The 72,089-nt window shown below is 36.6% G+C and overlaps 4 protein-coding genes across 7 annotated transcripts; 1 reads left to right on the top strand and 3 right to left on the bottom strand.

Moving 5' to 3' along the window:
- Positions 1-35,649: 35,649 nt before the first annotated feature.
- LOC114187782 lies at positions 35,650-36,216 on the top strand. Its single transcript, XM_028076151.1, has one exon. It carries the CDS (start codon positions 35,650-35,652, stop codon positions 36,214-36,216), a length of 567 nt encoding a protein of 188 aa, XP_027931952.1.
- A 5,148-nt stretch (positions 36,217-41,364) lies between these two features.
- On the bottom strand, positions 41,365-42,299 carry LOC114188814 (mavicyanin-like). Its single transcript, XM_028077458.1, has 2 exons — positions 42,003-42,299; positions 41,365-41,920 (listed from the first exon to the last, which is right to left on the bottom strand). Exons 1-2 carry the CDS (start codon positions 42,199-42,201, stop codon positions 41,532-41,534), a joined length of 588 nt encoding a protein of 195 aa, XP_027933259.1. The 5' UTR covers positions 42,202-42,299; the 3' UTR covers positions 41,365-41,531.
- A 3,305-nt stretch (positions 42,300-45,604) lies between these two features.
- Positions 45,605-67,030, bottom strand: LOC114187757 (serine/threonine-protein kinase BLUS1-like). Of its 4 annotated transcripts, none has more exons than XR_003605342.1 (20): positions 66,551-67,030; positions 66,088-66,467; positions 65,961-66,005; positions 65,066-65,147; positions 64,879-64,947; positions 64,526-64,696; positions 64,380-64,445; positions 63,370-63,438; positions 63,211-63,288; positions 62,793-63,121; positions 56,710-56,846; positions 56,505-56,599; positions 56,396-56,434; positions 56,244-56,303; positions 55,929-56,030; positions 55,797-55,848; positions 55,655-55,710; positions 55,404-55,485; positions 55,262-55,313; positions 45,605-45,941 (listed from the first exon to the last, which is right to left on the bottom strand). XR_003605342.1 is itself a non-coding variant. In XM_028076112.1 (20 exons), the coding sequence occupies exons 1-20, from the start codon at positions 66,722-66,724 to the stop codon at positions 45,873-45,875; spliced, it is 2,190 nt and encodes a 729-aa protein (XP_027931913.1). In that variant the 5' UTR covers positions 66,725-67,028; the 3' UTR covers positions 45,605-45,872. The 4 variants fall into 4 exon arrangements, 3 of the variants coding, with proteins under 3 accessions (XP_027931913.1, XP_027931915.1, XP_027931914.1); XM_028076112.1 differs by having other exon boundaries at positions 55,404-55,468; positions 66,551-67,028; XM_028076114.1 differs by lacking the exon at positions 55,655-55,710 and having other exon boundaries at positions 55,404-55,468; positions 66,551-67,029.
- A 2,546-nt stretch (positions 67,031-69,576) lies between these two features.
- LOC114187781 (sporozoite surface protein 2-like) lies at positions 69,577-70,161 on the bottom strand. Its single transcript, XM_028076150.1, has one exon. The coding sequence runs from the start codon at positions 70,159-70,161 to the stop codon at positions 69,577-69,579; it is 585 nt and encodes a 194-aa protein (XP_027931951.1).
- Between the last annotated feature and the right edge of the window lie 1,928 nt (positions 70,162-72,089).

Genomic DNA, 72,089 nt, shown 5'->3' with positions numbered 1-72,089 from the left:
TGAATCTATTTTGAAAAAGCAATGGAATTAATTTATTTTCTTTACTATTATTTTTATCTTTTCTATTTCTTTCTTGTTTATCTTAATCCTCCTATATTTTTATTATTGTATTTGACTAACTCTTTTGTATAGATTTTATAAGAACTAATTTGTTAAAAAACAATCCCGTGTTCGTTGGGAGACGACTTAGGGCTAACTTTACCCTTTCTATTTCCTTAACTACTATCTTAGCAATACTGAATTTGCTATAATTTAGTAGTATTAATTTGATCATGTGAACGATAACGTTATCAAATTTGAAAATTGGATGAGAACTAAGTTGTTAAATAATTAATTAAATATTTTTAATTAATTATCTTTGATATATCTCATATTATCAACAGAGTAAATCTTCCAAATATTTTAGAAACTGATAAAATCTCTTAATTATTTGAAAAATATTATATAAAAAGATAAAAGATTTCAGTAATTGAAAATATAAGATCCAAGTCCAATCAAGGCCTATATAAAGATACCAAGAGGGAAGCAGGAAGGACAAGCTTGGGACTTCGAAATTTAGGAACCCTTTAGGGGGGCCTAATTTCATCCTCCATCTCTGCTTTCTTCTTCTATTTTTATTTTATTGTATTTAATAGAGTTCTAAACTTCTTGGGTTGATTCCATCGTAATTTCATTATGGATTCTGAGGTTAGAATGAAATAATTTCTTTGTTCTTTTTATTATTGTTGAGGTTTTATTTCATCTATGTATTTTATCTTTGAATCATGTGAAAAATAACAATTTTTACATCATAGCTAATTAGTAAGATTTTTTAATCTATATGCATATCAATCATATGAGTTCAAAGGTTTTTAATTTTAATTGAGAATGTCCTTTGATTAAATTTAGAAACTTTCATGTGATTGAATGGGTTTTTGCAAATGATTGAGATGTACTTTGATTAGAGGTGAAAACTTTAACTAGAATTAATCAAAAATGTACTTTGGTTAATTAGCTTTTTGCATGATTTTAGAGGTAAAAGAATGAACATGATTAAAGATAATAATATTTAATTGAGAATGTGCTTTGGTTAAATTTACTATGATTTTCTTGCTTTTGATTGAGAATTTACTTTGGTTAATTTGCAAAACTACAACAATAATTAATTGAGCAATAATCTTTAAATAATCGATGCCTTCTGACAGTTAGGGTTTGTCTGTTCCTACACATTCCTGCAAAAAAAAAAAAATTGGCAAAAAGGAAGCTTATTTCGTACAAGCTAAGATTCAAACACACAACCCTCCAATCCTCAAAGCAAGTGCACAATCAAATCAACGAATTCATGTTTCGTGATAATTCCTATACATCTAGAATTATATTATCACACATCAAGATCAAGTATATTACGATTAAAAATAATAAACAATTACAATAACACACAATTGACATACACAAGACTCGAACCCAAATCCTTCGGAACTCATCCCTTAGAATACTTGAGATTGGACTTGGGGTGGTCGAAGATCGGTCTATAAGTGATGTCGTTGTAGGCAGGGGCGGAACTATGCTTTGACCGAGGGGAGCCACGGCTCCCCCAATATATTTTTTTGGAATTTATTTTATATATATATATATATATATATATATATATATATTTTAATTATATTTATATATTTTTTTATATTAAATTTATATTATGAAAATTATAATAAAGGATAAAATAAAATATTTAATGGAAATATTGATTTATAAAAGAGATTAAGATTTTTTTTGGCTATAAGATTTTTTTACCGTGTAAATTATCGTGAAAGTGTGTGAAGAGAAATAAATACAACGACATAGATTTATGATTCTTTTTAGGATGTTCCTCCAAATTAAGTTTATCACAAATTAGTATAAACCTAATTATGATTTTAAAGATTCTTTTATAAAATTAGTATGAACCCTAATTATACTTTTTTCCAAATTATTATAAATGAAATTTAGGGATTTTGTGTTTTCTGCTGTCTATGGTAAATTTTTTTTAAAGTTTTGGATTTATACCGTGTTGCTTATTTAATTAAAGTGGTATGAGTTTTGTTATGTCTTGCATTGTGATAATTGCGATTTCTGAATATAAATTTTATCTTTTTCTAAATAGGTGAGATGTGATAAATTTATATTAGAAAAATTATGATAAATAGTAAAAAAATTGATTCTTTATTTAAAGAAGGTTTGTCATAAAGATGAAAAAAATGCATATATGTTAACTAAACTTTTCATGAGAAATTTCATGAGAACCAAGAATTCAAGACAATGAAAATCAAATCTCTAAAATTCCTAGAGTTATATATATATATATATATATATATATATATATATATATATATATATATATATATAATGAATTTAAAAATTCATTAGAACGCGATCCGGAAAAAGCGTCTTCAAATTTGACAATACCCACGGATCAAATTGATGAGGTGCAAAGGACTGATCTAAAATGATATTCATGGTTTGGTATCATGATATAATAACATGATATAATAGCGAATAATAATCATATATATTTGAATTCTATTATTATGTGTGTTTGTTTTAAGAAGAGGAAATGAGAAGAAAAAATGAAAAACTTTTTTTTTCTAACTAAAAGAAAATTATATATAACAAATTTAATTTGGCACCCCTAACTTTTTTCTTCAAGTTCCGCCACTGGTTGTAGGGGCCATGACGCAGACCACACATTTATGAAACTGCCACGTAATCCAATATTTGTGCTTCCACTTAAAAGGCTGAGAGTTAAAGGACATATTTTACCAGTCAGTGTATAAGGAACATTGACCAATAGGAAAAGGGACAAAATTTCATTACGTGAAATCAGACACAATAAATGTTATTGACCATACTCTCTTGAGAGCTTACGTAGGAATACTTTGGCGTCTATCGTGGGGCTCGATAGAATGGTTCCTTGCGTCGACAAGGAAGTTGATTAAAGAGGCAGGTGAGATAATAAAGGAAGATGAGGGATAACTGACGGTTGAGTTAGGTGATGCAGGAAGTGGGAGTAGCACCGAAACAGCGAGCAAAGGCAGCCATGAGAGCTTAGAAGGTGCTGACGAGGCAAAGTAAGGAGGTGCAAAGGACTTTGTAGAGGAGCGTGGTGCTAGAGGACCCCACTACGACGGGGAATCAGGATTTCCAACCATTTCCCAAGAAGGTTATGGTGGCAACCATACATGCATATTGCATGATACCCAAAATAGACGTGTTCACCAGGATACAAGATCTAGTCACCCATGTGGAGATATTCCGAGCTCAAATGATGATAAGTGGACACTTAGATGAAGTTTGATGTAAGATTTTTGTTGGAACATTGGTAGGCAACACTCTAGATTGGTTTAGCCGTATGCTAGTCTACTCTATAAATGGGTTTGAAGAGTTTGTTAGCCTTTTTACCGCTTAGTACTCACCCAACAAACCAAAGGCATTAAAGTTGAGTGAAATTTTTTATGTGCAGTAGAACTAGTTAGAAACACTGAAAGACTATGTGAAGAGGTTCATGGAGGTTACGGTTTTGGTGTCGCGGCTAGATGAAGACATGTTTGTGGATGCCTTCATAAAAGGTTAAGAGTAGGGCTCTTGTGTGAGTCGTTGATTTTAGTGACCTCCAAGGAGCATGAGGGAAGTTCGGACGAGAGCAGTGTCACATATCAAGGCGGAAGAGGTTATGTTTCGCAAAAAGATGAAGGAGGGATGAGTTGTTGCACAAAAGCTTCAGAGGAAAGACACCAGGTAGGGGTAGAATGAGTGGAATCAGTGGTGGAAAGGCTGATACTTCAGTCAACATCGCCCTCATGCCGGTGCGGTGCCTACAATCCGAGAGGGGCTCAGCCCCCATAGAATGATCCCATAGGAGACCATACTCCTCTCAACAATTCAAAGTCAAGACTCCTATAAAAAGTACATGCGATTGACCTTCTCTCATACCCAAAGAGAACCGACCATATAAATTGTATAAGCTATGTTTTCGAGAGGAGAGGCACGATTATGAGTTTTTGAGCACGAAAAATTGTTATTCATCATTGAAAAATTCTCTCTCTCTCTCTGCATTTTACAGTTGCAAGATAAAGATGGAAGATCTTGGTTGATATTGGAGGCATTTTGGCTTGGGATTAGCTTCAAGAACTCGTGTATGGTTGGCTAGAGAGAGACGCCATCAGATTTTGTTGTTCTTGTGCCTCTAATTGTTTACCTTGTGTGATTCCAAATCTATGAGTGTCATTCTTGCAAGGTTTTAGGCTAGATTTTTGTGTGAGTCAAAAATCTTGTTGTGTTTCTTTGTTCAAAAATGTAATCTTGGTGTGTGATTTTTAAAACTTTTGAATATAGTGGAAACCAAGCTCAGGTTATCTTAGTAAACAAGATGTAGATCTGTGATTGAGTGAACTAGTATAAAAATAATTGTGTCATTCTCTTTCCTTCATCTCACTCACTTAAGTCACTTTAAAATCTCAAGAAAATCAAGTAAATCATTCTTTGTTGTGTATAATTGTGTTTCTGCGTAATATGATAGTGCATACCTATTAGAAATATTGTTTGGAACAAGTCTTGTGTATAAAAGTTTGTTGTTTGAGTTAAATCTATGAATTCTACATTCTGCATAATTTCCCAGGATTTTAGCCGATTAATTTGAATTTTTAATCAACTGATTCATAGGCTCAAGAACAAATTAATCTGCTATTTTATTTTTTGACCAATTGAAAGTGTACTGTTATGCAGCTTTTGCATTCAAATTTTGTGCTCTATTTGATTCAATCAAAAGGGGGTTTAAGGTTTCGAAAAAGTTTTAAATAGTCATTTCAACCCCCATTCTTAGCTTAAATCACCATTTCAATCTAATAGGTTTTGTAGGGGACTCTGTGGAAGTGTGGATAACATGAGGGGACGAATGATGTGGAGAGAGCAATGAAGCATGCCTTGTTACACGAGTATGAGCTTTTCAAGATGCAACAAGGAAAGTCCATAGCTAAAGTACAAAAGAGGTTCATTTACATTGTCAACCACATCACGAGTTTAGGCAAAGAATTTGACAAAGAGGAGCTAAACATCAAGGTGCTAAAGTGCATTGATAGAAATTGGCAACCAATGGTGACTGCCATCTCAAAATCAAAGGATTTGTCCATCATCACTACAGCTACACTATTTGGAAAGCTAAGGGAGCATGAAATTGAGATACAAAGGCTAATTAGCTTGAATCAAGTGAGAAAAAGGTGAAAACCATAGCCTTGAAGGCTAGCTCCAAAAGAAGTGATGAAACCGAGAAAGAGGTGGCTAAATCATGTGATAATGAGAACTTGAATCTACAATCAAGAGATTTGGAAGTATCTCAAGAGAAAAGGCAACAAACATAATCAAAGGAGGTACATTTCTAAACGAAATTATTCAAGTAATACTTCAAATTTCTCATGTTATAATTGTGGAAAATAAGGACATGTCAAGATTGAATGTCCTAACATTAACAAAGAGAAGGAGACTTTTGGTGGCAGGAAAAAGGAGAAAAAGGCCAAGGAAAGACGTGCTTACATAGCTTGGGAGGACAATGATGATTCAACAAGTAGTTCATCTCAAGAAGCAAGTGAGGAAATAAACCTAGTCCTCATGGATGGATATGAATCATCCTCACTAAGCCAAGTGAGTTCCTTGTCATCAAAAGATAAAAATGACCATTATCAATTGTTGCATGACTTTGAAGAGTTGCATAGTGAGGTAACAAAATTATTATCATGAACAATCAGTTAAAAGGATTAAACAGCTAGTTGGAAAATAGAGTTAGTCAACTGGAATCAGAAACAACTGATTTAAAAATTGATTTCGAACATTTAGAAATGATTTACAGTAATTCAATAAATTGTTCTGAAAAGTAGTTGGCTACAAAATCTTGTGAAAACTGCACTGTTTTGAAAAATCAATTGAAATATCTTTAGAAAACCTATGCAAAGTTCACAAGAGGAAAAACAAACCTAGAAACTATTTTTGGCTCTTAAAATTGTATTAACTAGACTTGGTTATAATCCTATCTTTGAAAAGAAATCCAAGAAGTTCTCTAGTTTCTTTTATAAAAGTGACCCAAATGCTATGTCATTCATCTCTTGCAACTATTGTATCAAGAGGGGTCATGCTAATAAGAATTCTTATGCTAGGAAATATGATGTTCTAAGAGGTCTTATGAAATGGATCCCAAAAGGATCTAGAAAGGTATAACCATGTTGAACCCAAACTATCAAAGGGTACCTTGTAATACTATTTTGTTTTGCAGGTTATAAAACATGAAAAGAAAGACCTATGGTACCTAGATAGTGGCTACTCGAGCCATATGACGGGTTACAAGTCCAAGTTTGAAAAGTTGGAGCTAAAGGATAAAGGCTTTGTGACTTATGGTGACAACAACAAAGGAAGGATACGTGGAAGTGGAGTCATAAGCAATGAAGCCTCATTTAACATCCATAATGTGCTTCTAGTTGAAGGGTTAAAGCACAACTTGGTAAGTATAAGTCAACTTTGTGACAAGGGTTATAAAGTAGATACTTGGTTATGGTATAAACGTAACAAAAAGAAGCTTACCCAACCTTTCCTCTCCCTGTTCCAATGTTTTTTTTTTTACCCACATAACATGCCTTAATTTCCACTATATTTTCCTTTTGCTCTAGCCAGGGTTCAAATGCATAACCTCTAAGTTCCAGACCAACCCTCCAACCATATGAAATATCCCATTTTTCTTGTCTACCCAACAAAAAAAGTACAATAATATCATACATTCAATGTCTTCAAGAAACAAATAAGTGACGCCCATAAGCACACATAAGCACTCCCAAAAAATTATAGAACAATATTTAAAATATAATTGCTTTAAATGCACACCATAGGAATCAAACCCTTGACCACTAACCCATGACAAAGCTCTAACCAATTGTGCTACACTTCACTTCTGTTTTCGTCATTACATTTTAATTTAATTAATATTCCTCATGTCCAATTACCACCTCAAAAATATAATTGTTTTTCCTAGGTCTTTAAACATAAAAAGCCCGAACCCCTAAAACCCAAAAACCTTGAAACCCAGCAACCTTGAAATCTAGAAGCCTTGAAACTCAGACACATTCAATATTTAGCAACCAAACTACAGCAAAAGCTACTGGATAAGAAACCTAGAAAACCCAGAAACTCTCATGTGTAAATGAAGACCTAGATATCAATGCCTAACAGTTAAAGCACATTTACACTAAGAAATCCAGACAAACATTAAGACTCAACAATCTCGATGCAACCGAAACCACAAATCTCCATAGGCACACAATAAACAACCACGGCATATTTGGGTCATTTCAAGATGCCACAAGCACAAAGTAATAACATGCGACGAAGTTAAAGGAGTAATTTTTTAACCTATAATGAAGACAATAAGGGAGAACAGGAAGGGGGACCATAGAGTAGGCCTTCCACCAAACGTCACAAGGAAGCAACAACAATAGAAGATAAAGCCTTGTAGTATTGTATATTAAAAGGTTTTTAGAAAACTCAAACAACATGATCCCTGATAGGCCACCTACACCTACCACATCACTACAAGGCTTTCTTTTCTTGTGTTGTCAAATTAGTACGTAGTATATCACATATTGGCAGTTTTTTTTCAAACAAACTTCCTAAATGCCAACTTGGGCCTAGGGGGCAAGTGATGCGTATGTCTCTTTGAGAGCGATTTATACATTTATATATCACCAAGGTTTGAGTCAAAGATGTCTGGCGAGGTTCTCTCCTAATAGGCGTGAAATTTGACATAAAAGCTATCTTAGGCCTATGGGGCTGGTGATCCATATGTCTCTTTGAGAGCGATTTATACATTTATATATCACTAAGGTTTGAGTCAAAGATGTCTAACATGGTTCTCTCATAATATGCTTGACCCTTGGCATAAATACCAACTTAGGCCTAGGGGGCTGGTGATCTATATGTATCCTAGGGGAAATCTATACATTTGTCTATCACCAAGGTTGATTAGATATCGGAAGAGTACCCATCCTTGAAAATACATGAGATTGGACTTCGGGAGGTCGAAGATTGGCCTATAAGTAATGTCATTGTAGGGGCCATGACGCGGGCTATACTTTTGTGAAACTACCATGTCATCTTATATTTGCGCTTCCACTTAAAAGACCGAGAATTGAGGGATGGTTTTTACCATTTAGTGAACCACGTTCCAAAGTGAGGTAATGTGGGTCAAGTGAGCCAACGTGGGACAGCTAGACTAGTCAGTGTATAAGAAACATGATCAACAGGAAAAGTGAAAAAATTTCCATTATGAAAAATCAGATACAATAAATTTTCTTGAACATACCCTCTCGAGAGCTTAAGAGGGAACAATTATCATTAATAAAAAAAAGAACACTAAGACTCCTTAAAATAAACTTTTAAAGGTAAAAGGCTAAATTATAAAAGGCTTCTGTTTAATAAAGTTTAACACACACACTTAGCTATCTTTCTAGGGTTATTTCCTTTGTATTTCTCTGTTATCTCTCTAGATTATCTCACTCATACCTCATATGTTCATCGATCAGTTTCTGTCGTTAGAATCACTACTAAAAAAATGATATTTAGTATGGGTTATTTTGCAGAGGTTATAACATTATGCCCCTCTTCCCTTCCTAAATTAACATGATTTAGGATAGTTTGGTTGGTTGTCTAAAATTATAATAACAGTAGGGGTTTTAACTTTTTTTTCTTGAATATTTATGACCTACACAAATTCTAATATATTTTTTTTAAGAAACGTGAGTGGCAGGTTAAACTTTTCACTTTCCCACTTCTATTTCATTTTCAACTTTCCCTCTCGCCTTTCCCTCTAAGCATTTTCATCTCACTTTTTGGCTTTCATCTTCAAATTAGCGAGCTCCACAAAGTTTCTTTAACATTCTCATTTGATGTTTATATTTCCTTCTTAGTTCATACCTTTTGTAAACAATAATTAGCTTGTGATTAAACACTTGACTGACTACATGGCATGAGGTACATTTGAATTGTAAGTCGAACAGATAAATGCAGCAAACAATCAATTATATCATGCTCGTTCATAGCATTCAAGTATAGAAGAGGGAACAAAGCAAATGAAACACAATAACATGATCACTCGAATCAAATATGTGTAGTGCTTACCTTAGAGCTTTAACTTTCTTCGTTTGTGCTGGTGCTTGGTGATCTTGATCCTTGTTGCTTTTTTGTTCTCCTTTTCCTTTTTCTCCTCGTCCCCTCGGTAATGAAATTTTTTTTCTTATGAATCTTCCTCTTTTTATTATGTAGTTCTATTTTTTTTGTTCTCTTTTCTCTGCCTCCTCGAGACGTGGGATAAGGCTAAGAGTAGATGTTGTTTCCTACTCCTTCAACCATCATGACCATGGCTAGCTAGTTACTACACGTAATTCTCAATATAAAAAAAATCATAGCATAACTTATGCACATCTGAACATCTTTCAACTAACCAATATTAAAATGATATAGGTCTATTGTAAAAATATATAGGTCTATTGATATCAGAGACCCTCTTGTTCTCCTATTCCTCTTTTTTCTTTTTTTCGTTTTTTTTTCGTTTGTTGTTGTTTTTTTCTTTTTTTTACTAAACAAGAATGAGAGAGTCAAACAAAATGAAGTTATAATAAAAGAAAGAATAATATAATAATAATAATAATAATAAAATAATAATAAAATGAAATGAAAAAGCAAAATAAAAAGAAAATAAATAAAGATAAAATAAAAATAAAAATAAGATAAAGTAAAAAAATAAAATAAATAATGATAATAATAATAATAATAATAATAATAAAATAACATAAATATAGATATTTATTCTTTCTCAAACTAAAACATATATATTATTTTTACCTTTTTATTTTTTTATTTATTTATTTTTCTCAATTGAACTTTAATTAATTTGTTTCTATTGTTATTTTTATCAATGTTATCGGACGAAATTGTGTATTGTCAGGCTCCAAAGCGAAAAGTTGATTCATGGCATATCCATGTTATCAATGGATATAAATTCCATACTATTCATTGGATTGAAGGAATGAATTCCTCTAACTATGATATTTATGTACAAGGAAGCAATGATCAATTAGAGTCAAATTTTTATGGAGTATTGTCTAATATTATTCAAATGGAGTTTACTGACTTACCAATCATGAATTTAGTTCTCTTTCAATGTGAATGGTTTATAATACTCCTAATATAGGAACCAAAGTAGATAATAAGTATGGAATCGTTCAAGTAAAACAATCATGGAGATATAATAAAGCATATGATCCATTTACATTTGCACAACAAGTACAACAAGTTTATTACACTAAATATCCTGAGGGACACCAAGGTTGGTTAGGAGTTATTAAGACAAAAGCTCGTAGTAGAATGATTGATAATATAGTAAGGCAAATTGAGCATGAGACTGTTGGCACAAGCAAGCTTGAAGCAAAGAATTGATAAAGCCATGTGCATGAAGATCTTAAGTGTTTGATGAAGATTGATGAAGATCCATTTGAAGATTATGTTTTAGTGTGTTAAATCTCTATATAACATGTTAAATGTAATGTGTTAGTGTTATATCTAGTTGGAAGGCTATATGACATATGTTAGATGTCTTGTGTGCCATAGTGTGTCTCTTTTAATCTGTTAAAAAGGGTTTTAACAGGTTAAAAGGCTTGTTGTATATAGTTTCTGGTATGAATGCATTCAGTCAGTTGAATTAATTTTCAATCAACTGATTTCACTTAAGTCAGGTGAAATCAACTAACTGTACGGAAAATTCAATCGACTATTTTCACTTAAACCAGACTATATAAGCTATGTTTTCGCGAGCAGAGGTGCAAATCTGAGTTTTTGAGCACAAAATTTTGCCATTCATCTCTAGGAAGCGTTCTCTCTCTATAATACACAACTGGAACTCGTGTTTTGAAGATCTTGGTTGATCTTGGTTGATCTTGGTTGATCTTGGAGGCATTTTGGCTTGTGAGTAGCTTGAAGAACACATGTATGGTTGGCTAGGGTCAGCCACCATCAGGTTTGGATGTTCTTGTGCCTCTGGTTGGTTTGCCTGATGTGATTTCAGGTCTGCAACTGTGATTCTTGTAGGGTGTGTGTCTAGATTTTTGTGTGAGTCAAAAATCTTGTGAGTTTTGTTGTTCAAAAGTGTAATCTTGGTGTATGATTTGTAAAACTTTTGAATATAGTAGAAACCGGGCTCAGGTTGTCCTGGTAAACTGGATGTAGCTTTGTGATTGAGTGAACCAGTATAAAAACAGTTGTGCATTCTTCTTTCCCTCATCTCACTCTCTTTGAAACTCTTTAAAAACTCAAGAAAACCAAGCAATTTGATCTTTGGTGTGATTTAATGCGTTCTTGTGTAATCTGAGGCTTTATACTTGTTATAAATACTGATTGGAACAAGTCTTGTATGTAAAAGATTATTGTTTGACTTGAATTCGCGAATTCTGCATTCTGCATAATTCTCCAGTATTTTAGCCGATTGATTTGTCTTTTTAATCGACTGTTTCATAGCATCAAGAACAATTTAGTCTGCTGTTTTATATTTTAATTAACTGAAAGTGTACTGGTCTGTTGCATTTACATCCAAACTTTCCAGTCCATTAGATTCAATTGAAAAGAGGTTTAAGCTTTCGAAAAAGTTTTATAAAGCCAATTCAACCCCCCTCCTTCTTGGCTAAACTCACTATTTCAAAACTAAAAGAGACTCCATACCAAGATGATGAGCTTCTACAACTTCAAGTAGTGCTACATGTTGATTCAAACTTCATTCATTATTCTTTTGTTGATGTTGATGGTGAGGGCGAAGAAATAACAATAAACTTACTAAATGAAACAAACATAGATGAAGAATATGAGGGGAAATACATTTCAAGTGAGAGTGTGGGTGACATTGATAGTGATTTTGATGACACAGATACCTCTTCAGTAATTGATGCATTAAAACTGATTGTATATCTTGTGTTAATAATGATTTACATCAATATGATCATGATTTCTAATAGTTGTAATGATGAAAGGCAAGAGAACCAACACATTTGGTTATAGAAAACACAATCAAGTTTGAGTCTTTTTATCTTAATTAACTCATTTTTTTTGTTGAAAATTGATTGTTCTAATTTCATACCTCTATCAAATGTTATATACGCAATAATTTCACTTCAAAATGACACGAGGGGGTGGAGGTGGTGAATTAAAAGCTAAGAATAAGACATTTGAAGAAAATATGGCACAACTGATGCAAGATAATAAGCAACAGAAAGAACGCATACGCCAACAAGAAGAGCATATGAAACTTGTTTTACAACACCTCTAGTTGAAGAATCTTATTTTAGACCCTTCTGATCCTTCTCACAATGGAGATGTTGTAATAGATCGTTCTAGTGATGGTAGTCCAGATGAGCATTAATTAGGTTTAATTTTATGATAACTTTAAAACTTACATATGTATTTAGAATTAATTTCATTTTGGTTTTATGTTGGATAATGTATTACACTATTTTTTATTATATTATATATTGCAGTTTATTGTTATTTAGTATAATTAAATATTCAACATTTATAAGCAGGTAGAAAATTGAATATAAGCAGGTTGATTTAGGCACTAATTTATTCACTAGTTTAGCCACCGATTTAGCCTTCAATTTAGCTACTGATTTAGCCTCCGATTTAGTCACCGATTTAGCCTCCGATTTAGCCACCGATGTAGTCACTGATGGAGCCACTGATTTAGCCACCGATACTATTTTAATTAAATTAGAAAACATATCTATTTGTATATTAGCGACCGAAAACCATTTCATTAAATTATAATACACTGCTATTAGCGACCTAATTAGCGACCAAAAGTCTAGTTGCTAAATTGGTCTCCAATACTTCACGGTAACAAAATTTATAGTAACCAATTAGCGACTACAATATCGGTGGCTAACTGTTTTGCGACTAGGGTTTTCACCACTATTTATTTTCGATGGCTAATTTTGTGGCTAAGGGTGTTAGCCACCGATTTTACCCATTTAGCCACTAATTTCATCGGTGGATCAAATGCTTTTTTTTCTAGTAGTGATGAGATCTGATACGATGAAGCAATCTTGGAATTTGTTGACGATTATGAGGAAGAACACTTTAAAGAGAAAATGTGGGAATTTGTTGAATTTGATGGAGGTAGAGGTGCAAGCTCATGCTATTTCCACCCTGTCTCAGTATTATGATCCTCCGTTAAGATGTTCATGTTCCAAAACTTTCAATTGGTGCCACCATAGAAGAGTTTGAATAGATTTTAGGTTTACCAATAGAGCGTAAAAGTCCCTACCAATATTTAAAGCATCATGCCTTGTTAGCCTTATGAAGCTACATCATGAAGATTTGGAGAATAGATTTATGACAAAGAACACAGTGAGAGGGCTTCTGCAGGTGTATTTGGAACAATACTTACATCATTTGGCTGGAAAGGAAGCACAAGAAACCTTCATAGATGTGGTAGCTCTCACCTCATATGTCATTATGCTTTTTTCCAGAGTTGAGGATTTTATGGACTATGTTGCAGTAGATGTCTTTGTATTAGTCAAAACAAGATTGGAAAATCACGTGACTATAATCTTGGTCGATGTATATGGGACAATGAGTTTTTGTCATAAGAGAACAGGAAAGAAAATATTTTGTTGTCTGTCGGCGTTATATGTATGGCTTGATACTTGTGTTTTTAAAAGAATGGACAATGTCAAATGTCCGATCGAAGAACTGATACGTCGGAAATCGGAGACGAGGGGAGGAAATGACTAGGATCAACTTTTTGCCACCTTATGTGAAAAGAAAATTAGTTGACGTCCGTCTTGGCAACATAACATAAGTTTCATCCATTATTGTGGTACTCGGGGTTGCATAAATTATAACCCAATTGTGGTTTAAAAACAATTTGGTCATCCAGTGAAAGAAACACCTATGCCTAGTTTTCTCTCCCATTTGCTTGTTTACAATGAAGATGGACATTACATTGAGATATTAAGGAAAGTCAGAAACACCTTGGAAAAGGTAGTATGACTAGAAAATGATCAAAAACCAAAAGTAGTGGATGAGAGAATTAGTTATTGTATTTGGGTTATAAAAAGGGTTAAGGAGGTTAGATTACCTTTAAAACCAATTGTTGATCAGTCGATAAATGAAGGGCCATCCCAAGATGTAGAGTCTGATGAGGTAAAATAGTTGAAGGTGAAATTGGATGAGACGAAGAATAGAAATGATAAATTGATGAAAGAGCTACAAAGAACACATAATGATTTTGCGGATATGAGAAAAGAAAAAGAAGAAAAGGAACAAGCATATGAAGAAGTCCATAGAAATCGAAGAGCCGAAAGAGGCCACACGTTTCAAGTAAAACAAGTTCTTGTAGGTGTGAGTAAGAAATTAGCCATGAGGAAAAGGAAAAGAATGCAACATTGGAAGTAGAAAAACATTGGAAGCAACTCTATGAGGAAGCCAAGAGACATAAACAAAAGGCTCTAAGAGACTAATGGAGGCATAGATTCAAGTTAAAGAAATGAGGCATGAAATGAAGGAAATGGCTACATCATTCAAGGCATAATTAAATTAGGAGCGTTAGAAGTTAACAGAAGTTGAAGAATAGCACCAAACTTTGATGAAGCAAATGAAGGATTATATAGTGGAACAAGAGGAGTGATGGAAATCAACAAAAATTGAAGGAAGGAGCCAAGCTAGGTTGAAGTAGATGGAAGATTGCATTGTGGAGCAGGAGGAGGTTGTGAAGTACTTGAAGAAGAGTTTCTCCCAATTGGCACCTCTAGCTAATGGAGCCATTGAAGATATTCCTAAAATGGTGTCCAACGCTAAAATGATACCACAATTTTGTGATCCGCCTCAAGAGATTAAAATTTTTATTAATCATTGCAAATAGTTAGTGGGTGAGATGAAAGCTTTCATTGCCCGTGCAAAGAGTTCATATAAACAGGATGTTTCTATTTTGTTCCCAAAACACTTAAGGAATGTTATGAACTATGTCTGTTATATATCTAAGAAAATGTTATGATAATGAAGTTACTAAAATAGATATTGCAATTCGTTGACATTTATCCAAAATTGAGGGCTTTTTCATCTTTTCTGTCTTCTTTGGACTTTCATGCTTCTTCTTCTCCTCTTTGGTAGGTGAGATGATTGATTGATGTATTAGACATTCTTCTTCTCCTTCTTCTTCTTCTTCTTCTTCTTCTTCTTCTTCTTCTTCTTCTTTTGTATCACACTTTCTCCTACTTCTTCTCTTCTTCTTCTCCCCTTCTCCCGCTTATGATTGGTTTCTCTCAACTTTGTATTCGAGTTCTCCTTCTCGGTCTTCGTTAAATAGTCTTCTGCTTTTTCTACTTCTTTTATGAACTTATCCTTCTTCATCTTGATGTAAAGGTTTTTTTCTGCTTCTTAACCGATTAACATCAGATTCATTGTTAGGTATTGTTCAAAATCAGTAGCTTGGATTCTCCTTCTTCATAAAAGGTTCTTCTTCTACTTCTTTGTTTAACCGAACTTTGTTTCTGTTTCGTTTATGTAGGTCTCCTTCATCAATGGGTATTCTTCTGCTTTTTATTCGGTGAAACATATCCAGACATCATTATCGTTCTTCAGATTTTGAGTTGTGTTTCTTTTGGGTTTGCGGAGGTAAGCATTAAAGGGTATATTTGTTTTTTTTTTTGGATTTATAATGTTAGTGTTAGGTTAATAGGGTATACTTTTACATTTTTATTATGCACTTAGGGGTTTGCTAAATTTTATTGTAAAAAGCTTTAATTTGTGCTTGTTATGGATTTCGTTGATGAATTATTTGGTTGCTTTGCATGACAACCCAAAAAAAGTATTAGCTTTCAATCCTATTAATTTGAAGTTTGAGTTGCGTTTCTTCTAGAATAGTGGAAATATAAGCTGAAGACCTTGTTATGAGACAAGTTTGCTTCCTTTATTTCTTAAATATTAGATATGGTGAAACAAGAATCATACATGCTTATCAAAGTTAGATTTGTACTGTCTATGCAGGTACAAAGAATGCACAAGAGCATAGCAAGAATCAGAACAAGATCCAAAGGGTGGTCAATGCTAGAATTGTCGAGACAAGGTAAATTTGTAGAAGAAAGGCAATACAATTGGATATGGTTCTCCAAACAAAGGTAATTCCTACTGTAAGGGACAACAAACTTACCATGCTTTTGTAGGTATATATTATTCTTGTCTTTCTAATTCAATGAAATTTAGATTCATGTTCAGTTATTCAAAAGTCTTATTGATGCAATACAAGTATTTCTTTCTACTTTTCCTATAGGGCTATTGCGAGTTTACAAAAGTGAGGAGGATCTTGGAATGGTGAAGTCAATGGATTTGGGCATGGATGACCCATAACCCCTTGGCCGTGAAGTTAACATTGTTTGATAAGGTAGAATTTATTATTATGTTTTATGATTTTGTTAGTTGTTGGTTGTAGTTATTTTTACCCCTTTTCATAACTTTTTTCCTGGTTTATGTTTCCACCACCATAATACTAAAATGTGATGTTTTTTTTACCCTTTATCGATAATTTATGTAGGGTGGGGAATCCCACAGAAATGACTTGGTCAAACCAAGAGGGTCTGGAGTCGACAAAGTTGAAATGAAGAAGAAAACACACAAAATTTCATGATTTAAAAGATTAGTATAATATGAGTGATAGATACATTTAAGCCTTTTAGAAAGTTCTCAAACTTAGTTGGAATTGGGTTATCGCGTTAGTTCTCAAACTTTTACTATGTTTCTTAAGATGTAATTTTCTTACTATGTTATTCTTGACCAACCTCTAACTAATATGTTGATTTATGCCGTTTACATGTTGTGTTGAATGCATGAATAGGTTCGATGCAATATTGTTCTTTACTAAGTTGGTTTCAGATATATGTTTGAAAGAACATGTATATAGTTAGCATTGAATGTATCTCAACAGTTACATCATAGATAGGAGTGTAAGGATCACTAGCTCTTTGATGTGGCTAGCAGAGGACATGTCCATCTATTATGAAGTATTTGCAATTTGAAAGGGTTACAATGCACCTTAACAAGTAAGTTTTTCAAAGATAACAAAGCCTATTTTATTATCTATAACTTGATGTTAATTACTTAACACAACATTGATGAGATTCTAATTTAGACATGTGAAAAAGTTTCAAATTTTGAGGTTATGCCTTTTTTATTCAGTTATTAATTAATTCCACTACAAGTGTACATCACGTAAGGTGATTATGAGGGAAAAGTAGTGACCATCTCTTGGATGAACCCAGATGAACCAAGACCCATCTATGTGCAGTATGGAGGTGATTATGGAGCCTTAAACCCAAATTGCAACATGTCTTAGACTTATGGGCTTTTTCTTTATTGGAATCCCAACAAAGGATCTAGTTGGTTGGTATGGAAACTAAGGAGGCTTGCTGATATTTGTGAAGATATGTTTATTGTAGCCTTATAGGGCAAATCAATTTCAATTATTTTTGTTAGCCTTTGTTGTTTCTTTCTCTTTAAGACTAAAACAAAGGAGATTTCAGGTTTCCTTCTCCCAATCATTAATTCCCTTTTTTTAAAACAATAAATAAATGTACCATTTTTTATGTCTATTTTGTGACTTTGTTTCAGGACCCTCAAGCTCGTTACACTTATATCTAAGGTTGTGGTTTCCCCTTTTTTTTATCATATCTTGTTGGTGTTGTTTAATTTGTTGTTTGTTGAATAGATGGTCATATCTAGCTATATAGATTTTTGGTTCTTAGCCTACAACAACAGATGGATGGTAAAACATTGTTATTAAATGGTGGTACTATGACAAAATTACATGTCGAATTTTTGCTAACTTTTGAAAGGAGACATGTTATTGTAGTGGTATAGCCACACCGACGTGTTTATATTGTGTAATGTTGCTCTTCCATCATATTCCACACTCCACCATTGATAAAACAGCTGAAAAATTGTACTCATCTATTTAGGTTTAGAAAAAATATGTTAGAACCAATTGTTTTAATTTTATGAAGTTTAGCCGTGGAATTAAGTTTTAGTTTAATTAGTATACTAGCATCTAGTATATTAGTATACTAGAACATGTTATTACCATTCCATTTACTTCCTAGAGAAACTGTGTTGTATTATATTACAAAAAATATGTAATAAAAGAATGAAAATTTTATTATATTTCATTTCCTCAAGTTCCATCTCATTCCATTTATCACAGGTATTCAAATAGTAATTTACTTAAGTTAGTTATGTGACATCTAGGTACTATTTTATTGCATGACTATTACTTTATGAACTCTTGCTTACTGATCATACTAATTTGTTGAGGATAACAATGCTTGTTTTTTGTGATAGGAAGCAGGTGTACAATGCAATTTTTGCATACTTCAAATAATTTATCAAAATTGCACACAGCTCACTCGTGGCGGTAACTCCTAAAAATCTCAATTTTAATCCAGGGAAGAAGAAGGAAGTAGAAGTGAATGCAACATCACCAATGCTTAGGTGGGATTGGAGGCTCAATCACACGAACCTGGGGCAGCACCTGTGGTAATTCTTCGAGGCGGGGGCCCTTTTTAAGTTCAAAACCCTCATTCTCAATCACTACCTCTACCCTCCGTTCACCAGAGGCTTCGTCGACCATTAAATCCACCATAAACAACAACACAAACATCCTTACGGTAGTAACACGACCTTCATTCACAAGCTTGGCAACAAACATGCTCAAATCGACCTATGTCTTTTTGGTCGGGGAGCTCGCAACAACAGTTGGCACCCTTGATGTGACCTTCTATTTCTTCACTACAACAGGGGTCCACATTGAGGAAGCTCGCCATTCCAATAGTCAAAGTACTTAGACCAAAAGACAATAACACACAAAGCATCACAAAATCAACTACACGCCGATGTAGGATTATATTGTTCCTTTTTAAGATTTTGGAATATGGTGTGAGTGATTTAGAAAGCTAAGTGAAATCCCTATTACACATTAAGATATCATCCTATCTAGATGTGAAGGTTCCTTTCACAAAACTAAAAAGGAGGAAGAAGATGGATTGATTCAAAATAATAAAGAAGTGGTGCACTTAAGGTGATAAAACCCAAGAACAAAGTAATGCAAAAACCGAGACAATTTGTAACATGTAAGACCCGAAAAAAATTAAACTAAAGGGAAACATATGGATAAAAGTAATGGCTTGGTTAATATTGTTAATTTATTTAATTAGGTTATTAAATTATGAAATATGAAATAATTATTATTTGAGTGATTTAAGTTATTGTTGTATTTATAATAATTATTTAAGTGATTTAAGGAATTATGGTTTGTGAAGTATAAGTGTTTTAATACTTGTAATGCATGATATGTCTTGTGACGGCATGTAGCCTAATGGTGAAAGTTGTGTGCAAGGATGCAGGTTCAAACCCAGTTGGCTTAGTTTCGTTGGTCGTTTTGTAAAATCATATGTAATAAAAGAATATTATATTTATCTTCTAGAATATTAATAGAAAAATGTTACGGATAAAAATAAATAAAACACCTTAGGGTTTTTAAAATGTGCAAATAGAGGTGAGGAGAGAAGACGACGAGGGTTTAACGGTAGAAAGAACTTTTGAGGAACGGAAGAGACTGTGAGAGAAACTGTATCGGAGAAAGTAATCGAGGTAGGGAAGCCAACCTTGTTTTCTTCTCTTGTTTCTTGTTTGATTGATGTATGAAAATTTGAAGAGTGTGCATGGTACATTGAATCGTGATGAATGTTGTTACTGTCATTGTTTTCTTTTCTTTTCTCTTTGATTTTCCACTTAAGCATAGGTGAGCCTTCACGTAGATGCATGTATATGCCATCAATCTTCTTTTATTCATGGCCGTGTGATGTTTTTAGAAAGCATATGTTTTGCAGGTTATTTTTCTTGGTGCCGGTTTCGTTTTCGTTTTGTTTATGCATGGGATTGTTCACGTTGGAAGTGGTCAGTTTCAGGGTTCTTTATTTTATGGTACAGCCACACGTTTATTTTAGGGGCTAGTCTCCCTTGAATACATATAAGGTCTTCTCTCTTTTTTTCCTGGTGTTATATTTGGGTTCCAGTTTTGTGAAGCTTTGATAGTTGGGCTGTGTGCATGATTCATGGGTTCACGATACGTTATCTTTCTTCCTTTGCTTTTCTCTTTCACGTAAAAATGTGGTTAACTTGCTCTCATTAATGGTTTCTTTTTATACATTAGTTTAGGTGTGCATGATTCTTTCTCTTGCTTTTTGATTTGACTATAGCATTGTGGTGGGGCCACTTTTGTCAATTCTTGTGTTTTATAAATCAAGATTGGGTTGATTGGAGAGAAACATGGTGCAAACCCTTTTCTTCATTTTAATACGCAGTAGTTGGTGCATGGAGGGTGGTTTCCGTGAGTTTAATGCATGTGTTAAACATTGGTGCATGAGTTTAATGCATGTGTGAGAGGTGTCAAACATTGGTTGGAGGATGGGTGTATGTTTTTTCTTTGTTTCCGTTAGCCACACACATAGTTCTCTTTCTTCTATCTTCTGTTTTATTCACGTTGCAGGATGAGGATGGGTTCATGGTTTTTGCTTTTCTTTTTCTTCCTCTTTCTTTTCTCTTTCATGTCAACACATGCATGTTAGTTTCTCTTTCTTCTTTTTCTAATTAACTTTACGTAAATGCATTTCATAGCCTTGTGGGTAGTTTAATTTTTGTCTTTAGCATGTTTTGGTTGGTGCATGGATGGGGTCCACGTGCAAAGATTTATTGCTAAAAGTTTTTGGTGCATAATTTCTCTTTCTTAAAGCTTTTTGGTGTCTATCACACGTAACATTACATGGTTTGTTTATGATTGGTGCATGCTTTATTTTAGACGCGGGTTCCACTTCTTTTAAGTGGTAGTTTTGTTTTCATTGGACAAAACATATAAACTTATTTTTGTTTCTTCCCAAAAGGCACGCGGTTGTTTCCTTTTCATATGGATTCACGGTTTCCATTAGAAAGAATGTGTTTTTGTTCTTTTCTTTATCCATATAAAATGCATGCAAACATATCCTTGTTCACGGTTCTCTTCATGTATGTATAGTATTTTCAATGCTTGGATTCTTTACTTTTGGTTTTTAAAAACATACTCAACGCACATGAGTTGCATATCAAGGTATTTTAAATGATGGCCATGTTGACTTGCTTCATTCTAGTTAGGAACTTCTAGGTGTAGTTTCACATGCATTTTTCCATATGTTTTCATGGGTTGCATGGTTATGAAGTTTAAGAGGTGGTTTACGGATAGTTACTAGCATGTGATGTTATGTTAGTGTTTAATGAATGTCGCCTGTAGAGTTCGTTGTAAGAATGTATTGTTTGATAAGTTCTTGGGTTTATGTTATGGGACTTTATTTTTCAAGCATGATGTGATGGTGTGTATTTGGTTGGCAATATGAAATTCTCATGTGTTGAGTGTTGGGAGTGTTTTTCCTTGCTTGAAGAATCTTGGTGAAATTAAGTGTTGTTTGAGGTTTTCCGTACCTAAGAACCTAGTAAAGACTCTTTCGCCTGTGTGAAGCAGTGGAAATGGGTCCTCTTCGCCTGTGTGAAGTTGTTGTAGAGGATTGGTTCGAGTGCTGTACCCTTTCGCCTGTGTGAAGCAGTGGGGAGGGAAAAGATGTTTCACCTTATTTCGGCTCATTACAAGTATAGTGCCCGATGTGCGATGCATCGACGTTTTTACTCATAATTCCTTGAGGAATAAGGGAGACAGTCTAGCTGCGATAATGGGACACATCGAACCATCTGTTCTAGGAAACTAGATATTGTTGTGGGGTGAAAGGCCGTAGAAAACCAAAGATTTATTATGATCATTATGTTTGAAGATTTTAGATGAATGTGATGTTATGTTTGGTTTGGTATGATTCTTTGGATTTTGGGGTTTGCGTGTTCAAACCAAGGATTGATTGTGATCATAATGCTTAAGTGTTACTTGAATGCGACATTGAGTATTATTGGACATGTTTTATTTATGAATTTCTTTTATAAATATCATTATTTATGGTTAGCTTACCCCTCTTTGTTTGTTTGTGTGTTTGTTGTATGTGCGATTATCGTATAATGTGTGTGTTATATGGGAGCAGATGATATTCCAGATAATCTTTGTATGGAGTAGATTGATGAGAGGTTGGGGTGGACTCGGGAGTTTTTATAATATATATTTAGTTGTTTTAAATCAGATACTAAAAATTATGAAATTTTCTTTTATCCGCAAATGTTATTAGAAGTTTTTGACAAAATAACGTTTGGAATTATGTAATTTAATTAAATTAAAAGTTTTTTTATTAATATATTTTCAATGATAATCCTTTTTCATCAAATGCGTTCATTTTCTAACTATCTGTGACATCCCAAAATTGGGGTGTTACATAACATCCTAGTCGAATATTACTATTTTAAATAAAATAAATGAAGCTAAAATAAAACGTATTTAATAACCAAAGCTCTTTCTCAAAACACGGGAAAATTTCAAACTTTATTAAAGGGAAAAATATGTTTTTGGTCCCTCAAGTTTGACCCAATTGGAAATGGTCCCTGGTCGAAACTTGGTTACTGTTTGATCCCTGTACTTTCGAAATCATTGTTTTTAATCCCTATTTTTGGACAGCGTTAAAAATAACAAACGACGTGCCACGTGTTATTTAATTTTTTATATATATAAAAAAAAGCTAGTGTCGGCTAGGTTGACGCTTTTCACAAAAACTAGAAAAAAATATGTTTTTGATCCCTGAAGTTTGAACTTAATTTGGAAATGATCCTTGTTGAAACTTGGTCATTGTTTGGTCCCTGCATATACAAAATCATAGTTAAAATATAATAATACTGCTACTATTAATAATAATAATATTATATAATAATAATATAATATAATTGTTAATAATAATAATATTATCATATATTAATAATAATTAATTATATTAATATATCAATAATAATATTAAAAATACTATTAATAATTATACATCAGTATAATTATATTATTAATAATATTAATGTTATTATTATAAAATCTTATTAATTACTAATATTACTAATATTAAAAAAATATTAATAATAAATAATAATATTAATATAATAATAATTATTATTATTATATATTATTAATAATTATTATTATATATTATTAATAATAATATTAATAAATAATATTATTAATTATTATTAATATTATCACTGATATATTAATATTATTAATTATTATTTATATTATTACTGATATATTATTATTGTTATATAATTAGTATTAATATTAATAATAGTTATAATATTATTATTTATTTTAATATTAATTATTATTATTATTATATAATAATACTATTAATAATTATATATTATTATTAGTATAGTATTTTATTATTATTATATAATTATTATTCAATGTGTAGGGACTAAACATTGACCAAGTTTCAACCAGGGACTATTTTCAAACTAAGTCCAAATTTCAGGGACCAACGCTAGGTTTTTTTATATATAAAAGATTAAATAACACGTGACACGTCGTTTGTATTTTAACGCCGTCCAAAAATAGGGACTAAAAACAATGATTTCGAAAATACAGGGACCAAACAGTGGCCAAGTTTCAACCAGGTATCATTTTCAAATTTGGGTCAAACTTGAGGGACCAAAAACATACTTTTCCCTTTATTAAAAGCACTAAAATACAATATCCATAAATGCGTTCAACGCCTACAAATATAAAATAATTTATAGTAACTGATTACAAAAATAATCCATAAAATCCATAAAACAATTCCATGTTGACCTCACTCAAGCTCTAAGTATCCATGTGCTCACCTGTACCAACATATGCTCCCATGTAACAAGTTACATGATCATCGCCAAACAAACACAGATAGGGTGAGGTCAAAATAAAAACGCATTACAAGATACATTATAATAACAATTAAAAACCCCTAACACTTCTACTACACTCAAATCTCATACCCAAACTTTCATATCTTCCTCTGGACTCCTCTTGATTTTACACCCTTTGATGAGTACATTAATCGATCTTTGCTGCAAGAGTGTCTACTCTCCCCTCCGACTACAGGCCACCACCTAATAGTCCACATGTGGGAATAAATTGTCACGACCACAATCTGTGACACTAAGTGAAGTTCCCCAAAACGAACCGCAGTCTGTAGTTGTCCCCAGACTACCAAACTCAATCAGTTACACTAAAGAGGGCAATCTTCTGGAACCCCACCATACGAGTCACGATCTCATACACCCCACTAGACTTCTAAAACCATCAGGCTACAACCTTGAGTGGCCACATGTTACTCCAATACAAGTTACACTCGTAACTGGGCCCCCAGCAAAGCATTGCATCAAGACCTCCATCCAAGTCGTGTAGAATTATCCTCACAGTCCAATTCAGCACCCCAAACCGCATGGCGCATCACACACGTTGCCGGGCGGAATCACCCTTTCTGCTAGCGCCACGTGTTGTAGGCTGTTTCTGGTTTTCCTTTATCGCCTGGTGGCACACCCCACACCGCTAGGCATCACACTAGTAGCATCACTGCTACTGGGTTTTTTTTGAAACTTTGGAGCAAGTTCCAAAGAACCCCAAGCACTCAACATACAATCAATAACATCAAATATGTTACTCCAATACAAGTTACACTCGTAACTGGGCCCCCAGCAAAGCATTGCATCAAGACCTTCATCCAAGTCGTGTAGAATTATCCTCACAGTCTAATTCAGCACCCCAAACCGCATGGCGCATCACACACGTTGTCGGGCGGAATCACCCTTTCTGCTAGCGCCACGTGTTGTAGGCTGTTTCTGGTTTTCCTTTATCGCCTGGTGGCACACCCCACACCGCTAGGCATCACACTAGTAGCATCACTGCTACTAGGTTTTTTTTGAAACTTTGGAGCAAGTTCCAAAGAACCCCAAGCACTCAACATACAATCAATAACATCAAATATGCTTATTCAGTCATAATCACATGATTGGATCACAATCCAACATAATCACATACATCATGAATTCATTACACCATCACTTAAGGTTTCACAATAATCCCTTACACATTTTATTTTATAATCACGCCATATTGAATTTAACTCCAAAACAGTTTCTACAACATTCTATTCATTCCAAATGCATTATGCCAAGCCCACAATTTATCATCACTATGCACTTTAAAGACTTCCAATCCAACAACCATGCGTATCATATATCTCCAACTACAAATATCCAAACTAAGATCACACCGCTCAAACTAAAGAGCAACATGTTATAAACCCTCTGTCAAAAATTCAGCTAAATCGACGGTTAACGAACCGAAAAACGCAGTTTTATGAAAACTACACAAACCAGAAAAATTGTAACACCTAGTGACTTAATCTTGCCGCCTAGCGAAAAAAGATCAATGACCTAGCGCCTAGAAACAGGAAACCACTGCCCGGTGATCCCTGCTACGCGAAAAATCCAAGAATTAGCGTAATTGCACCTACTTTGGTCATTTTAAAGGCACTCAATTGCACAACCACATAATCAAGCACCAATTATTCATCCAAAGTTATTCATATATATATATATGATCGTATTTATATATAAATTATCATCACTAATACATAAACTATTTTCATATAGAACGAACTGCACCACGCTTCCACTCTATGCGCTGCACCTAGCCAACATTTGATCTCAACGAAATTAATTGCAGACCCCATGAACCAGCTTCCGAGAATCAAAAAGAAAGGGCAGAGTATTCGTCAATCCCGAATCCAAACCCCATAGAACAAGCACGATTCAGATTTATTCATCAATCATCAAAAGATAAAGAAAAGTAAATATATCTAGCTTCCAAAAATAGTCACATGAACGACACTCATAGATTTAAACACACCCTTCAAAGTCGCATCCACCCAATATAAGAGATAAGAGAAGAAAATAATGTCAACTTCAGCATCGTGGTATACACATACGTCAGAGAAGAACAATAAGAATCATGCATCAAAACACAAAAGAGAAAAGAAATACACATGTTCAACTTTCCCTAACCTGGAATTTTCGCTACAATGATTTCCCTTAGCGTTCCTCTTTGCTCCTAATTCGTCCCACCTTTGAACTCCCAACCAAAGACCTTCTCCCAACCCTCTAACACTTTCCCAACTCAACTTTTAGGGTCTTAAACTTCCTTGGTTGGCAGCCACGCGAAAATTAAGTGAATTTTCCTCACTTTTCAACTCTAAAAATTAATTTAAAACGAATTAAATTAAGTTTTGCCATTTAATTGGGTCCTTAAAGCCTAATTAAGTCCAATTAACCTCTTTGTATGTGTCCAGATTCGTGGAACCTATCTCCAGCTCTTCATCTCCTAAATTCATTCCCGAGGCATAAAAAATGATATGATTTTACTCTAACCAAGATTTGAACCCACAACCTCCCAATTACCAAGTACAAGCACAACCATTAAAATAATTCATGTTTCTTGGTAATTCCTACTTCTCTATGATTTTATATTCTTACTCTAGTCTCAAGCATACACCAAAAAAAAACAATAACACAATTAAATTAACAAACAATTGGCATACTTAGGACTCGAATCCAAGTCCACTTAACATAATCAAGTACTCTTGATACGATCCTATTCAGGAAAGAGTATGATCGTTTCTGAATTCAAATCCTCAAGAGGCACGACACAAATAATTCAGAGAAGAACGCGGAATAAGACAGAGATGAAAGACGCCACAATCTAGCAGATTCATAAGTCAAGTGAAGATTCGCCACAAAGATGTTAATCTTTAATAAGAACCGGAGGCCTAAGCCAAGAACAAAGTGAATACTCTCTTTAATGAAATCAAATTCAATATATGACTAAAAGTGTCTACATTGTTTTTGGTACCTCTATATATAGGCACATAAGTTTAAGAAAACCTGAGAACCCTACAAGAAGGCCCAAGCCCAAAACATAAAAACATAAACTAATTTATAAAAGAAAGCACAAAAACATAGAACATAACTAATTTCTAAGAGGAAACCCAAAGTCTAAAAACATAAACTAATTTTCCTAAAAACTATCCTTCAAATGTGCTTCAAGCCATGATCTTCATATTCTTTGAATTTCATATTGCTTGTAGCATCATGAGCCTTGAATAGTTTTGATCTTTCAATCTCTTAGTCCTTTCCCTTATCATAGGTCCTTTAAATTGTAAAGGTTCATCTTCAAGTTCTTCTTGTATGGAATCTTAGGATAGTCCTCTATTATTCCCTCATTCTTTAAGAGAATTTGTCCTCAAATTTGTATCACTCGAAGTTTAGGAGATAGTCCTCTATCATACCCTCCTTCTTAAAATGAATTTGTCTTCAAATTCGTCTCACTTTAAGATTCCTTATCAACTCTCAACCATTTGAGCTATTACTTTTCCATGTCATAAACGCCCGCATTAAATGTCATAAAGGTTCCCACTACCTGCATTTATTAAATACTTATTTATTTAATGATTTAAATTTCTCGGGTCTTACACAATCAAAGGAGAAAGAAAGCATAAAAATGGAAAAGAATAGAAAGGGATTGATGTGAGAAGCACACCACTTTAAAGGAGAGGCAAAGCCATGAACTCCTCTAAAGATAAGTGATGGTGCTGCCACTTGAGTCTAGGCTCAAGATAAGGCTTAAAAGAATTCACTCCCGAGAGAGGAACACTATCACAAAAGCTTGATACACAAAGGTGTTTAATTATGTAAAATATTCAACCCTTTTTACAAGTGTTAGAGAACCCCTTATATAGAAGTGTTTAGGGGTCTATAAGAAAAAGCACAAAGTTTTAAACAGGATTACAATGCAAATAACACAACCTAGAGTCTAGAAAGTAGGCCAACAAAAAGGCAAGGTAGATGCTCCTTCTAGATGTTTATAGACTTCTTGGTGGCACCAAGGCATGTGGTCATCCTTTCTAGATGTTTCTAGAAAGTTTTGCTCTTTCTCTCTCCTCCACATGTGCTCTCCAAAAGCCTTCTAAATGTGCCACTTGTGCTTCCTTGTCCCACCTCTTAATGAACTTATAAAACAAGTTAAAATTGAATTAACATGTTGACTTAGGTTAAGTTAATCTTTGAGTCAATTAGTTAACCTAAGGTCAAGGTCAACAAGTCAACTTAAAAATAGTTAATGAATCCAACTTCATGGAATTTAAACTAGAGAAAATAAAGGCAATGTAAAGTGATTAAGGAATGCCCTTTCTTCTAACCATATGCCATGGACCATTATCCTTGGTAGAGATCAAGCCTTCATCACATGCCTTACCCTCAAAGTATGTGACATGGTCCTTTGTAAGGAAGTTGTCTGAGAAGCAATACACCCTTATTCTCCTAAGCGCTTAATAGGTTCTTCCCTATAAACTTGAACCTAATTGGCTAACTCCAAAATAGAGGAAACCTTGGTGTCTAAGTGTAACACCTGAGAAAATTAAATAAATAAATAAAGATTTATCTAATAAATGTGAGGGCGGGAATCCCTAAGTTCATTAATATGGATAGAGAAGACAAGGAACAATGGTAGCTCAAGTGGTTAAGAGTACTTGACTATTATAAGAGGACTTAGGTGTATGATTAGCATATTAATTTAATTTTTTTATTATTTTAATAATATGCTTGATCATGGTGTGTGATAATATAATCCTAGAGGTGTATGATTTATCATGAAACATGAATTGGTTGAATTGTTGTGCAATTGTTTGGTAATTGAGTTAAGGTAGGTTCAAACCTTGCTAGCACAATTTAGCCTTGACTTATTTGCATTTTATTATTATTTTTTTTTTTTGGTTCTGCAATGTTAGGGAAAACCTAGAAACCCTAGTAGCCGACAGAGAAACCAAAGAGGCATGGAATAATTTGTTACACTGCAATGAACTCGCATGTTAATGGTGTTAATTGTTATTTTCGTTTTGGTTAATTAAGGGAGAATTAATAAGGCAATGGATGAAAGGGAGAAGAGTGCTGCTCTTGGGAAGGCATTTTCGTGTGGCTACCAAAAGGGAGTTTTAGAACCCAAAAAGTAGAACTTAGGAGAGTTGAGAAGGCTGGAAGGAGTGCCTAAGGGTGGAGATCAAATGGGAGATCAATTATGGTGTAAGGAAGGATTCTAAGAGTACTTTTGGAGCCAGAATTCCAGGTTAGGGGAGTTGTCATTTCTTGTTTTAAAGATATTATATGCAACTGCGTTATATATTGATGCATGGAAGCTTTCTCCTGAATCAAATTCTTGTATTGTTTAACTTCTTGATGTTTGTCGTATGTGGTTTTAAAGAGACTATGTGTGTGCTTGTGGTTTCCGTTGTATTGAGTTCTCTTTGTGACCCAATCATTGCTATGATTATCATGATTCTTCTTTTTGGCTTTTGTGACCCAATCATTGCCATGATTACCATGATTCTTCTTTTTGACATTGACGAGATGTTTAGAGTTTTTATTCTAAATACGACACACTTAATATTATTCTTATTATTCTTATTATTAATTTTATTTTATTTTACCATTATTATTATTATTATCCTTATTATTTATTATTATTATTATTCTTATTCTTATTCTTATTATTTTATTTTACTATTATTATTATTATTATTTTATTTTATTTTGTTCATGCGGAGAACAAATAAGATACGTCAGACACAAGCGTTACCTTATCCCAATCCGCAATCTCCTCAGTAGGCTTCCTCCTGGTTGGTGCATGTCATTTGTGAGTATCTCGGTTTGGACCGGTTTGGACCCAAGAGGGGTTACCTGCGGAAGAGACTCTGACGCTCAAGTCAGCCAAAACTCTCAAAAGTCAAATCTCGTAATTAAGGGAGTAATGAATGCGTACCTTTAATTGTTGGGGTCCATACATATTTATAGATTATTAATTATGTTTAGCCACGTCACGGGCTGGGCCCCTGTTTGGGCCGTAGGTGGGCCTAGATCTTAGGTCAGGCCCCTTAGTTCGATTATCATGGGCCCTTAGGGGCTTTGCTGGTATCACTCTGAATTTGTCGAGTTCTTGCTTAATTATCCTAAGTTAGCGGCTTAGGCCGGTTACCCTCTAGCAGCTTAGGTCGGGTACTGTTACTTGTTCATACATGGTGATTATTTGCGTCTTTGGGGGCTATGTAGGCGGCTATAATCAGGTGAAGCCGGCTAGGTGTGGTACACTAGTCCCCCAGTCTTTGCCGGTATAGCTATAGTGGCAAAGGATGAGAAGTATGTTTGGCTAGGCCGGCTAAGTGTGGTACACTAGTCCCCATCCTTTAAGTGTGATGAACAATATTAAGGCTTGGAATCTAAATAGGTTTGTGGTAGGTGAAGGGGTGGCAGATGCCAGAGGTCTAATCGAAAGGACTTTGCATCGTTATTTTAAGGTTGGTGACTCTTGGTGTGCGTTGTGACACTTCATGCGACTTAATACTTTTGGCGGGAAGAAGTTATAGCGTTTGGAATTCATGTTTATAAATGAAGAAGTTGTTAGGAATGTGTTCATGTTGCTTCATTTGTTAGAAATCTTAGATCAGTTGTTTGTGTGCATTAGAGTTGTCCGATATCTTCCTTATTTCCACCGTCATCCTAAAAAGAACATGTATGTCTAGTAGTAGTGATAGGGTTTCCTTATCAGGTTCGAGTAGTGAGCGGTTAGGGGGGAGTGGAACTAGTCGGTCGGGTAGTAGTGATAGGGAGGAACCGGAAAATGTGGAAAGGATCCCAATGGAGAGAATAGTGGAAGTTAGGGAGGATCCACCTGAGGAGCTGGCGGAGAGCAGTTGGCTGGCGAAGGCGGGATATGAGTGGGCTACAGCGGATGTGCAAACGCAACACTCGATATTCCGATGGTCGCGATTGCTGAAGTCGTGGCTGAACTGTACTCCTATCTTTGAGAAAGGTGCTCGAAGGGATATAGTGTTGCTAGAGAGGGTAACTGTAGTAGAATGTGTCTGCCACAGCCGAGATGGAGCTGTCGAAGAGTTCTTTTACATGTACATGTGTCATTTTTCACAACTGCACATCCGGTTGCCGTTTGACGAGTTCACCATGGGAGTGCTGCATTTGTTGAACGTTGCTCTGACTCAACTGCATCCAAACAGTTAGGCATACTTGCAGGCGTTTCGGTTGTTGTGTATGGCTTTGTACTTGCAACCTACTCTACGGGCGTTTCTCTACTTTTTTGATACGAGGCCGAGAAGTCCGACCACGTGGTTGTCGCTTATAAGTCGGCCCAGAATTAACAGACTTGATGCTTTTACTCAGTCTTTCAAACACTTTAAAGATGGGTTCTTTAAAGTGGTGGTAAAGCAAGTCGGACGCTCACATTTTTACACCAACGATGGGAGTACTAAATTTCCCTTTTTCTGGACTGGCAACCCTTGGAGATATAAGGGGATGGCGAGGGAGGAGTTGTCGGTAGCTGACCGGGAGGTGGTGGATGCGGTGATGCTTTTTAGCAATAAGATTCCTACTAAGGGCTTAGTTAGGGTTTATAATTCGGTTCATCCGATTATTGATATTGAAGGTATCTTTTTGTATATTTGAGTATTATATTGTGTTTGAGTGGTCTGATGGATGTGTGTTGTTGTTTATAAGTCACATGGTGTAGATGGGAAAAAGGAACTTGACTCTCTTCTAGACATTACGAAAGGAGAAAGCGACTAGAGCTAAAGCTGCTAGGAACACTGAGGTTCCTAACTTGCAAGAGTCATTGGTGGATGTTCACGTACATGGTGGGACGAAAAGAAAGGCCGAGCTGTCGGCTAGGCCTGGTAGGCGCAAAGATGTGAAGAAAGTCTGGGCCGCTCTATTAGGGACAAGGTTATCTAGCGGCACAACAGGGCCGGAGGCTGGACTGATTAAGCTGCTAGAGACGGTTGTGCGGCGAGATATTGAAATTAATGTGCCGGAGACGTTGATTAATTCAATTGATAACATGGATCCTAACCATCTGGTGAGGACTATGGTGGAATTTTGTAGCAAGGCACTACTATTGGGGCCCCGGGTTGGGTCCTTGTACCAGAGGGAGTTGAAGGAAGGGAATCAGGAGAAGCTGGAAGAGTTGCAAGAGAAGGTTGACAAACATGCCGAGGAGAAGGAGGCCTGGAAGAAGGAAAAGGAAGAATGGCTAGAAGAGAGGAAAAGGCTGACAACGTGGAGAGTGCGCTGCTTGGACTTGGAGGAGAAATTGAAGGGCCGCATTGCTGATTTGGAGGCAAATTATGATGAGATGAAGGAGAAACATGATGGTCTGGAGGTGGAGCTTGATGATTTGAAGAGTTATGTTATCCAGGAACATATAAATGGACTCCAGAAGGGGTTGCGGCAAGCGGCTTTCTTTTACAAAGATGTGGATGTTGGTGATGTTAGATTTGATGTGAATAAAGACGTGGTTGACGGTGTGCTCGTGGATGAGGTGGAATCTAGTCCCGGGGAGGATGCAGGGAAGGTGGCGGAGGTTGAGAAGGTAGATGCAAATCCTGATGATGCGGTGGAAGCGAAAGATGTCGAATAGGGGGTGGCTTAGGATTGGTGTTTGAATGCTGTCAATTTGATTTGATTCTAAGTCTCTATTAATTCGTACATTGTCTAATTTTCCATTAATTCGTACATTATCTACTTTACTGTTAATGTGATGGTTATTCTTTGTATGTTTGTTGTTGTGCGTTGCCGATATGATGTGTTATAGTAGTGTGTGGAATGATGTTATTGTAAATGAGTTGTGATGTAGGCCGTATTTGGTTAGAGTCCGTGTTAATTTAGAAGGGTGTTCGACCCAGGCCGTTTACTTGTAGTAAGGGTGGGAAACTTAAACGATTTAAAATTAAGGGTGTTCGACCTAGGTCACTTATTTGTGGTAAGGGTGGGGAATTGGAAAACGAGTTTAATCAATAAGTTAAGGGTGTTCGACCTAGGCCGCTTATTTGTGGTAAGGGGTGGGGAACTGGAAAACGAGTTTAATCATTAAGTTAAGGATGTTCGACCCAGGCCGGTTACTTATGGTAAGGGTGGGGAATTGGAAAACGAGTTTAATCATTAAGTTAAGGGTGTTCGACCTAGGCCGCTTGTAAGACCCGTGGATTTTAATTAATTAAATAATTAATTAATTAATAAATGCAGGTGGGAAAATCATTTATGACATTAAATTATGATTGGTATGACATGGAATAGTACTAGCTCAAGTGGTTGAGAGTACTTTGATTGTGTGAGAAGGCTTAGGTTCGAGTCTTATGTATGCCAATTTTGTGTTATTATTCGTTATTATTTTAAAATATATGTTAATCATGCTGTGAAATAATATGATAGTTGGATTATAATTGTTAGCATGAAACATGAGTTGGTAGGATGGTTTGACATTGATTTGGCAATAGAATGATGATGGGTTCAAACCTTGGTGAACTCAAATTTTTTTTTGGTATTTTTAGCTTTGGTTTGAATAGGAAAGGTTGAAGGAAAACCCTAGTAGTATGGCAGCTGAGGGGTGGCTGGAAAATAGCCATAATGAGTTAGTAAATGGCATTAACCACTACTTAATACCAATTTTCGTTTTAGGAAATTCACCTAGTTTTTAGGCACACTTTAAAAGGAAAAAGTGGGTTAATAGAGAGAGTTTTGCAAGCTGGAAAATATACCCAAAAAGAGAGCACGAAAATCTGAGGCCTTGTGAGGTTTGAGTGAGACTTTTGGGGGTGAATTGAGAGAAGGCTAAGGAGGCAATTCGTGTAGGGAGAACTCTTAATCGTCAAAGCTTTAAGCGAAGGAAAACCAAGTTAGGGGAGTTGTAATCATTAATTTATTTTTTCTTTCGATAATATACCATGAAATGTATGAACTGGATGCACATTCCCGGCCGCCAAGCGACGCATGTGTTTTACACCATTCTGGGTTTTTCTGTATGAAGCGCCTGGCGGGATTGGTTGGGACCGACAGGCGACGCGGGTTTGAGACTCGATTTGGGTTTTTCTGTCTATTTTGGCGTGAGTTATTTGGAGGGAAAGCAAGGGGAGGGCCTTGGGAGATGATCTGGTGTGGTAACGTTTGATCTCGAGTGTAATTGATAGAGAAATTCAACAGTGACAAAGTCTTTTAGGGTTGAACACTTGGGGTTTGATGTCGGGAGTATTGCTGGTGATTGAAATGCTTTGATAATGTGCTAATGAGTGTGTGTGAAATTTGAATAGTGGATATTGGAAATTGTTTGGGGTTGATAGGGTACGGTTGTGGGAATGAAGAATGGATGAGGGATTGTGTGTAAGCGAGGGTAACTGGTATAACATTAGAAGAGTATAATCATATGAGATGGGCATTTCGACTATTAGGGTAATGCAGGGCACAATCTGGCGGAAAGAAGTTCGAGTGCTGAAAGGATGAGTTTCACATGGAATGTAATGATTAATAAGTACACTGTTTGGTGTTTGAGATTTAAGACTTAGCCACACTAATGTATCAGGAATGAGAACAAATATGAGAGTGAATCTAACGTTGAGGCAATGGTGTTAGTAAGCATTAGGTACTGAATAACATACTATATTATGGAGTGAAGGATGAGGTTTTATTAAGACAACCAATTAGGTGCACTTGGATGGTTTACCTTAGTACAACTACAAAATGGATAGCAATTTAGACAATGGGAGAACAATCCAAAAGGGATTGATGAAAGGCCAAGGGAGGTTTGTATGCTGGGTTGAGGAACCAAAACTGCATAGGTTGTAAAGACATCAGTACTGGTTGGGTCCAGTATGGATGGGTCCAGATAGATTGCCCTCCTCAGTAAATCGCTGACGAGTTCGGTAGTCTTGGGACATTACGGACTATGTTCGTATTTGGAAACTTCACCTGGCGTTATGGTGTATGATTCGTGGCATTGGTTCCCGCACGTGTTCTGTCGGTTGTGACCGATAGGTTTGGCAGCAAATTACCTTGGGGTAATCACTAGAAGAGGTAGAACACGAACGGTCTGGTTGTGGCCAGATGATAGAGAATAGAGAAAGAAATTGTATTTTGGTTCTCTGCAGAAAATATAGTTTTATGGCTGGTTGTATATTTATTACTATGATGTATGTTGATTTCATAATCTCATCCTATTTGCTTGTGTTTGGCGATGATCGTGTACGCGGTACACGTGAGCAGAGGATGTTGATGCAAGTGGTGCCGGTGATGCTTAGATACGGAGTGGGGATAGCTTGGGAGACTTTTTATGACTTTATGTTATTTTTATTTTGAAATAAAATGTAAAATTCTATGAGACTGTTCTGGATTTGGATTTAAATATTGAAATTATAAAATTTTAAATTTCTCGCGCTTTTGGGAAATGAAGTTTATTCATAAATGCGACATCTTTATGATTTTATTTGTTTCATTTATTTAAATCAGTAATATCCTGACGGGAGGTTACATTTAGCTTTGTTTTCAAAATGATTTTCTTGGGGTCTAAGGGGAGTGAGCTCGTCGTGTTGCGATTGCGTGACTAATTGATTGTGTTGTTTTACTATTGATTTACTAGTTTAGATGTGAAATTCTGATTTAAGCTGTGTAATTTAACCAGCTGTAAAAATGTGACGTGCTCAGGCCATGGCTAACAGGAGAAGGAGAAACACTGCTGGAGTTGACGAGATCGCTCAGGCAATTCATCGCATGGTGGATGCGATGCAGCCTATTGCCGCTCAGCCTAGGGTCGTGGTGGCACTAGTTCGCCCTGTGACGATGGAGGATTTCATGAGGCATAAGCCCTCAAAATTCTTTGGTAGATCCACCCTTGATGAGGTAGACGCATGGCTGAGAGAGTGTGAGAAGATCTGCAGGGTGATAGACTGCACAGATGCACAGAGATTGTCATTTGTCACTTTCTTCCTAGTGGCAGATGCGAAGTATTGGTGGGTGGGCATGCAGCAGTTGATACAGACATGTGCCGAGGAGATCACTTGGACTTCCTTCAGGACCAGGTTCCTGGAGAAGTACTTTCCGGATTCGGTGAAACACAAGAGGGAAGCTGAATTCCTCACCTTTCAGCAGGGGAACCTGACTGTGCAGGCATACACAGACAAGTTTGAGTATCTGGCTAGATTTTATTCACCTACAGTCACTGAGGAGTGGAGGTGCAAGAAGTATGAGGGTGGGTTGAAACATGAGTTGCGCTGATTTATAGTATCACTCCACATCAGGGAGTTTCCGATCTTGGTGGAGCAGGCCAATGCGGTGGAGCAGCTAGAGACGGGACCTAACAGTGGGACTCGACCACAGCGGACCACGACAGACCCCCGTCAGCAGAAGAAGCCATATATCAGACCACCACATTCTTCCAAAAAACTATAGTGTTTCAACTATGGAGGTGAGCACTTGAGGACGGATTGTCCAAAACCCTCTGGTAGCATTGGAGGCAGCAATAGCACTGGCAAGTGCTACGTGTGTGATCAGACGGGACACTACGCCAAACATTGTCCTAACAAGAAACCAGCTGGAGGTGCACTAGCCAAGAAACCCATAGGAGATAGGCCTAGAGCACCAGGGCATGTATTTGCATTGACGACCACAGAGGCGACTCAGTCAGGTAACCTGGTACAGGATACTTGTTTGTTGTTTGGTAACCGTGTGGTTGTGTTATATGAGAAATCAAGGTTATGTAGTTCTTTAAAAAGCTTGTTTTTTAAAAATGTTGATATTTTGTATTTTAAAATTTTTGTATTTTTTTGGTGTTTTTGAGATTATTTGGAAAATAGTCACACGACGTGAGCGGTCAGACAGACACCAAAAGAAAAAAAGAAAATATTTTTCGATATTTTTTAAAAAAATGAGTGTCACACGGTGCGAATGACCGGACATACACAACAAAGAGAAAGAAAATTATTTTTGGTATTTTTTATTTTTTCTATTTTTGTGAATTTTTATGATTTTCAAATATTTTTGGGTTTTTAGGAAAATAACGTGTATAAAATGAATGTTAGATTAAATAAATAAAAACTAGGTGAAAAAAAAAACAAGATGCATGGGAGGGTGCAGGCTGTAAACAGTGGGGTGTAATGAATAAAAATCTAAAAATAAAGTAAAAAATACAAAAAGGTGTAAACTGTGAAAATTGGGGTGCAGCCAGAAAAAACAATCAGACCCAAAACAAGACCAACAAAAACATAGGGTGCGAAATTAGCAATGATGGATGTGCGCGAGGAAGTAAATAATGTAGCGAAATCTCAACAAACAAAATCAAGGCAGGGGTGCAAGATTGTCATAAATGGAAGTGGAGGAAGTGAATAACCATCCAACCTTAGGAAACTCGTGGGTGTGTAGAAAATTAACATTGCGGGTGCACGAAATAACCGAACAGGGTCATACCCAATTTTTCTCTAACCCTAATTAAGCTAAAACCTCTCTTCCACCAAGGGCAGCCCCTTTTCCATTGCCTGGAGCCACCAAGTCTCCGTCACTCGTCACTATCCACTAGAACGCCCCTCATCTTTGCTTCACCACACCACCACGGGGTTGGCTTGCCAGCGATGCCAATGGATGCTGGAGACGTCGATCTCCTTCGCGAGACTCAACAACTTTTTTCTCGCGCACGCATTGAAACCTAACCCCAAGAGGTCGTGACCCTGCTGCAACCAGCCAAAGACGTTGTTAGTGACAGTGACGTCCACCACGGACCTCGACGACGAGAGCCTAGGATATGCGACCTTCACTCTCCCTCCTCTCAGACACGACTCGAACGACCTCCGCTCCAGCATCCCAAGGCCACTGCCGACAACGCTCAGATCACTGCGATCAAGACCGCCATCATAGGGCCGTCTCCGTGAACTAGGAACACCACTGGAGATTCTAGTTCAGTTCCTTTTTTTAAAAAAAAATCAACGTGATTTAAACATAAACCCAATTCGTGTGCAGGTTCCCTTTCCTTTGTTTCAGTGTTCCGCATTGGGTGTAAACGATTGTCGAAGGTGAAACGTGAGAGCTTTGTGCTGGAATGGGGTTCTGGTCCGGTGAGATGTTGTATTGCAGGGATGGAGTTGTGATTCTGGTTTTTTGCTTTTGGGTTTTGTTTGCAGGTTGAAATGGTGTTGTGATGTTGAGGTGGTGGTTCTACAAATGGGAATGTTGCAAGAGTTCAAATGGGATGTTGCGGGATTGAAATGGAGAATGAGTTTTTTGTGTATTGTTGATGCCAACTATATTAGAATGAACAAACAAAGAAGGATTGGTGGTTGATTCTGGCTAGCTATGTGGTGATGAATGATGGCGAAGGGTTCAGTCGAGGGTGATAATGGAGGATTCAAACAACAATAATGTAGTAATGTACACAACAAATTCAATGAGTCAAATAAATGACACGTAAATTTTAATATATGACTACATTGTATTCATTCTCAAGCACAACACAACAACATCAGGTTCACCTCAAACATTCAAGTATTCAGATGAAGTACTTACCTCTTGCGGTCTCTATCAGTTGGTGGCTTCACGTCTCAAACAATTCTTTCCTTCGTTGGCTCGCTTGTTTCTCCTCCTTTGTTTTTCAAGTATTCTCCCATGTTCTGTTCCCCTTCTGTGATGAAATTGTGTTTGAGGTCTCCTAGAAAGCATTTGAATCTCCCCTCCAAAATGTGGCTCAACCTCCTAATGTAACGTTGTTTTTCTCTCTGTCTGGCCAATTGCTAGCCAAGCCAATAATTGCATCGTAACGACGTCCTAACATGGTTGCTGCGGCAATGACACACACATACCAAAAATTTCCTTTTCCATGCCAAGAAGCACTGTAGTGACAAAATATGACCACTTACTATTTTTCCTTGCACGAAGGAGGAAGAGATACCAAAAGCAGCCATTGCATCCTCGTTGACTTTCATTTCTCTTTTTTAGTGTTATCATTTTTTTTATATATTTTTTGGAAAAAGAATAAACGAAATAAAATAAGAAGAAAAAAATTAAAATCAAAATTACAAATTAAAATTAAAATTAAATAAAAAGAATAAAATAAAAAAAGATAAAATAAAAAAAGATAAAATTAAATAAAATAAGAAACAAGATAAAATTAAATAAGATAAAATTAAATAAAAAATTAAAATAGGACGAAAGTAAAAGTAGTAATATATCCATATTTAAATCATTGTTCACTTTTTTCCTATTTTTCCCTTCTCCCAATTATTATCAAAGTCAAAATTTTATTTCTTACCGGACGAAATTGAATGTTGACAGGTATGTTTCATTAAGAATTATATGAAATTCATACAAGATAAATGTCAAAATCATATGTAATATTGAGTAAACTAGACGACAATTGCCAAAGAGTTAGTTACTGCAAAACAAATTCAATCTACCCAATAAATACACTAAGGAGCGCACCCGAACGAAGCCCATTCAACATTATTGGCCTAAAGAGGCTAAATATTTAACATAATATTTTTTTGGTGATGTTGCGTATATTAATAGAATATATGGTCAAATGTTGATAGTTTGATTACATGATGTATTGATATCATAATTCCTCTTATACCATATATCAATGGTATATATGGTTAACTTGGTTTTATAATACATTATTATTATTATTATTTTACTAATTTATCTTATATGTGGTATGTTTTTATTATTATATGTGGTATGTTTTTATTATTATTATTATTGATACTTCAGATTTTGTAACAAATTTCATAAAAATAAGAAATCCTATAAATACATGTAATATTTTTCTTTGGAGTACACACTTTCTCATACTGACTCATACATTCAAATAGATCTTAAAATCTTTTTATTAACTTGAGCATCAAAAAGTCTTTTTCAAGTGGATATTCCCCTTTGATTCAACCATCAGAAACACTCAAGTCATCAAGGTCATATCCACCGTTTGGATCTTGCCACTCGTCCAAAGTTCCATGCTTGAGATTCTAATAAGAACAATCTTCATTTGTTAGGTGTTTTGAAATTTATTTGATATGTTATTGTTCTTGAATTCTTACTTTAGAATCTGTGACTGAAATTCAAATTTCATTTAACTAGTACGTGCTGAATGATAATTAGGGTTTATGAATAATATATTGATTGAAGAATTAATTGTGAAAAGTTTCACAGAAGATATGGATAATGTATTTTTTTGAATTTTTAGTAAAAGTTTTTGATATTGTTCCTCTAAAAAAGAAGCAAAGGCACATGGTTTGAATTTATGTCAATCCACAACATAAGAATTAGGGTTGAGCATAAAAATGATACCCGCCCGAATCCGACCCATCCGAAAAGAAAAATGGGTAAATGGACAGTTTACGTCGATTCGAGTTAAATTGGATAGAATAAATCGGGTTAAAATGGACCGATTCAGTGATATATGAAATTTGAATACTAAATCTACCAATACTCCACCCGATCCATATTTTAAATATAAAACTAAAGTTTTTATCCCCAACCCTAAACATTCCTTGTGTACCTTCGTTTAAATTGCAACCTCTTATTCCTAATAGTGTTGTCCACTAGGTTTGGCGACCCTCCTCTTCCCATTGTCTTGTTCACTGAGCCCGTTGTGCGCGATCACCCTCCTCCTCCTATCATCTTGTCCACTAAACCTCTTGTGCGTGGTTACCCTACACTTGTCTCTACGACAGTCTTCAAAGTTATTGTAGGACCTCTGTCAGAGCAACACGTCGGAGCTATTGCAAGGCCTTTACTAGAGCTGTTGTGGGGCCTCTGTCATAGCGGTTGCGGTGCCTCCGTCGTCTCCCCCAACCCTTACCTTGTGAGCACAATTTTTTTTCTAAATTATACTATTTTATAAACCGAAAACCTACCCATATCCATAATCTAAATTACCCGAACCCGATCTGCGTAATAAAATAAACGGACGGATAAGGATTTCAGATATTAAATCAAACCGGATTGAACTGGATTAATGATATTGGACAATGGACTCGTATCCAAGACAAACCGTCCTATGCTCAGCCCTAATAAGAATCATTCAAAAAATACTTCAATGCCGACAGCATCGGAAGGAATGCAAGAGCGTCATACCTGAGATCAAGGCTAAGGTTGAGATTTGTTGGAGCTTTGTGGATGATTGTGACGACTTGAACACAGGCTAAACCTATATTTTCCTTATTTTCTTTAATATACTATATATTCTTTATCATTTTCTTATTTTCCTCGTTGTCGCAAAACCCATGATTTGGTTATGAACAAAATCAAAATCGAACATCTAAATTTTTATGATTGGCATGCCATCCAAATCCATGTTAGGGGATCCACTACTAATCATAACCATAACATTATAATAATAAGATATTAAAAATGAATAAACCCTGAATTTAGCTTTTAAAATTGTGAAATCTAATAAATTGTATAGGAATTTATTAATTTTAAGGAACCATTTGATCCACTTTTACAATAGCAAAGAGTAGTAAATTAAAACAAAAAAAAATTATACATATCAATGGTTGCATGACATTAGGAAATATAAAAAGAAGCCAAAATCAGTATATTTGCAATTATCTTAATAGGGTCGGGAAGAGTGCGCAGAGGAAGAATCCAATAAGTATGAATGAAAATCTTGAATTTGGGTGAGGTGAAGAAGAAGTACTAGAGGCCGACATGGGAATGTCGCCAAAAGCAGTTGGGTAAGAAGGTGCGGATTGAGGCAGTGAAGATGGAGAAAGTGTGTCGGTGTTTCCTCCAACTCCCACAGTTATGTGAAGCTTTTGATGCTTTTGGCAATGACCAGACTCTGCACTGGTGAAGTAAAACTCCCCTTCTGATGTAATGTTGAACAAGGAGTTCCCATTGTTCATGTACAAGATTGGATCTTTAAGGTTGCAGCTCTTGTAGGATTCCTCTGTCACTTGAATCAATGAATCTTGGCTTGGTGGGTACAGAAACACTACACATATTCGACATGTTAGTGTTGAATTGGCAAACCTTTTGAAAAGATGGGGAGTACTGAATATGAAGGAAGAACTTACAGAGGGAATCACCGATCTTGAGGTTCTGATATTTGGACCATTTGTCATAGACTTTTGAATTTGATGAAGTGGGGATCCCCCAGGAATCTAGATCTCCAACTTTGTATTGGTAACTTTCCACCTTGGTTTGGATTCGAACCCAAGTAGCAAAGAGAGACACCAAAAAGAGGTTAAATCTAAAACCTCTAAGAAAGGGCATTTTGATTCTGACGAGGAACTGGAATTTTCCTAGATTTAAGAAGCGAGTGAGCAGAGAGGGGAGAGAGACATGCAATTGAGCAGTGTGCCCACTGCAAGCTTTTGAAAATGATATCAGAATGATTCCTTAGTGTGTCAATTTACCTTAAAGCCCCTCTTCCTCCTAACCCTGGGTTAAGAACCATTTCATCCTTCTCGAGTTACAAACTATTGAAGTATATGACCAAAAATTGATGGTGTGTCCAAAATAACCAATTACTATTGTTGGAAAAAGATGACACGAGTAACAGTAGATGTTTATTGATTTTAGAGGGTTGGGAGTGGAAAAGTTACAAATTATATTACAAGGGTTATAATTGGCATGTGACAGCTGGCAGTGTGATTGTGCTTGAAAGGTTTTGCAGTTTCATAATTGTATTGTGTAGTTCTCGTGAGAGACAGTGTTACATGATCATGTGGTGCATAGATACGGCAGCAAGCAAGCTCTGGAGTCACATCGCACGGTTTAGGAAATGCATACAAAAACAATTCTGCTCCTGTAAATTCTATTTAAAATTAACTAAAATATGTAATTACCAATATTTTTGCTTTAAGATAATGCAATTATTTTTACAAAATAAAAAATAAAAACTAATGTATTATTAAATATATTTTATTAAATTATTTAATTAACGTAATTATGTAAAAAAATAGGCTTAAATACTTTTTTATCCTCATTTTCGTAGTGTTTGTTGCGGATAGTCCTCATTTTGACAGAATGTTTAAAATGGTCCTCATTTTTACCGAATGTTTAAAATGGTCCTCATTTTCGCAATTCGTGTTTTATTTAGTCCTTTTCTGTAACGCCGTTTAAATCATTAACGGAGCATTGTATAGGTGGCACAGTTTGTATTAGGGTGTGTTACGTGTACTGTACATATAGCTATTAACGTTAATTTTTCAATTTAGGGGAAATTTTGCAATTAGGGAAATTTCTTCATCTTCGTCTTTCTTGAGCTCGGATTTGCAGAGGAAGCAGCTAGTACTTACCATTTCATCATTGGATTGCAGTTGCGCTCTTCATTTCAATTTTCCACTTAATCATCATCAACGAGGGTAAGTGGGGTTAGGGTTTTCTGGTTGTGTTTGCTCGTGGGTTAGGGTTTTCGTAATTCTATTTTGGGGTTTGTTTGTCTTTCGATTGTTGTAATGTTCTGCATGATTTCTAAATTACTTCTATGATTTTGTGTAGTTTGTGTCTGTAGGTGGGGTTCAATGGGGTATTATTTTAGTTTGTTTGTTTGTCGGTGTAATGGTCCCAAAATTATTTTATTTGTAATTGATTATAGCAGTGGTCCCCATTGCGTTAAAGTAGGCTTAATAATACATATTTTTTATCTGTTTAATTTACTTTAGGGCAATGAGTGATGATAGGTTCGATGTTGTTGTCCACCACGGTGGTGACGTAAAGGCCCATGAAGAGGCTGCTGAAGTAGAGATTGGGGATTCCAGTGGTCTGAATAGTGATGTTGAAGTGGAAGGTGAAATTGAAGTGGAAGGTGAAAAGCTATTTGAAGTGAGGCACATATCCATGGTTGGAGATAAGTACACAGTGAATGTGGATGCTCAACATTGCAGTTGTAGGAAATGGCTTCTGACTATTATCCCTTACTGTCATGCTATTGCAGCAATGAATTTCATCAATGTCAATGTTGAGGACTTCATACCAATCTGCTTCAAGAGATCCATCTACGAAGAAATATATTAATCCATCATCTTTCCGGTCAATGGTGAAGTCTTATGGGAAAAAACTCCCTACCCTGACGTCCATCCACCACATAAGAGGATCTTACCAGGAAGACCCAAGAAAAAAAAAGGTTGGAAGAGTGAGAGTTGAGAAAGGATAACACACAAATCAACAAAGGAGGTCATAGAAAAAAATGTAGAATTTCTAAAACGTCTTAGCAGCTACAAACGTCTTAGTTATTTTTTGGAATTTCTGATGTAGAATTCATTATTGATGTACTGCATCTTGACTTTCTTAAACTTCGTTCAATTTCACTTTTGCCAAAAATTGATGTAGTGCATTTTGATGAGGATGAATTAATGTTATGAATTTAACTTCTTCCAGACTTAGATCAATTTAGTTTTTTCCAAGCTTAGATCAATATCACTTACTTCAATGCTCAGATTAAAATGTCATTTTGAACATGTTGGGACTAATATCAACATAATCAAACTAATTCATTTTTTCATTTAACAATAGTACAAAACAGATTGGACTTTAAAAGATTACACACAATAACAGTACGAATAATACAATAACAACACAAGTGAACCCTATTACTAATTGCAGCATCTTCTCAGCCACCTTCAATGACTTCTCCAAATCATTAATCTGCCTCATTTGTGTCATGATGATGACATCCTTTTCATCAACACCACCATTTGAAAAAGTTGTAGTCCACATTATTGGAACCACCACTCTGTAAATCAATAAACCAAAAATTAAAACCAATTTATTATTAACACAAAATTAAAAACAGATTGTACCCAAAATTTTCTACTAATATTCTTTGGAGTTCTTACCATCCTCAAAGTTGTCATCTCTCCGCAACTACAAATCAGGATTAATCCATTTCGTTGAACCACCAACAATGCACGAAGTGATACAACACGGTTGCCTCCAACGATTACAACCAGAGGTAAAGGAAGAAGATTGGGACCGTAACATACCTATATAATGGGATTGCAGGAAGAAGAAGATTGCAACAACACCAATTGGTAATGGAGGAACAAGATTGTCAAAACTCACCCACTGCCCAAACATTCCTTACCAAAACCCTAACTCACTTATTTATCCCCAAATATCTAATTACCACACATGTACAATACACGTAACATACCCTAATACAAACTGTGGCACATGTACAATGCTTCATTAATGATTTAAACGACATTACAAAAAATGACCAAATAAAACACGAATTGCGAAAATGAGGACCATTTTAAACATTCGGTAAAAATGATGACCATTCTAAACATTCTGTCAAAATGAAGACCATCCGCAACAAACACTACGAAAATGAGGACCAAAAAGGTATTTAAACCAAAAAAATAATATCTCCAATTAATAATGAGATTGCCAACCTGTTTAATTAATTAATTAATATTTTAATCAAAATATATAATATAATATCAATGTATAAAAATATTATTTATTCATTACAACTTAAATTAGATATATAAAATAACATGAACATTTAGATTGCGACATGCACAGGCTAAATACTTGTTTCACGATATAATAAATGTTTAGAATTAACTATTAACCATGGATTTTTTTTTCTTCACATTTGATCAGTCCTTTCGTTTTAATCTCTACTTAATCAAAGATGCGCTTTTCGATTGGTACAACACATTAATAATATACAAGCTAAAATATAAGATATATTAGATCCCGTATATATTTCTTTACAAAAATCCGTAATGGATCGGCAAACTAAGCAAGGTTGCAGAAGATACAACAGAGAAAGCTTGAATGCATAGGAATATTGAATGAAATAAATAATCTTGTATTACATCTGTAACTCTGTAACTTCATACAAACATTTTGCTTGGCAAGTCAAATTGGATCGGGAAGATACACAACTCTAGTTTCAATATCCAAAACGCAGTGGAATTAATCAGCTTTCACGCAACGTACTCTCCCTTCTCCCTATTTTGTTCCTTAGTTTGGAGAGTCGTTAGCTGTTGTTGCAACTGTTCCATTACAAAATGGTTAGTTTGATTTTAATTTTAAAGCTTCAAGACATATTCCAAGCAAAGGCTATGTAGGCTAATGATTATTTGTTTTCGTAGACAAACTTCTCCCACACAAACATTTTTAGGAGAAGATAATGAAATAAATTTCTCCACAAGTTAGTTCATTCATAAACTAATTTTAATGCCTGAAGATGTTTTTTTTTCGCCTACAAGTACCTATAGAAAAGTTTGTTGAAATAAAATGTATGTAATTCAAACATAGTAAAAACTACAAACTGCATAAGTTTTTTTCCTCTTTAGATTGAAATGCTTTCCAAAAATTTGGTATTGTTCCGTGAAGGTAGAAAGCATGTTGGTAGAAGGCTTTTAACATCCCCAAGGATATGGTGTAACAGCAAACCAGGAGAGGAAGACTCTCGAAGAATGAATACCAACGTAGAGAATCCAATGAAAGAATGGATACCGAACAAAATATATTGAAACATTGCAGAATGGTTTTCTCTACACAAATTGATTACACATCCTCTGTTTTTACACCAGCTATATAATCCCCTCACTCCCATCTATAACCGTCTAACAAACTATTGTTTTTTTTTTCTTTTTAATTCTTTGTAGTTACAATTAAGTCCTGCATCATCCCACCCACTCAAGCCAACCCTTGTCCTCAAGGATTAAAAGCTGGAAACTCTTTTTTAAGATCAAAAAAGAATTCCCAGGTGGCATCCTCTGGCAGTTGGTGCTTCCACTTGACCAGCACCTTTGTTACCGCTTGATTTCCCTTTTTCACCGTCATTCTGTCCAATATGGCTTCAGGCTCTTTAATTGCTGCTTCTTCATCAGTGATGGGACAATGGTCAGAAGTGGTGGCTGCCCCCACCAATTTCTTGAGTGAATGAGGGAATTAGCAGAGAGCTTAACCTTATAGGTTACTGCTCCAATCTTCTCCACCACGGAATAGGGCCATAATACTTAGGAGCTAGTTTGGCATTGTTGCGAAAAGCCACTGAGACTTGCCTATAGGGGATGTAGTTTGACAAAAACCAAATCACCAATGTCAAATGACCTCTCTGATCTGTGTTTATCAGCTAACTGTTTCATACGCTCTTGAGCCCGTTTCATGTGGCTTTGATAATACTATGATAGGTAGTATTGTACCACCACTCCGCCAAGGGCAACCATTTGGACCACTGCTTCGGATCATCTGAACACATACATCTCAAATATGTTTCAATGCATCTATTCACCACTTCCGTCTGACCATCCGCTTGAGGTACAAAGTTGTACCTGAACCCCTTGGTACTCCATGAATTCTTTCCAAAATCTGCTAAAAATTGGGATCTCTATCCAATGTGATGGAGGCTGGAAACCCATGTAATTTGAAGATGTTATCCATGAAACATTGAACCACATCTGTAGCAGTGTAGGGATGTTGCAATGCCATAAAATGAGCAGCTTTGCTCAATTGATCCACTACCACAAATATAACTCATTTACCATAAGAACTAGGAAGACCTTCTATGAAGTCCATGGTAATGTGTTGCCAAACTAGGTCTGGAACAGGTAGCGATTGGAGTAAACCAAGAGAAGCAGCATTATCATATTTGCATTTTTCTGACATGTAATGCACTGATGAACAAATCTTTTGACATTCTTGGTCATTCCCTTCCAATATACTACAGCCTTTACTTGTTGGAGAGTAGCGTTTCTCCCTAAATGACCTACACAAGCAGTAAAGTGCAGCCAGGTGAAGATCAATTTTCTCAACTCCTGATCCTTGCCAATCACCAACCTCCCTTTCCTTCTAAGTTCCCCTCTCACCCAAGTATAGTGCCTATGAGATAGAGGGTCTTGTAGTAATTCGCTAATGATCTTCTATAAGTCTACATCAACTAGCCACGAGCCTTCATCCTGTCTAGGAGATCTGAAGCAGGTTGGTGAACCACAAGAGCATCACATTGCACCCTAGAAAGTGCATCAGCAACAACATTCTCTGTACCTTGTTTATACTCAATTGTAAAGTCAAATTCCATTAACTTCACCAACCATTTTTGTTGGAAAGCTGTTGAAGTGTGTTCCAATATGTACTTAAGACTTCAATGATCAATCTTAATTACAAACTTTTTGGGTAGCAAGTAATGTCGCCATTTCTGGACCCCAAACACCACTGCAAGTAATTCTTTTTCATAGGCAGACAGAGCTTGTTGCTGACTTAAACTTCTGCTGATAGAGGCTATTGGATGATGATGATCCTACATTAGCACTGCTCCCGCTCCCAAGCTGGAAGCATCAACCTCTACCACAAAAACTTTAGAGAAGTCTGGTAAAGCCAAAACTAGTGCTTGACTCAATTTATCCTTGAGGAGTTGGAAAGCAAGCTTGGCTTCCTGAGACCAATAGAAATTGTCTTTCTTCAACATATCCGTGAGAGGTTTAGCTATGGTGCCATATCTGCACACAAATCTTCGGTAGTACCCTGCTAAGCCAAGAAAACCCCTTAACTGCCATAAGGATTGAGGTAATGGCCATTGCCTCACTACTGCAACTTTTGCAGGATATGTGGAAATGCCTTCACTAGTGATAAAGTGTCCCAAGTATTCCACTCTACTAACCCCAAAGTAACATTTAGACTTCTTAGCATATAGAGCATTAGCCCTCATAACTAGTAATACGTTGTGCAGATGAGTCAAGTGATCTTCGAAGCTCTTACTATAGATTAGGATATCATAAAAATATACCAAAAGAAATTTTTGCAAAAAATCGTGAAACACAGTGTTCATTAATGCTTGGAATGTTGATGGGGCATTAGTAAAGCCAAATGGCATGACTAGATACTCATAATGTCCAGCATGTGTTTTGAAAGTAGTTTTGTAGATATCCTCCTCTGCCATTCTTACCTGGTTATATCCAGATCTCAAATCGATTTTAGAGAAGATAGTGGAACCACATAATTCATCTAACAAATCTTATACCTATGGAATAGGGAATCGATTCTTAACAATAGTTTTGTTCAAGTCTTGGTAATCAACGCAAAGCCTCCAACTGCCATCTTTTTTGCCAACAAACACCACTGAGCTTGAGTATGGACTGTTGCTGTTTTGAATGATACCAAATTTGAGGAATTCCAAGATTAACCCATCTATAATGTCTTTCTGTTGTTTGGCATATCTGTAAGGTCTTTTGTTGACTGGGTTAGCTCCTTGCAGTAAAGGAATCTTATGATCATGGCTTTCTCTTCGTGGAGGTAATCCTGCAGGTTCTTGGAAAAGGATCAGGAAAGGACGCCAATAACTCTTCAATGCTACTATGAAGCTGGGTTTGTTCTGTATGAGGAGACAATGAGTGAAGCAGCACAACATTCTCGGTAGGACATAATTGCAACATTGAGAAATGAACCCCTGACAATAATGTTTTGTGGAACTATTGTTTTTTAATGGTCTTAAGGCCACTGCAGGAAGCCCCTCGAAGCACCTGTCTCTTACCATTCACAGAAAACTCCATTGTCAGTTTGTCAAAATTCCATGTGATATCACCGAGAGTCACCAACCATTCAATACCAAGCACCATGTCACAACAACCAAGTGGTAACAACATCAGATCTGGAAAGGAGTATTCTGTAAATACCACTTAAAGGTCCTAACAATATAAGAAGTTTGAACTTTAGTTCCATCCACTACAGTCACATTCAAAGGATTCATCGTCTCAATTTTGCATCCTAACTTCCTAGATAAAGACACATCTGGAAGTTAAGTGCTGCTACTATCAATCAATATGTGGAGAGGGTGCTTCTTGAATCAGCCAGTTACACGCATTGTTCTGAAATTCGTGAGACCAGTCAAAGCATTCACAGAAATCAAAGGATCCACTATCTCATTCGTGCCGCTGTGCTGTCCAGCACTTTTCTTTGCTTCAGAATCCACTTCTTCCTCCAACTCCATTACATGAATTTGCAATTTCTTATGTGTCAAACTATGTGCTGGAGTGAAAGGTTCATCACAAAAATAACACAAACCCTTGCTCCTCCGCTCACTCATATAGGTCGGGGTTAAAGTTTTTTTGACTTGTGCAGAAGGTTTGGCTTTGTCAACCTGGTCGGATGGGGTGGATAATAGTGGGGTTTTTATTGTTGGATTGAATTTGAGTGGTTTGGAAAATGATTTATGGGGAGAAGATTGAGTGCTGGCAGACTCATACATTTTGGCTAACGAAAATACCTTAATGATAGTGGTTGGTTGAAACATCCTCACCATCATTTGCATATCCTGTTTCATACCACCAAGAAAACAACTAAGCTGATGTGAAGAAGATAAGTCTACTCTAGATACAATTGCATCAAATTCTTCATGATATTTTGTGATAGAGCCTTTCTGCCAAAGTTGCATCAACTTAGCCATGGGATCATCACAAATTTCCCCAAAACGGCCCAACAGAATACAAGTGTATTCGTCCCACAAAGGTAAGTTGTTCAACCCAATAGTTTTGACATAGACATTATGCCACTAAAGTGCCTTTCCCTCAAAATGCACCACCGCAAGCCTAACCTTGTAATCGTTAGGGGTTTGATCAATGGAAAAAAATGTCTCACACTAAATGATCCAATTCTTGACACCATCACCATTAAATCGAGGAAAATCCAAACGAGCCATTCGCGTATTACAAGCATAGGGTTGCGTATTGTTACCAGAATTTGAACCTCTTTTGTTTTCATATTGCTGAAATAATTCTTGGAGCTGTTGCTTTGAGAGAAGCACCGATGGACATGAAGTGTTCTTCCATTTTCAAATTGAGACGTTCCTCCATTTCGCGAAGGAGAGCTTGATTGCGAGTGTTATCAGCCATGGCGGAAACGTGGTTAGAAGGGTACATCTGATACCAATGTAACAACAAACTAGGACAGGAAGACTCTCGAAGACTGAATACCAACGTAGGGAATCCAATGAAAGAATGGATATCGAACAAAATATATATTGAAACGTTGCAGAATGGCTTTCTCCACACAAATTGATTACCCATCCTCTGCTTTTACACCAGCTATATAGTCCCCTCACTCCCATCTATAACCGTCTAACAAACTATTGTTTTCTTTTTCTTTTTCTTTTTGTAATTCTTTGTAATTACAATTTAGTACCACAATTTCTTTTATTTTAGGTCCTGCAACAAATGGATTTTGAAGTTTATCATATCTTTCGTGAGGGTAATAAATGTACTAAGTTTTGTTAACATTGCTCTTGTTAAGATTGGTTTGATTCTTTACCTTCTACTTTTAATTTTGGTTTCTTTAGAAAATGTTTAAGCCTTCAGATGTTTAGGTTTTGTTAGTTTATAGTGTTTTCATTGTCACACTCTTTGTATTTTTTTTTTCTTGTTTTATAGTGTTTTTATGTGATGACAAGTAATTGATGAAACTTTAAGATGCAACTTAGTCAGGATGTTAAAGTTTTTCACTAATACCTAACATGATATTTGTTAGATATTGTTTAGATATTATTAAGATATTGTTATATATTGTTAATCACAATATCAAACAATATCTTCTATTTACTCTATTTATTTTCAGTTACTCCTTTTTCATCGTACCTCTCTCTACTATAAACAGATTACCCTATGTTTGGTTTATACACAAGGGAGATTAATTCTAAACCTTATTTTCTTTATTCTCAACATGGTAACAAGAGCTTAAGGTATTTTTTGGCATTATTTTTTCCGTCGCCCTTGTCGCTGCAACCGCTACCTCCGCCATCGCCGCTATCACTGCTACCTCCACCGTCATCGCTATCATCGCCGCCGGCACCGGAGTGTCAGTTCTGACTGGCGACCACACGGTTCTAATTGCCCCGGCCAGGCGACCTCAACGCTGCCAGAATCGTCGCCATCGAAGCAGCGACGCTCCTTCATGCGTTGTTCGAAGCCGCGCCTCTTTCTGTTTCGCTGTCGTGCGTGGCGACACGTCACTAACGTCTCCGACAGCGATCACCTGCGCTGGAATGTCTCGTCCTACTCTTTCTGGATCTGGTCTTGTTGATTCCATCATAACTCTTTGGTATTTTAGGGTTTTTTTTTCCTCTCTCTTCTCTTTCTCCACAGTATTGGCACTGTTAAACTCTTCTCTTCTTTAACCATTGATAATGTTCTTTATGTCCCTGAGTCTCCTTTTAACTTGTTGTCCATCAGTCGTCTAACTTGTTCTCTTGATTGTGTTTTTCTTTTACCAATAATTTTGTGTGTTTACAGGACCGGAGTTCAAAACAGGTGATTGGCACAGTCCAATGATGGTATTTTCTTTCACGTATATCCCTGAGTCTCATGGTCTTTATCGTCTTCGTCCCACTTCTTCATGCTCAGTTAGGTCATCTAAGCCTTGCCAAGTTACAGCAGCTTGTCCCTGCCTTGTCCTAGTTGTCTCGTTTGGTGTGTGAGTCATGTCAATTAGGCAAGCATAGTCGTAATTCCTTTCCTTGTAGTGTCATACGTGATGTTTCGTCCCCTTTTGCCTTGGTTCACTCTGACATTTGGGGTCTTAGCTTTGTTAAGTCTACTTTAGGTTTTCAATACTTTGTTACTTTCATCGATGATTATTCCAGATGTACTTGGTTATTTTTAGTGAAAAATCGTTAGGAATTATTTCATACCTTTCAATTTTTTTTAATGAAATTAAAATTGAGTTTGATGTTTCTACTAGAGTTTTGCGCAGTGATAATGGTTGTGAATATCTTTCTCATTCTTTTAAACAATTTATGGTTTCTCACGGTATTCTGCATCAAACTTCTTGTGCTTATACCTCTCAACAAAATGGTGTAGCTGAACGTAAAAATAGACACATTGAAACAACTCGCACTCTTTTAATTCATGGAGAGGTTCCTGAACATTTTTGGGGTGATGCTATTCTTACTGCCTGTTATCTCATTAATCGCATGCCTTCTTCAGTTTTAAAGAATAACATATCTCATTCCATTTTATTCCCTCATGAACCTCTTCATCCCTTACCTCTAAGAGTTTTCGGGTCTACATGTTTTGTTCATAATTTCAGTCCTAATCTTGACAAGCTTTCTCTTAGACCACATAAGTGTGTTTTCTTAGGGTTTACAAGAGCACAAAAAAGATAGAAATGTTTTCTCCTTTTCTTAATCGTTATTTTGTGTATGCAGATGTCACCTTTGATGAGTTCTCCATTTATTTTAAAAGTCAATCTTCACATCTGTCTCCATTCAATCCTATCAACACTCCTAGAACCTTTAATGTTCCTTTTGCTTGTGACCCTCTTACTGTGTCTCCTCCACCATCGATTCCTGTTCCACAGTCAGCTTCTCCTCCACCACCATGTGACTCCACTCAAGTGCCAACAACTCTGTCTCCTCCGGCTTTGACACCTAAGTCTGACCTTCCCATTGCCCTCCAAAAAGGTATGTGTTCTACGGTAATTCCTCTTCCCATTATATTCCTTTGAGTTATCATCAATTGTCATTACCTTTTTAAACATGTCTTTCTTTCGTGACCATTCCAAAAACTGTCCGTGAAGCTTTAGCCCATCCTAGTTGGCGTCAGGCCATAATAGATGAACTAAGTGCTCTTCATAATAGCGCAACTTGGGAACTAGTCCCGTTACTGTATGAGAAATCTGTTGTTGGTTGTAGGTGGGTGTTTGCTATCAAAGTTGGACCTGATGGTACTATTGATCGCCTCAAAGCTCGTCTGGTGGCCAAAGGTTATACTTAAATTTTTGGGTTGGATTATGGAGATATCTTTTCTCCCGTGCCAAAATGGCTTCTGTTCATTTATTTATCGCCATGGCTACTCTACAACAATGGCCTCTTTATCAACCGGATGTTAAAAATGTTTTCCTCAATGATGATTTGCAAGAAGAAATCTATATGGAGCAACCTCCTGGGTTTGTTGCTCAGGGGGAGTCTTCTAAGATGGTATGTCGTCTTTGCAAATCCCTATACGGCCTAAAATAATCTCCTAGGGCCTGGTTTGGAAAGTTTAGCAATGTTGTTCAGCAATTTGGTATGACTTGGTGTGAAGCAGATCATTTTGTGTTTTATCAACACTCGAGTGCTGGATGTGTTTACTTGATAGTATATGTTGATGACATCATTCTTACAAGGAGTAACAACCATGGCATCTCTTAGTTGAAACAACATCTCTGTCACCATTATCAGACCAAAGATCTTGGCAAACTCAGATATTTCTTGGGTATTGAGGTGGCACAGTCCAATGATGGTATTGTTATATATCAGAAGAAGTATGCCATGGATATTGGAGGAAACTAGGTTGGTGAGTTCAAAGTCTGTTGATACACCCATGGATCCCAATACTAAACTTCTACCAAATTAGGGGGAGCCTATATCTGATCCTGAGCAGTATAGAAGATTGGTTGGGTAATTGAATTATCTTATCGTTACTCGTCCTGACATTTCCTTTGCAGTCAGTGTGGTAAGCCAATTTCTTAATTCCCCATGTGAAGATCATTGGAATGGAGTCATTCGTATCTTGAAGTATATTAAAAGATCTCCCGGAAAAGGATTGTTATATGGTTCTAATAACCATACAAGAGTTGTTTGCTATTTAGATGCTAATTGAGCAGGATCTCCTTCTGATAGAAAATCTACATTTGGGTATTGTGTCTCCATTGGTGGTAACTTGATCTCGTGAAAAAGTAAGAAACAAAGTGTTGTAGCAAGATCCAGTGTAGAAGCAGAATATAGAGTTATGGCCTTAGCTACCTGTGAACTTGTTTGGCTCAAGCAATTGCTTAGAGAGTTACAATTTGGAGATGTTACTTAAGTGACACTTGTGTGTGACAATCAGGTTGCTCTTCATATTTGCTATAATCCAGTCTTTCATGAGAGGACCAAACACATTGAGATTGATTGTCATTTCATTCGGGAAAAGATCATGTCTGGAGACATCAAAACTAAGTTTGTTAACTCAAATGATCAGTTAGCAGATACAATTTACGGGGCCTATAATTGATTATATTTGTAACAAGCTTGACACATACGATTTGTATGCTCCGGCTTGGGGGGAGTGTTAGATATTGTTTAGATATTGTTTGATATTATTAAGATATTGTTAGATATTGTTAATCACAATATCAAACAATATATTCTATTTACTCTATTTATTTTCAGTTACTTTTTTTAGTTGTACGTCTCTCTACTATAAATAGATTACCCTATGTGTGATTTATACACAAGGGAGATTAATCTCAAATCTTATTTTCTTTAATCTCAAAAATATTAATTAAAATACATTAATGATATTTTTTTTCTTAAGAATGAAACAAAGAATGCAACCTAACAGTTTCTACAGAAAATTACCTGCATGTATTTTAACTTCTCAGCAGTCAATTCATCAGTCAAAGTGACCATACTGTAATATGGGGGAAAGAGTTAGATAAGCTATTTGAAGTAAAAGTTAAAGTGAATAGTGAGAAACAATATTTAGATTGATATAACTAACCGAGTCTGAAGCTCCATTATTTTGAGCAGCAGATAACGTTCCCTCCCTGCAGCTGCTGTGTCGACCTGTCAATGACAAACGTCTAAGGAGAACATCAAGCTGATGAATAACTGTTACATTATAGGATTTAGTAGAGGTTTATGTAATGAGAGAAAGAGTGAACAATTTTTCCAAGAAAATCGAACCATACACAAGTTGAAAATTAATTAAGCACACTAGTTTAAAGGATAAATTGAGCAAAAATTACTCACACCCCTATTTATTTGTGAACTGCAAGGTATTAGTGGCAACTTTCCATTCTGTGAAACTGACAATATTGATTGGATCATTATATCATTCAAAATCGTCAACAATTGCTTCAAGTATAATCAAAGGAAAATCCTTCACTCTCACCTTCAATACCTTCAGCAGATTGCAAGCTACTCAACAGATTCACTATAAGATCCTGGTATAAAATAGAACTTTCAATGAGATCATATATGGGCAAAGTGAGTTTCGTGATTAACTTTCCGAAATTTTCCTCACCTGTTGCATTAATGTTTGCTGGAGAAGATTTTGAAGGTGAGTCATAAGAAGTGATGCAGAGATGTTATTGGTGGCAGAATCTTGGGAGGCCTGACTAATTGGCTGAAGAGAAACAGATTCAATAGAAGATTAATGAGCCTTATATATCAAAAAAATAATAAATTATACATCATATATGCTCTGCAAACAACTCAAGAAGAAAAGGTTTTCCAAATTTGAAAATGAGCTCTATCCATTTAACTTTATAAATTGTTGAGAGCATAAACCAAATAAGTAACATGCTGGTATAGATATGAATATGGCTTATGCACAAACCATTTGTTCGGAATCCAACATCCCATCACTAACACTGGCAGATTTCCGCAGTGATGAGCCCTATATCAAATGTTATGGGAACATAAACATCAGTTCAGGGCATCTATATGATACAAATACATAAATAGTAATTAATTAGAACAATAACCAACCTGTGAAGATCTAAGTGAAACTGAACTTCCAGGAATATCCTATTTTGCAATGTGATGTCAGTTAAAGGTAAATGATTATAGACAATTCAGTTGTAAAAATAGAGCACACCTTTACAAGATCTAAATTTTCTGATGTCACAGAAAACCTCCCTTTAATTTGTACTAGATTAGCCCTAGACTTGTCATCCAAGGAATCCCTGAACCCTACCAGGAGTGATGGTAACCAAATTAAACTCAGAATTAAGATGGTTTGGTTCACAAGCTAGTTGAAATTCTGCACATAGCTTGCTGGTGCATACGTATAGTTTAAGTACCTCCCGAAGACTTTATTGGAGCTGATAAACTATTTGCTGAGGCTCGTGCAGAAAGCATCAACGGTCCACTAAAATTTGGAGGTCGTCGCACTTCACGATTATTTTTCTCACCCGGTAACTGATTTCCATTCTCAAGCCTAAAGAGTAACAAAGCATTAAATGTCTTAAAAAAGCAAACAACGATGTTATGGAGACAGAGCAATAGCAGTGGACTATCCATAAGAAATGGAAAGAGCCACCTGTGAGACGATGGATCCATTAATACAAACTTAAAATTACACACAAGTAACAAGATTGTATAATCATATTGGACAAATCTAATGGTAAAAACTTTCTTGCCTACATATTCTTTATTGTTGACTTTTATTAAGAACCAAGAGCTAGGAATGGGAAACAGAAAACAGATTTTGTTGAATTAGATGAAAAGAACAAACAATAGGACAACACTCTTCCATCGTAAAGTTTCCCCTTTTACAACAGCTACTGCTCCATACCCAGAAACGTTTAAAATTAAATGTCTCTTCTTTAACCCAAGATTTTTGCTTCTTGCACCCCAATAATTTTTAACTACACCCTCATAATTTTTAAAATTACCCTTTTATCCTTCGTAATAGTGACTTCAAGGTCACCTGCTCTGGAATTCCAGAACAAACTTTCATGAACTTCTAGAACAAGATTTCCAAAACAATTTCTAACATATGAGATGCATTAAAAAACACACTTTCTTGAACAAGCTTTCCACAACATGAGATGTTTTTTGGAATGAGCTATCTGAAACAAAAATTTTGGAACAAACTTCCCATAACACATTAAATGTGTTATGGAACAAGATTTCGATAACAAGATTTCAGATAGAAGCTTTTTGGAACTGTACCATTGAACTGGCCGCTATGTCATAGTATTCAGAATTTACCACCATCTTGGAAGGTCGCCAACCCCAAAGGCCACTAACTTATAAATAGCCACTAGGCTTAAAGGAATACCACACGATCCATAGTTGAACCCACATGACGGCCAAGTTGATTAACTACACTGCCTCCTCGAACACCTATCACAACCAGTAATGCTGCATACTCTAACTTAGAATGAATCAGTTAAACCATTACGAAAAAGTATTCAACCTGAAACCTGGGTCCAACTGAGCCCATATAAGCTCAATAAAGTACTGGACCACTAAAAAGATAATCAAGGCCCAGCCCATAATCTAAACCAAGCAAAATAGGATTAGTCTTCTATAAATAAGAGTGGACCCCAACAATTAAAGGTACAATATTTCATTAGTGCATAATCTAGGATTTTACTTTGAAAGCTTTTCTGACTTTATCATTCGAGTCCTTTCTATAAGTAACTTCCCCATGTTCTACCAAGTGTCAAGTAACGAAGACATGACGAATAGGACCGAAGGAGTGTCCATCCGAGAAGCTCAAAGATTGTGGTAAGATAAAGTTTGAATCCCATAATGAGCTAATATTGTCTCTGCAAGAACAGGAACATATCAAATACATTCTAGAATAAGCTTTACAGAACAAGCTTTCCACCAAATCCAAGAATTTACTCTCTCTCTCTATTCTGTCAAAGAGTGTAGTGGATAACGAAGCTGTCGTTGGAGGTGCAGCGGAGAAGACACATGCAGCAATGACTGTAGTGCTAGTGGCAGCGACATAGTGCAGCGAGCGAGGGTATTTCTTTTGATAGGGTGTAGGAAGCAATAGCCTATGATGAATTAGTAATTTCCAGTATGTGTGTCTCATTGTTATTAGAGTTCTTTTGGTTTGTAAAAGTGCGGACAACCAATGATTTGGGCTTATGTAGTTGGTATATAACCTCGTGATTGAATGAAATGAGGGGTTAGGGGGAGTCTTCTGGGATGATAATCCCTATATGGCCTAAAACAATCTCCTAGGGCCTGGTTTGGAAAGTTTAGCAATGTTGTTAAGCAATTTGGTATGACTCGGTGTGAAGCAGATCATTCTGTTTTTTATCAACACTCAAGTGCTGGATGTGTTTACTTAATAGTATATGTTGATGACATCGTTCTTACAGGGAGTAACAACCATGGCATCTCTCAGTTGAAACAGCATCTCTGTCACCATTTTCAGACCAAAGATCTTGGCAAACTCTGATATTTCTTGGGTATTGAGGTGGCACAGTCCAATGATGGTATTGTTATATCTTAGAGAAAGTATGCCATGGATATTCTGGAGGAAACTGGGTTGATGAGTTCAAAGTCTGTTGATACACCCATGGATCCCAATACTAAACTTCTATCAAATCAGGGGGAGCCTATATCTGATCATGAGCAGTATAGAAGATTGGTTGAGAAATTGAATTATCTTACCGTTACTCGTCCTGACATTTTCTTTGCAGTCAGTGTGGTAAGCCAATTTCTTAATTCCCCATGTGAAGATCATTGGAATGCAATCATTCGCATCTTGAAGTATATTAAAAAATCCCCTAGAAAAGGATTGTTATATGGTTCTAATAACCATACAAGAGTTGTTTGCTATTCAGATGTTGATTGGGCAAGATCTCCTTCTGATAGAAGATCTACATCTAGGTATTGTGTCTCCATTGGTGGTAACTTGATCTCGTGGAAAAGTAAGAAACATAGTGTTGTAGCAAGATCCAGTGCAGAAGCAGAATATAGAGTTATGGTCTCAACTGTTTGTGAACTTGTTTGGCTCAAGCAATTGATGAGAGAGTTACAATTTGGAGATGTTACCCAAATGACACTTGTGTGTGACAATCAGGTTGCTCTTCATATTAGCTTTAATCCTGTCTTTCATGAGAGAACCAAACACATTGAGATTGATTGTCATTTCATTCGGGAAAAGATCATGTCTGGAGACATCAAGACTGAGTTTGTTAACTCAAGTGATCAGTTAGCAGATACAATTTATGGGGCCTATAATTGATTATATTTGTAACAAGCTTGGCACATACGATTTGTATGCTCCAGCTTGAGGGGAAGTGTTAAATATTCTTTAGATATTGTTTGATATTATTAAGATATTGTTAGATATTGTTAATCACAATATCAAACAATATCTTCTATTTACTCTATTTATGTTTTAGTTACTCTTTTTAGTTGTACCTCTCTCTATTATAAATAGATTACCCTATGTGCGGTTTATACACAAGGGAGATTAATCTCAAACCCTATTTTCTCTACAGTAGTTCCTCTTTCCTAAACCTTTAGCCCTAAGTCCTAAGTCTCTTTCGCAAATTTTATGTTTGAGAAGGGATTCGTACAGTAGTTCTTCTTTCCTAAGCCCCAAGCCTCTTTCGCAATTTTGCAATTGTTTTATGCTTTGAGGCATTTCTGGAGGTTCTGCACCATGTTCTTTATGCCATTTTAAGGAATTTGCAATCATCTAATATTGGGATCTGTTTTGTTCGTTGTTTCCGCTGTGATTCGCATTTTTGTTTTGTATTTGATTTATTATGGCATCCCATCGTGATAATCGGACTTGCCCTCAGGGAAAACGGCGTCCTAAGTATGAACATTGTGGCAAGCTAGGTCACAAGATTGACAAGTGTTATGCATTATATGGTCATCCTCCTCAATCTATTGTAGCTATTCAGACCGATCTTTCCCCACCATCGTTTGTTGGGGATCCTCCTTCTTTTGTTTCATCTGATACACTTGCTATATTCAACAAATTTCTCAAATGGTATAAGGATCAACAATCTTCTAGTTCCAGCGATTCCACGTCCGAGTCCACCGATTCTGCTTGAAAACCAAGTTGCTTGCGAGTTAACTCGCAAGGTATTATCAGGCATGTAAACTCGGGAGTTTTATAACCATGGTCTCAAGAGAATAATACATAGAAAAACTATATCGTTGGAAAGAGCTAGTTTACAATTTCGTTTAGGTGTACTAAGTTTTGCGAGAGCTAAACCTTTGTATTCCTCACTCTCTAAGAGTTTTCTTGTTACAATCTCTTGAGTTTTTAATCTTAGAGAAGATTAAGACAAGTTAACTAGGAGATGTTTGTGTACCCAATATAACCAAGAGTAGTTGCATACTCATTTCGTACTCTTTGATCAAAAGTGGAACGTCATAAGAAGTTGTCTTAAGGAAAAATTGGACTAGTCCATGTGTTTGGTTGAACCAATATAAAACTATTGTGTTGCTTTGTTTAATTGTTAGATTGTTTACAGCGAAATAAAGTCTAAGACTTTATTCAACTCCTCCTCCTTCTGGAAGCGTTCTTACTACAACAACTTTGGCCCTCAAAGTTATGGTGGGAAATGCCTCAATGTTTGAGTGCCACCACCTTTTCTTGCAAATTACGTTTTAAATTTAAGGTTACCTTTTTCCAATGGACCCTATGTCCTTACAATCAGCAACGACTCCATGGATGATGGGGCTATGAAGTTAACTTTCACTCATTTGGGTCGTGCCCTTTCAAATGACCTCAATCCAACAAGGTCACCCAATTACTCTTGTTAGCAAACTCAATTGTCCACAGTTGCAAGAAGCCTGTACCTAGGTCCATGAGATTAGCTTCATGCTATATAGCCATTGCCCAAAATGGTCTTACAAGTTACTAGGTTAAATTACTCAACTAAATAAAAAAACTAGTCCTAGCAATGTTTACAACATCAACACTTCAAGTCCAACAGAAACTTCATGGAGAAAAAGAATCATCCATGGAGACTGTTAGAATATAATCAGCTGTTATAGATTTCTAGGAAATCAACCGTTACAAAATATCGAAAATTAGTATAATTGATTCCTAATTATTAGGTCTTTATTGTAATTGATTCTATTCAATAGTATAAATACATATTGTGTGGTCTGCATTAGACACACAACACATTCATAACATATACAATTCTATAGATACAATTAAATTTCATTAAAAACTGTCTAAAAAGACTTGTATACAAAGTAACTATAGAGAGAAGAAACTTATTGTAGAAGCTTTCCTAAATTATACCTAGTTAAGACAACCTAGGCTTATCAGTTATGGTTGGAGAAACTTCCCTCACAAGCCAAGAAGAAGCTTCTCTTACAAGCTTTTGTAACCAACCAACTAACTAACTAACTCCTAACTATGTCATGATTGATGCCATCTACTAAGAGAAAAGCTTCTCTTGCAAGTTTTGAGTAATTATCTCTTGCAAGTTTTAAGTAATTATTGTTTTAACTACCTTTGACTAACAACTAACTACCTCCTAAACCATTTAACAAAATCAGTCCATCCACAGAAAGTTCTCTCACGAGTTTCCTTTATTAGTTAACTACCATAAGGTGATTAACTAACACATTAACTACCTTGTTTGACTCCAAAACCATGTTAAAAAAAGAGAACTAAAGGCTCAAGGTGAATTTTGTTTACCAAATATTTAGTGCAGAGCCTCTTATTTATGACTATGAAAACAATGAATAGTAATTTTCATTGTTTACATAAATACATACAACTCACTACATCTCATAATATCTCTAATTACAAGATTTACGTAAAACTCTAACGATTGATATTTGAAAATCTCTAACAACACTTCCCCTCCCCTTTCATGGATAAATCTTTTTGGGTTGGGCTATCCTTTTGTGCTTAAGGCCCAACAATTGGATTTTTTGTTTAGAGTAGGTCTATGAAAAGGGATACCTATAATATCAAGGTGCAAGTGAATGAAGCCATAAAAGAGAAAATGGCTACTATAGGGCCAGTTGAGTGAAAGTCGTTGTGGAAGTCAGTCACAATGGGGGGACAATGTAAGGAGTCCCATACTAAGTAGAATAATATTATTCAGAAAAGAGAAATCTCATCCAGAAGTTTCCCCTTACAACAGAGCCACTGAATATTTTATTTATCAATGCTACAACTCTAAATTTCACTCTTGTTTCTACGTTTCCTCCTACTTAAGCTGAACTCATGTCCTTCCAACCTCTGTAGCTATGAACCTAATTGTTTTAACTAGCTACAGATCCTCTGTTGTCACTGACTTGTAACTAACTGTCAATATTTAGGAAACTATAAGAGTAACTAACTTCATTTCATCATACAATTTGTTAAAATCTAATCATAATCTAAAATACAACAAGATATAACCCAAAAAAGAGAATAAGGTACCTTTCTGATGTTTGTTCCCTTTCTGATTTGAAATGATTGAGAACTGTGACTGGCAACAGTGGTCCACTTTGAGTTTGACGGGTTTTTACTGTTTGGCCTCTAATTTTGCTCATAATTATATCTTTCTGTATATTAGATGTCATTGCCTCTGATGTTGACCCATTTCTCTTACAAATAATATTTTTGGGCAGTGCAGGTTCCTGGATTTTGCTTTCTGGAATCTTCTTGTTTTTGTAGAAGCATTCATTTTGCTGTGTCTGTTTTATGTCTATAGCCCCTACCTGTGATGTGATTTTATTCAGTGGTGATTTCTCTGAATCAATTGCACCCTGTCATGACAACAACAAAAGAAAATAATTTTTTTTTTTACAGTATAACAACTGAACAACATCAAAATTCAGTGGCAAGGTATTCTCACAGCCTTGTAATTAGTGAAAAAATTGTTTTTGTTTTGATCTTCTTCCCTCATCTCAACAATATCATCATCATCCCTCACCTAGAAAAATTGAAGACATTAGTTCAGATCCAATAAGGGACAAACTAGTCAAGCAAATAAATCTAAAATGAAAATACATACCAATGAAGCTTGAGCTTTCAAATCATCAATATGAAAGTTCCACGTGCTAACTCCTCGTTGGTATTGACTCTAAAGCAAAATATATAATTCTGTTATCTATGGAGCCCGTAAAGGTGATAATCTTTTGTTTTCTACAAGAAACATATATATGTTGCATTTGATGTTAAGTGAAGCTTTAAATGTACAGTTGCCAAAAGCAGTCGTTTGGTTAGTCATACATAAAAAACTTTTATAGGGATTAGGGACAAAGTTCCCCAAAACCCTTCCATCTCTTCAATAAGGGTAAGTCTTTGGAATGTGTAAATCATGGTTACTGTTTGAATACGAGAAAATCTTAGCCCATAGCTTGATAGCATGCTTTTCAGTGATAAGGAGGAGGGCGGCACCGAAACAGATGTTGAAGTGGTCAATAGAGATCTCAAGCTAATTAATATTTTTGAAGCTTTGTTTTTTAGTTGTGATGAATGGCATTGTGTAATTCATGTAATCAACCTCATCAAGTAGAAAAAGGCTTTGTTATTGTTGTTATATGATCCTCTAGGATTAGTCTCCCTATTTCTTATAATCTTTTGGGATGGCTTTTCATATTTCTTTATCATGATTTAATTCTTTAAATAGTTAGAATTAGATTAGTATAAATAATGTTAAGTTTTCTGCTTTTATGACTATACCAAATACTTCCATACATTGTGATACAACTCAGTTAATACCAAATAGTGTTTCATTTTCTTTTGTCTCCCTTCCTCTATCTGCTCCAAAATTTTCATCATAGTATTAGAGTGGTTCCATCTTCCATGACCTATCCCCACACTATTCTTTTATCATGTTCTCTCCACTCCCTAACTCACTCTCATTTTCACATGTACCATAACCATGACTTGAAACAGTCAGGTTTCTCATTTTTTATCAAGTGGCTAACTTGGTTATGTCCTTCCTTCAAATAATGCTCCGAAGAATCACTAAACTAATCACAGTATGTGAGAAATAAAGATTTGAACATCAGCTTTAACCTGAGATATTGCCTCTTCTTCTGCAGAAGGCATTTTCTTCATTGCAAGTTGAGCTGCATCTTTGAGCTGCAAGAATTCGTGAAGTCAAGTAAAGGTAGCTGGAAGAAAAAATTTAAAACCTGCACCAAGGCCTCATGAAAACCAACCTGGAGTGCTTTTACACGATTCCAAAGAGGGGGTAAGTCAGCAAACAGTTTTTTTACAGAGAGCTCGGGAGGCTTAACATGTTTGAAGAAGGAATGTTTCAGTAACTTCTCTGCTGATGGCCTTTTTGTTTGGTCTTTCACTAGGCACATAGCAACCATTTCCTTAAAAGACTGATCACAACTGGAAATACTTTAATTAGACAACGGTTGAACAAGAAACACATTATGAATAAGAACCATATCAGAACCAAAATTCAATTTTATGTGCCATGAGTAATGAACTAAATAAAACTACATGTATCATATAATGACAAATCGTGTAACAAAAATCCATCCAGAAAGAACAGCAATACCTTAGAGAACTTCTTATCACGGTCATAATCAAGTCCGGGAGGGGCATTCTGTATGGTCATTAGAAGAACCTATACATGAAAAAAAAAAAAAAAAAAAGCGAAGTCATCTTATATTACAAATTATATCACACAGTCAAATGCCAACATCCTTTTAGACACTGTCTCTTCGAAACCACTGAATGTATACCTTCATTGGAGGGTATTTTGAAAATGGGGCATGACCATGAGCCAACTCAAGTGCCGTAATCCCAAAAGACCAAATATCAGCCCTGTTCAACATTTATGAACTTTAGCAATAACAATAACCTTTGGCCATTATTCAATCCCAATATAAACAAAAAGAGTCCATTGAACAAAGAAACAAACAAACCAGAAAGAATTGTAGTCAATTGAAACTACAACCTTTCATAAGCAATTCTGCATGATCAAGAGGGCTATTGAAAGAGCTCATACAAAGCTAATTTAGGCTTTTGAAAATAGCTTATGAACATTTTATAAGCTCTTCTCCTCAACCTATTCAATAAACTTCATGGAAAAGCCTATAAGAATACGCTTTTTTCAGCTTTTGTCAACCAGCTTCAAAGTTCACAGTCAAGAATTTGAGAAGCTCGCTCCCAAAGTCATACTAAATCATGCTTAATTAAACTATTTACCAAAAAACATTAAACCATTGCAGTACACTAGTCATGCCTTTAATAACACCCTTTAAGAAAATTAGTTATAAACAATAGGTTTGTATTGTTGTTCCAAAATTGTCGTCGTATATTTAAAGTTAAAGTAGTTGAGAGAGAGAAACTTAGGTGCCGTGAGCCCATGTTCTATCAAACCAGATCAAGTAAGAAAAACTTTTAGTAATTTGTTTCAAATATTTGATTAGGGTATTTTAGGGGAAAAAAATCAATTCATCATTCGATTACAAAGGAGTCTTATACTGAAAAAGGGGATAAAACAATTTTCTATAAAGGGCCTTATTAAACACGTTGGCAAAATCAAATGTTTTGAGTTAGCAGTGACAGAATGTACAATGTTAAGGTAATCGGCAGAGACAGCCAATAAGAAGATTAATTGGATGAATGACTGACTTAGAATTATAGCCACTTGAAGGTTGCAGAACCTCAGGAGCCATCCTGCGGGAGAAAGATGACAAGAACATATAATGTTACGCTGTACAGAGAGAGTGAATGAGAAACAAATGCTGTTATGAGATACCAGCAAGGGGTCCCCACAAAAGTGTTTCTGTAGCGCTGCCTGTCGCCGGCGTCGAACAAACAAGCGGCAACACCGAAGTCGGCGAGCTTGACGGCGCCGCTGCTGCCAAGTAAAATGTTGCCGGCTTTGACGTCCCGATGAATGTGGCCGTGGTGGTGGAGGTACTGCAGGGCCTTCAGAGTTTCTTTGAGGATGGATCCGATTGCCTCCTCCTCGAACCCCTCCGTGTACGCAATCTTCATGAGATGCAAACAGGAGCCCTCGTCCATGAACTGCATCACAACCCACAAACTCCGCTCCACAGCGAAGGAGCAGTATGCCTTCAGTACGTTCGGATGATCGACCAGGCTCATCATCTGCGCTTCCCTTCGCAAATCATCCTGTTGCAATATCAAACATCGATTAATTAACTGATTGATCAAATGCGTTATCAAAGAGCAGTGAGGAGGAAGAAGATAGGAACCAGATTGATGTCACAGCGATCGAGATCCATGCATTTGACGGCAACCACCTGGTTGAAGGGAAGATAGATGGCTCGGTAGACGGTGGCGGTGGCGCCATAACCAACTTCTTCTAGAAGCTTGTAGTCGGAAGGGTTGGTGGAGAAGTTTTGGCTCTGGTCATGACTCCCTCCCATTTGGTTCTACTCAACGAATTTGGTGATCTTGATAATTGATGCTGACAATGATGATGATGTTGTTCCAACAGAATCCATCACTGCTTCACCGCAATCAGAAGCCATTTTCATTTTCAGCGCACTGCTGCACACTTCTGGCTCACAAACCCATCATTGTTAATAAATTAATTAATCTCTTGGGCGATCGCTGGGTACTTCTTGTCACCAAACGCGAGTAGGAATCACTTTCAAACTACAACATAACAAAAAGTGCAGTCGAAAGGGTGTCACCAAACAGTCCCTAGACTAAAAAGGTTTATTCAAGAGTGCTATTCCTAAATTTATATCACATTTTAAACTTAGTATCTGAGTTCAAGAAAGAAAGTGGAAAATAAAAATTACCATTAAGTCTAATAATTATATCCTATTATGATTATGATTAAATTAACAGTAGGTGAGGTATCCGTGTTACGGGGTTTAACGTATTTGACTGAGGAATTACCCCTTTATAAATTAAAATATTTGTTGCGGCATTGTCTTGGGGTTCAGTTACAGTGGGCTTCTTCATCAACTAATTAAGCTTATGTTCCGTTCTGGTAGACAAAGATGGCACTAAGGAGGCAACACAGTTTGACTATAGATGAGAAGAACGTTGAACCCCAAGGTGACCTAAAGTTGCTTTTGGACCAGGAATTGGTGTACGTTTCCGGACATAGGGACATAACCCATATGCATCGTTAGTTAGACAATAAAGGAAGCTATTAACTTCCTGTTACAAACGTGGATGGCATAGCCTATATTACAATTATGGAAGAGTTGCATAACTGAAATTACACTTGTCAAAAGCTACAAATTAAGTCAATTTTAAGCAGATTGCTCACCTGCACAGTGCATAATTGCAATTTGCGTTGTGCAATTATGATCGCATTGATAACATTTTTTAATCCAGTTTTTTACAACAATATCCCGTAAGAAATTTATAGACTGTGATACATAGCTAAGAAAACTTCGTACACGGGATGAAGACTATTTCTTTCTACACGTCCATACTTTCTTTCTACACCTCCATAAGCAAGATGAAAAGACAAATTTACCCTCATCTTCTTGCCTCTTCCTTCACCATCACGCCTCTATACTTTCCTCCATCTCCACCCCATCTTCTTTCTCCACCTCCACCCTATGGTCTTCTTCTTTCTACAGCCCCTTCATTGCATAGAGTATGGTCGTAATTAATTCAAGTAAGGTGTGCCCCTTCATTCTTTCTACAATTCCACACAAAGTTCATTTTATCTTTAAAAGATCCATTCCAAACAATGTAGTCCGGATTGCACTCTTTATTTTGCACTTCGGATTGTACAATTCAGAATATAAAAGTTCAAATGAATTTATTGTCTTAGAATTTTGGATTAGAGGTGATGAACACATAAATTTTAAAAACTTTGATGAACACATAAATTTATTGTCTTAGGATTTTGGATTAGAGGTGATGTCAATCCTATATATATGGATTGGACTCATATTTCATTGGTAATGTATCTCCCCGGTGATCCCCAAGTGTCTCCTTAGGGTCATCTCCTCTAGGCCCAAAACCCTACATTACAACCCTAGGCCTAAATACCGCCCAAAAGAAACTTACTATATTTATTATAACCTAGATAGGCCTAATAGATTTGGGCTTGGGCCCACCTTTCACTGATGACATTCATCCTCTTGTAAGCTCTTGGCCATGGTTAGGGAGGTTCCCATCAAACCGTCTACGAACGAACGTTGTTGGGTGTTAATACCTTTCTCACACACAACTGATTCCCAGACTTGATCTAGTTTCATATACCATTCTTATTCTAGGTTTTTCTGTATTTTTCTTTAATAAACTATAGTGTCCATGAGAAGTAGCCACCACTATGACAAAACATTAAGATTTAATAAAGCTTTTTGTTTGTACTTTATGTAGTACTCATATAACTCTACCGATCATTATATCATGTGTTCAACTAGATTGAGTTTTTTTATCACGTTATGCAAAGGGAGATTATGATAAATGAGAATATCTAATTGCATGTAATATCCCATTTGAACTTGGTGGTTATTTTCACTAGAGGTGTCAATTTGGCCCAACTCACATAGCTTGGCCCTGGCCTATGTGGGCTGGGGCCAAAAAAGCCCACATGGAAAAAAGCCCCCATCAAAGAAGCCCATAGGGCCAAAAACCCTACAAAAGCATTGTGGGTCAGGGCTAACCCATGGGCTTTCATCTTCATAATATATGGGATATGCCTAACGACCCGGACAAGCACGACGACCCGAATAGGCCGACGACCTCGAGAAGCACGATGACCCATACGGGCTCGATGACCCAGACGGGTCCAACGAACCAAATGGGCCTAACGACTCGATCATGCCTGACGATCCAAACAGGCTAGAGGATCCAATTGGGTCGACTATCCGGCTAGGCCTGACGATCCGAACGAGTCAAACGAATCGGATAGGCTCGATAACCCAGATGGGCCCGACGACTAGGACGGGCTCGACGACATGATGACCAGGACAAGCCCAACGACCCAAATAGGCTTGACGATCTAGATGGGCTCAATGACACGGACGGGCCCGACGACCGAGACGGGCGTGACAACCCATACGACTAGGACAGGTCTGATGAATAGGCGGGTCCAACGACCTAGACGAGCGTAACGACCCATACGACTCGGATGGGCCCGACGACACGGACGAACCAGACGACCCAAACAAGCCTGATGACCTGAACATGCTAGACGACCCGGATGGGCCCGACAACCCGGACGTGCCAAACAACTCTGACGAGAAAGACTATCCAGACAGGCCCGATGATTCGGATGAGACCGATAATCCAAATGAGACTAACGACCATAATGGGCACGACAATCAAGATAAACCTGATGACTTGGCCATGCCCAACGACCCGGACATGCCTGACGACCCATGCGGGCCCATCGATATGAACCCTTCGGACCTGTCCGAGTCGTTGCGCCCTTCCAGGTCATTAGGCTCGTCCGAGTCGTTGTTCCCTTCCAAGTCGTTGGGCCCATCTGGGTTGTCTGGCTCGACCGTGTCGTCAAGCCCATTTGGATCGTATCCGGGTCATCAGGCCCTTCTAGGTCATTGGGCCCATTCGGGTCATCGGATCCGTCCGGGTCGTTCGGATAGTCGTGCTCATCCAAGTCGTCGGATCCGGCCCGGTCGTCAGGCCCGTCTGTGTCAACGAGGTTGTTTGGATCGTCGAGCTTGTCTGAGTTGTCGGGCCTGTTCAGGTCCTTAGACCCGTCCATGTCGTCGGGCCCTTTCGGGTAGTTGGGCTTGTTTGGCTCGTCGAACTTGTCTAGATTGTCGAGCCCGTTAGGGTCATTAGGTCCGTTCGGATCGTCTAGCCTGTCCGTGTCGTCTAGCCCGTCTGGGTCGTCGGGCCCGTCCGAGTCATCGGGCATATTCGCGTCGTCGGGCCCGTTCGCGTCGTCCAGCCCCTCCGCTCGTTCTGGTTATCGTACCCGTTTGGATTGTTGGGATCGTCTCGATCATTAGGCCTATTCAAATTGTCGGGCCCGTCAGGGTCGTCGGTCTCGTCCTTTTCATCAGGGTTGTTCCGCCCGTTCAGATCGTCGTGCTTGTTCGGGTCGTTGGGTTCGCTTAGATCGTCAGGCCTGTCCTGGTCGTTGTGCCCGTCCGGATCATCGAGTCCGTTCGGTTTTTAGGGCAATTCCGTTTCGTTGGGCCTATTCGGATCGTCGGGCCCGTCCAGGTCAGCGTGCTTGTCTGGGTCGTCAGGCCTGTCAAGCCTCTCGGTGTCATCAAGCACGTCTAGGTCTTCAGACCCATCCAGTTTCTCGATTTGGGTCTTCTAGCTTAATATAGTATTATTTGGTGGGCCTAACCCACCTTAGCCCTAGCCCTAACCCACTAGAGAGGGGGCTTTGGGGGCTGGGGCTTTTTTTTGCCCCCTCATTTAGGGCCCCCCTAAAAAGGGGCTTTTTGAAAAGTGGGTCAGGACTGGCCCATGGGCTAAGGGCCAAATTGACACCTCTAATTTTCACAAGGTAGAGATTATGAGTTTAGTCTTCTCAAATTTTGACATAAAGTACAATAGTGAAATGAGTCTTTCAAGGAGTAATTGTATTTCCTTTATGTTTTGTGGGCTTCCTATTTCGACAAATGCCTAACCTTTATCATGGATTGCACAATTGTCCAGTTTGTCAACATGAAGCATAATAATTTTCCTTTCCCACCCTGAACACCACTTCCAGGGATTCAACCTCATATTGTATGTTCTCAACGTAGTGAATACTTCTATCAAGACAATTACATGTTGTTAGCATGAATATGATTACCATGTCATTGCCATGCACCTCCATACTTTGACCTATCAGGTACTTAAACACCTTACCCACGAGTCTCTAGCAAGTAGCACTTGCATTAAATTTCACTAACCTAAAATGGTTAGAAAATATTCTAAGATACATCTACTGGATTAAATATTCACATATTAAAGGTATTTATAGCCAATCTCATGTTACTAGTTTTATCACTTGAATCATAGGGCTAAAAAATCCTATAAATACACATAATATTTCATTGGAAATACTCACTCACTCATACTCGTTCTCTCTTATTCAAAAAATCCAAACTCTCTTATTGACTTGATCATTAGGGAGTCTTTTGCAAGTGGATCTTCCCTTGTGTTCCAACCCTCCAAAGCATCCAATCATGACATGTTAAAGCTTCCAAAATGTTACACCTGTCTGAAGCTCCATGCTCAGGATCCGGGTAAGAAAATTTGGCACCCATCATTAGGCCCAATAAAACATTACTAGACACATGAGATGGAGTTCAAACCTAGTGACGACCCTTTAGAATTAAATGCAAATGGTAATCCAAAAAAACAAGGAGCAACACAAACACTATAACTCTGAGGTTGAAGCCATGTGCGCTTAACATAGGCATACCTCCAAGTGTTAAACCAAAAGTTGATCAGCTTGGAGAATAGGAATCCCTTCAATGGGGTCATGGACCTTTGCATGCCAGAAAACCTTTACGAGAAAGGCCAACGCAATTCTCAGACAAAGTGTAGTCCGCCATTTCCACAAGACTCCCGTGAGAGTCATGACCGATCAACTTGACGCAGATCCCTCATGGATGGTTCCCACCACTCAAAACGAGATCATGGCAAGTGAAGACACTGTAGCCCCTACTAGGATAGAGAGTCATCAGAATCTCAAAATTCTACTTGACATCTTTATAGGTGAGTAAATTTTGTAGAACGTCGAGCTTCCCGAGTACACCCTCAAAATTTTCGAGAGAGGACAAATTTATCATGCCCACCTAAAGTCGAAAATTTTCATCCTTTCACAACAAAGGTAGC

This window comes from Vigna unguiculata, chromosome 6 (assembly GCF_004118075.2).
Source record: "Vigna unguiculata cultivar IT97K-499-35 chromosome 6, ASM411807v1, whole genome shotgun sequence".
In the NCBI taxonomy this organism is placed as follows: Eukaryota; Viridiplantae; Streptophyta; class Magnoliopsida; order Fabales; family Fabaceae; genus Vigna; species Vigna unguiculata.
The sequence above is the reverse complement of the archived record's forward strand: the minus strand, read 5'-3'. Positions and strand labels throughout refer to the sequence as shown.

Bases quoted from the DNA above. Each gene is read 5' to 3' on its own strand.
- LOC114187782 (XM_028076151.1), top strand. From the start codon at position 35,650: ATGGCTAACAGGAGAAGGAGAAACACTGCTGGAGTTGACGAGATCGCT.
- LOC114188814 (XM_028077458.1), bottom strand. From the start codon at position 42,201: ATGCCCTTTCTTAGAGGTTTTAGATTTAACCTCTTTTTGGTGTCTCTC. The intron at 41,921-42,002 runs GTAAGTTCTTCC...GAATATGTGTAG, and splicing joins CAAGATCGGTGATTCCCTCT to TGTTTCTGTACCCACCAAGC.
- LOC114187757 (XM_028076112.1), bottom strand. From the start codon at position 66,724: ATGGGAGGGAGTCATGACCAGAGCCAAAACTTCTCCACCAACCCTTCC. The intron at 66,006-66,087 runs GTATCTCATAAC...TTTCTCCCGCAG, and splicing joins TTTGTGGGGACCCCTTGCTG to GATGGCTCCTGAGGTTCTGC. The intron at 56,600-56,709 runs GTACTTAAACTA...CACTCCTGGTAG, and splicing joins TCCAATAAAGTCTTCGGGAG to GGTTCAGGGATTCCTTGGAT.
- LOC114187781 (XM_028076150.1), bottom strand. From the start codon at position 70,161: ATGCCCGATGACTCGGACGGGCCCGACGACCCAGACGGGCTAGACGAC.